Raw genomic sequence first — 72,089 nt, 5'->3', positions numbered from 1 at the left:
ATCTGCAAATTTGATAACCTCACTCGTCGTATTCCTTTCCAGATCATTTATATATATATTGAAAAGCACCGGTCCAAGTACAGATCCCTGAGGCACTCCACTGTTTACCCTTTTCCACTGAGAAAATTAACCTTTTAATCGTACTCTGTTTCCTGTCTTTTAACCAGCTTGTAATCCACGAAAGGACATTGCCTCCTATCCCATGACTTTTTAGTTTTCATAGAAGCCTCTCATGAGGGACTTTGTCAAACGCCTTCTGAAAATCCAAATACACTACATCTACCGGTTCACCTTTATCCACATGTTTATTAACCCCTTCAAAAAAATGAAGCATACCACAGAGGTCAGATTAACTGGCCTGCAGTTCCCAGCCTCCTCCTTATTTCCTCTTTTATGAATAGGAACCACATCTGCCCATTTCCAGTCTTCCATAACTATTCCAGAATCTAAAGAAGCATTAAGGTCCGCCAGCAAAGCTGCCAGGATGTCTCTAATTCCCATAGAAACCTTGGATGTACCCCATCTGGCTCCAGGGATCTGCTGTTGGACATGGGGAGAGGTGGAGGGGTTGGGATTGAAGGACTTGGAAATGGGCAGAGGAGAGATAGAGAGAGAGAGGGATTTGGAAAAGTGAAGAGAGGGAGGGAAAATGGGGTAGAGGGAGAGGGAGGAAATAGTAGGTTAAATCCATAGATAGAAGGAAGGCTGTGGGGACAGGGAACTAGAGCAAGAGATAGGGAAAGGAACCCACATAAATAAAAAGTTCTTTGGGTCAGGGAATTATTGTACTTGAATTCTAAATTTGATGTAATCTACATTACTTGGTTAGCATCTTCTACAATAAGGTGAGTTGTATTTCTATTTAATTTATAATAATAATTTGTAATATAGCTATGAAACATATTTATATTTTCATATTTATTTCAGCTAATTATGTATACAAATTCAGTGCAAATTTTGTCCTTCTTTGTGGAGGTGAGTATTCTCCTTTTGGGATGCTTGTCCTTTTCAGGTACTCCAAGTTGGCCACCCTACCTATGCATGCTGTGTGAAAATGACTTTCTTAAGTGCAGGCTGGTCAGTCACACTCATGACCCACTGTGTTTTGTTCATTCTTTTTTGTTGCAAGGTTAGGGAAGGGGAGGGGGAGGGGGAGAGAGATGTTGTAATTTGTGTTGAGTCCAGCACCTGCGATCATTTTCAAAAGTCGGCTTCCATGCTGTCCAGGGGAAGGCTGTCGAGGCATCCACCGAGTTTTCTGTAAAGAAATATTTCATTCAATTATTCCTGAGTCTCTCGTTCCAGGGCCTCCTGTCCGTTGACAGAGGCCCACCTTCTGAGCATTTATTCCATGGAGATATTGAAATATCTATTAACTCTCCTTACCTTTAACTCTGTTGCAGCCTGTCTTTATTTGAATTTCCATGGTAAACTGCTGCCAGCTGCTCTTCCAACTTTATTGTAATCCGCTTTGAAATGGCTGTCCAGTCATAAAAGGTGGAGTAGAAAAATCACAGCATGTTCTGTATTTATTACATGTGTGAGCATGAGTGCAGGGTGACTGCTTAAATTCATGATGCACCAGTCTCTTGTCCCTCCGCCCAAAACTTATCAAGACCAGGATTCCCACCACAGCTCATCCACACAAGTCTCACACTCACTTTCAGCTCATCCCCATACAGTCTCTCACCCCCACAACTGAAACCCACTGTTTCTTTTCTCCCACAGCTCAGCCCCAGCAGTGTCTTCCTCCCCTAGGCTTGTCCTCACCAGTTAGTTGTCATTAAACTATTTCTGCCTCCTCTCAGCCCATCCATACCATTCTCTCTCTGAACTTCCTTTCTTCTCTTTCTCCTAACTGTATTTCCATCCTCTTTTCTCTCTCCTTTCCTCCCTTCCATTCTCTTCCTTTTCTTCCCCTCCATCTTTCCCCTCATGCTTTCTACATCCCTGTTCTATCTCATCCATTCCTCACCATAGTATTTTCTTGGTCAATGTCTTCAGCACATCGTCTTCTCCCCATTCCCCCGTCTCAGATTGGTGGGTGTCACTGGCAGCCACAAAGAACTGGGTGATGTGGCCAGGCAGGTGATGGGTGCTCATCTTCCCAATGCAGTTTAGCAGCAATTTATGGAACTTCTTGAAGCCGCAATCAGCTTTGCTCTCTCCCTCCCACCATGATCTGGAAGCACAGTTGATGGAGTTCCTCTGGGCCACAATCAGCCTCACCCTCCTCCTCCTCACAGTCTTTCCTTGGGTGCAGTGGCTTTATATGGAGTCTCTGTTCTAGGAGTCCTCTTCCATCCTTCCCATCCATTTCTTGAATGGGTGGAGCACCACCTTTCCTGGAAGTTAGGGATGGTGTATGGCACACAATTTTTTTCATTTGGTGGAGCACCATTAATGCTACACCCATGCTGAAAATATGAATCTCTTTTCACCAGTTTCCAAACATTTTAGTAGTTATTCAAAAGTTATACAGCAAACTTTGAAATCCTTTTGCTTATAATGATTTCCCAACCAAAATCTTATTTATGGATAATGAAGGAGGGGGGTTGTAGTTAATAAAACAAATTACATGTAAATAATATATTTGTTTAATCAAGAAAAAGAACCCCCTCCCTCAAGATTCTGGCTTTATTATACAGATCGAAATATTTGTGTTCATTATTTCTGTTTGTTCAATAAATAAATAAAACATTAAAAATAGAGTAATGGTTCCATCTAGTGCTAGCTGCTGGTATTGCACTCTTTTTTTTTTGTGATGCTTTTACAAGCATTCATGACAAGAGACAAGTGGCACCTTATAGACTAATCACAATCAGCTATCATGTGTAAAAGTTTCTGGCACTCAAAAAAGTAAAAAAATAGGGGTGAAAAAGCCAGTCCATAACACACATGGACAGTAACTTTTAAGTGAGCGCATATATACGCATGTGCATCAGTGTGTACCTAGAAACGCAGCAGCTTTATAACATGTGTGCCTATACGCATGCATGTTATAAAATAGTCTAGGCATGCATATATGTGCACTTAATTTTAAGCTTGTGCACACCCAGCAGCTTAAATCAGGTTTAAGCCACGTAAGTGAGGGAATTTTATAACAGGCGCATGTCCATTCCATGACAGTTTCACTAGTTCATCCACCAGTTCACTCAGTCTAGAGCTAGGTCCTCCAACCCACCCCTGGTTCTTTAGTCTCCACTCTCCCCAGTTATCCCAGACCCCTTAAACCCCTCACTGATACCTGGAAATTGTTTTATTAAGACTTACACTTCCTCCATAGCAGAAGTATAGTTATATGGCATTGGACCTGACACATGCCCAGGCAAAAAAGTACTTGCACACATATCTCTTGGCCCTGTCCTGGAACTCTCACACCCTGCTCACACCACACCCCTGTTTGGCCGATACGAGATGTGCGTGTATCAGCACTTGTGCTCATATCTGGGTGTCGCATAAAATCAGGTGGAAATGCACAAGTGCCAGATGCATGCCTATTTCCCGATTTTGGCACATGCTCGGCTTTTAAAATTCACCTTTTAATTTCTGCCCTCAAAAAAGTAGATCAAACTTTGTAATCATTACTAGAAAAAATACACCATTCAAGTGCTAATAAGTACACACACCAACACCCCTGGAGTACATTTAGGCATTTGAGGGGGATGAGTTATTTGGAGACCTGTATCTTTTACAGGCTTCCCAGGGACATCAGGATGCACAATATCCCCAGAAAAAATAAGTACACCTCTCTGAAATATGCTAAAATAATGGGGCTGATATTTTTCTCTGTCAGCTGTGTTATTTTATATGCATTACATTGCCTATGCATTAGCTGTTTTGCATGCGATTTTATGCAATTGTATGCATGAAAATGCATGCAAAGCAACTAATTTTCATAGGGGTTAGAATTATATGTAGAAAATGTGCAATATCATGCAATAAACAGCATTTATCATTCATCATCGCCTTATCATGGCTTAGTAAATCTAGGCCAAACTTAGGTCCTTAAGGGGCCAATTTTCAAAGGCTTTAGGCTTCTAACTTTTAGAGTTAGTCTTCTAAATTAGCATTAGCCTTCTTACTTCCTGCAAATATAACCTCACTCAAACAGGCAATAGATTAGGGAATTATTGATAACGAAATCCGTCTACAGAAGGGAATGTCAGTCAAAGTACACCATTAAGGATACAGTTTTCAATGTGGCATGTGCTTGATCTTCTTTAAGAAGGCTTGGAGAAAATAGTGGACAGCAGTGATTTTTGAAGAGGATTCTTCTGATGAAAAATCTGGAGGTGTCAACGTGTGAGAGAAAACAATTCATTAAGAGACATTCTTTGTGCCCTTAAAGTTGTCCACATAAAATCTGTCACTAAAATTAAAGAAACTAAAACTGAAGAGTGGGTTAACATTGATAAAAGCCTTGATGTTACATCAGTCCTTACTAATGCTGAAATTATACAAAAGGTTGTGAATCTGGAGAGGTCAACTGCAAATGAAGCAGACTCTGAAGAAGAAGATCACAATGAAGAAACTAAAGTGGCCTGTGCTACGGTCGCACAATGCCTTCAAACACTCTTGAGATTAACTGACCAGCAGCTTTCTTATTCTACTCAGGAGGTGATGAAATTTTATGTTGTTCACAAAAATTTCCTGAAAAAAGGCAATTGGTTTGCTGGCAGGCAGGCAGACATCCACAAGTTGTTTCAAAGAGCTTCTCAAGTTTGTGCCAAGGATCAAAGCATTTTAACACCATCAACATCAGACATTATTGATACTAAAACAATGTAAGGCTGCGAGTAGTGGTGCAGGGTAGGGGTGAGTGGAATTAAGTAGTGTGGGGAGACATGGTGTAAATAGTGTGGGGGGAGTGGGAATAAGTGTTGTGAGGGCAGGGTATGAACAGTGTAGGGGGACTGGGAATAAATAGTGTGGGGCAGAGTATGAGTGTGAGGGAGGGAGTTGGGGTAAGATGCATGTGGATGGGCAGGGGAGGAATGGGATAAGTAGTATGCGGGGTAACGATTGAGATCCTATACCATTAATTGCTGAATTTCAATAAATAAATGTAAATCTACTCAGGGCCCATAAAATGATGAGAGACTCTGACACCATTGGAATACTAAGTGTCAGGCTTTCAGGATTATCTGGTTCAGCAAATTAGGTCATGCAGAATGTAAAGTGGATCTGGGCTAGATATAGTAGGGTAGGTTGCTCCTTTTGGCTTGGACAGGAATGCGCCTCCTTGGATTTCCCGTCTGTTATCCTTGGTCCCTCTATATGTCTCTGGATCCTTGTTACTGACCAGCCCATGGCGTGGCACAAATCACCAGTCCACACCAAAGTATATTGCTGTAAGTAAGTGAAAAATACTTACATTCTATCAGTCCAATACAATACGGGCATGCTAAAAACGTGTGTCCGTTTTGGGCACCCGCTCTTTCAATGCACGCACAGCCCCCTTTCCTGGGCACGCGATACAGTATACAAATGAGACACAAATCACAACAATGCCAAAAAAGCGCGCGGAGGTAAAAAATAAGAGTGTCTATAACGCTACTCATTTTATTGTATCGGACGTCCATACAGTATCGCGTGTACGCTTGAGGAAGCACCGAACTTCTGTCAAAAGGGCATACATCTGTCAGAAGGAATAAGAATTTCAAATTTATTCATTATCAAATCTTTCATATCTCCCCCAATGTGACGTCATGCAGTGCGTCATAATCCTGCCTGGGAGGTATATAAATCGCTGCTTGGAGTACGACTGTCCTTTTGTATTCAGTTCAAATTGGGTCTGTGTTATATACAGACTGATGTGAACTGGTGCCTGGCATATCGCAGGAATATCAAGATCAAGATCAACATCGGCATCACTTCATTTTCAACAACTAAGAGATGCTCAGAATCATGGATTTCCAAGAAAGAAGCAGAAATGTCCATGAATTGTACTTGGTCGCCCTGCTCCTTTCCTGGGCACTCATGATTTGGGGGGCCCAGTACAGGCCTGTAACGGAGCTCAGAATCATGGACTTCCAAGAAAGAAGTGGGAATGTCCATGATTTGTACTCGGTCACCCTGCTCTTTTCCTGGGCACTCATGACTTGGGCGACCCAGTACAAGCCTGTAACGGATGCTCAGAATCATGGACATCCAAGAAAGAAGCAGGACGTCCAACATGTGGCCACACGTATCGGGCCTATAGTTGGTCAGCAAGTCCTGCTCCTTTCATTAACTGCTTTTTTTGACATCTGTTCATGCTGGTCATGTGCCCTGCTTCTTTGTTCTTACCATTAACTGCATGTATTTGTATCTGTTAATACTAGCCATGTGGCCAGCTTCTTTCTCCTTTCATTAATTGCATTTTTTGGCATCTGTTCATGCTGTCCATATGCCCTCCTTCTTTGTTATTACCATTAACTGCATGTATTTGTATCTGTTAATACTAAACATGTGGCCAGCTTTTCTCTTCTTCCCTTACTTATTAGTGGAACGTTATATTGACATCAGTCAGTGCACAGTTGATATTCCGATATGTTATCTTGAATTTATATGTAATGTTTATAAATGGCTTATTATACACTATTTTATTTTCATCCAGAGACAGATTGTCATGACTGCAAAACAAACCTTTTCTCAGGTGGCAAGAGAGGCTGGAGATCTGGAAGAGCAGGCAGGCACTAGCAGTAGCCAAACATCCAAGAAGCAAACACATGATGCTCGCTTTATGGACAGCGAGAAGGAGCTATACCGTCGGCAAGAACTACAAAGTTCTCTTCAGATCAAAGGCTTCTGCTTCTACAAAGAAATGGATTTGGGAGAGGATCATGCTGGAAGTCAGCTCCCTGTCAGTAAAGCCTAGAGAGGTCAAAGAAATTCAGCACCGGTGGCGTGACACTAGAAGGAAAGTTAAAGAAAAGGCCTCCAAAATTGAGGTGGCAACAAACAGGACTGGTGAGGGGGAACCATGTTATATTGTTTTGACCTCCCTCAAAGAGCTAGTCCTGAGTACTCTGCGCCCAGTGATTGTGGCCGGTGTGGCCGCACCACATGGCGCTGACACAGGAGCAAGTGAAGGTATGAATTTTGAAAGTGCCACCTTGTTTGCATTGCATGTTTTTCTTTAGGGTTCTTGGTTGGGCAACAGTTGAGAACTATATAAAGAACATCAACTTGTCTTTTTCTATCTTTCTCCACAGATGGAGTCGACAATAATGTGGCATATGTCGTAGAGGAAGAGACAGAATCCCTTCTCACACCGGAATTTGTCTTTCCTTTGTCAACCATCGAGTCCCCGAGCAAACTAGTCCAGGATAACGTTACCCAGGTCCCAATCACATCAAACTTCATCAAGATTATTTCTCAAACTCAGGGAGCTGAGACATATGTGGCACCAGCCCTCAATGAGGTATCAGCAGCACCAGCTGTGGATGAGGCTACAGTGGCATGTGACGTTGAAGAGGCTTTGTTCGGCATCGATGGGCTGAGCAAACACTTCATGTCCAAAATACTGTCACAACAGTGGGAGTGGGGATCCTGGCCCAAAACTGTATACTAGGCTAGAGGGAAGGGGAGACGGGCATGGGAGCTCATTTGGGGATCTGTTTTATAAAAAACTAGTCTGGGAAATTAGTAACCAACATTAAACATGATTTTTTAGCCATGCAAAAATAAGACATATTGGATCATATGGCACAACCCCCACTTCCCCATCCTCACTCTCTTCTCTTCTATTAATTCACGCCCCCCCCCCGCCTCTTGACTTCATTGCCGTCTCCCTCCCCTCTTCCCCAACCATCATTGTCATGCCTTTCCCCTGGTATCATCATCCTCTTCCCCCACTATACCCACCACCACCAGCATCTATAACATCACCTTCTCTCAACCAATATTACATCTCTCTCTCCCTCAAATGCTTTGTACACAAGACAGCCACCAACATGTTTTATCCAAAATATTATTAAAGGTAATAAAATAATTTAACATAATAACAATAAGAATCTTATTTATAGGGGAGGAGGAGCAGGGATGAAAGGCGGGGGCAAGGGGCTAAGGTCCATGTGAGCCAAGGAGCATCATCACTGATGGGGAGACGGTGGCCAGCTTGGTGGAGTCTGGGACATGGCCATCAATGATTAAGTTGCTGCCATATTTTGCAGCAACTCAATCATTTACCATTGGCCATGCTGCAGGTCTTGCAAAGTGGCCACTGACTGCACTACTAAGCCCTCCAGGACATCCAGACCATGGGTCAACTGGATCTGGAGAGCCAGCACAACATCCAGGCATGCCTCAATGGGAGAGGGCCTGCCCTGCTCCTGTGCCCTTCCCCGGATACTGTTCCAGCCTTCAGGAACCGGCTACCTGCTGCTGGTGCCTCTGGCATGAGCCGTAAGTGATTACTATTTATAATTTACATTATTAAACATATAAGACTGCCGGCTTCCTACAGTATAGTTTTCATTGCGCTTTACATGACCATTAAACTGTATTCGCTTTTTGTCTTGTGTTTCCTACTTCTATGTGAAACCAACACATACCTTCTTGTGGCCCACGTTGAGCTCATAGAGCCTGGAGGTACACCCTCCCTTCAGAGCCTCCGGGCCCTCTTTTTCAATGCCTCGACCTGGTGGGCAACAAAAAAATAAAATAAAACATTCCACAATGCAAGAAACTGATGTGTGGCCTGTTGCTTCTACCTGGTTCATTAACTCGCCCTGTGGATTTTAGCAAAAAGGCATCAGCAATGAACAAATGTGATACAATTGGTCTATATTTCCAAGCTTGATCTACCACACAATTATTATTATTATTATTTGCCCCCCTGAACAATTTAGAAGTTCTTGGAGCAAAAGGACAACGTCCTGGAGCAAATGTTCTTAAACTACAATTGGCCATATTGACATCCAAAAATATGAATGGAGGCCTCTAGAAATGGACCCTATTAACTGCCTCACAAACTGAAGGCACCACACAAAATGGATGTCTGGGCGTGGCCGCGGGGGCTGGACATCCACGATCATGCGAACTAAAGACCTCCTCCATGTGGATGTCCATTAGCTGCGTCACAATCCTAAACTGACATCCAATACTCTGATTAGGGCCTCTTGGACACCTAATGCCATGGCCTTTGCAAGGCGTCCATTCTTGCCTAGGGCACATGGTCCCTTCAGGTATGCCCAAAGCATGGATGCTTTGGAAAGGCCTAGTCCTTGGGTGTCCATTAACTAGGCCGAATGGGTAAGGCATCCATGCTTTGGGCATTCGTGATGGGTCCGCAACTGGATGACCATTCTGGAAGTCTGAAGGGTATTTGATGGACAACCAAGGCCATGGCCTTTCCAAGATGCCCATGATGTCTCACCACACATTACAGGTTCTCAGGTAATGTGCTATGAGAGAAATGCCAATGCAGGGGCCTTGTGAGACCACCAGGAGTCGCTCGACCAACGGCGACCGCACCGCAAGGGAGCACAGTGGCAGGTCCCCGACGTCATCAGCGCAGGCGCCGACCCACACGCGTGCCGTGCGATGCACGCTGAAGAGGCGCAACAAAGGGGCATTCCCCTTTGTGCACCCCTTAGTGCAAGCCTTAGCGCTAGCATTATTAAACACCCCAAACCACAAATCCTTCCTTCTGAACTACGAAATAAATGGCTAACCCTCATCCTCCTAACTACAGCAAGAACCACAGAAAGGAACTAAACTTAGATAAACCTCATAATGACACTAACAGGAAAACAAAACAAAAAACCCCCCACAAATACCAACACTTGAAATTAATTCACAACAACACTAAAACATACAACACCTACCTAGCATTATCTTTCCTGCTAGTTAACACACAATCCATAATAAAGAAAATGCCCATCATAAATGACCTACTTCAAGATGACAAGCTGGACTTCATAGCAATCACAGAAACATGGTTAAAAAACACAGACACAGTACTAATCAACCAAATCAACAACCCTATCTACAGATCTTTTTCAATCCCCAGAACAAAAAAGAAAGGCGGAGGCCTTTTGCTACTCATAAAAAAAAAACCTTCAAATGAAATTACTCACAACGAACAACTACACCCCAATAGAAATTGACTATTTGACTCACCAAAACTACAAATCTGTCTTATATACTGCCCCCCCTAATACTATGGATCGGAACTGCTCACCACTTATAGAATTCTTCTTGTCCAAAATATCTATTAACAAACCCATAATCATCTTAGGTGACTTCAACATACATATAGATACCTTCCCCCACTCCCCCACATGTTCCTCAATCATTGATGCACTCTCATCACTTGGTCTTAATCAAATCATCAATGGTCCAACGCACAAAGCTGGTCACACACTAGACCTCGTCTTCATCAATACTGACATATGGATTAACCACCAAACAAAGACCACGAAGATACCCTGGTCGGACCACTCTTTAATCCACTGCAATTTATATTCAAACAGTAAATTTACTACAACAAAAAACCCACCTAAATCCTTCTCATACTGGCCACCGTTTTGCATAGAAACACTTCAAGAAAAGTATCTTATAAAATCCAGCGTACTTTTGTTTGCGCCTGGTGCGCAAACAAAAGTACGTGAATGCGCTTTTTAAAAAAATCTACCCCTGGATGTTTACCAAAGCCTACCAACTCACCCAGTGACTCTAAAACACCACTCCCCTCCTATTGACACTAAACAAAATTGTGGAACCAATGTAAGAAAATAACATAACAATGAACTGAAACATGTATAGTCTAACCTACAAACTAAGTTTATAAAACAATAATATCTAAGTAAAATGATAATATCTATGTTAACAACCATATGAATGAACCTTTTCAAAACTCTGTTAAACATCAAAACCTTGTGAACCGTTGTGATGGCGAAACTGAACGACGGTATATAAAACTTGATAAATAAATAAATAAATAAATAAATAGATTTGCCTGCGAGCTGAGCCAGTATCTTTGCACCACATCGTGCTTGGTTAACCTAAAGAGAGTTGTCCATGGGCAAAATATATGTTGCCAGCATGATCTACAGATGGCTCTGGCCTGTAGGGATGTGAATCGTGTCCTCGATCGTCTTAACGATCGATTTCGGCTGGGAGGGGGAGGGAATCGTATTGTTGCCGTTTGGGGGGGTAAAATATCGTGAAAAATCGTGAAAAATCTAAAAATCTAAAAATCGCAAAACCGGCACATTAAAACCCCCTAAAACCCACCCCCGACCCTTTAAATTAAATCCCCCACCCTCCCGAACCCCCCCCAAATGAGTTAAATAACCTGCGGGTCCAGCGGCGGTCCGGAACGGCAGCGGTCCGGAACGGGCTCCTGCTCCTGAATCTTGTTGTCTTCAGCCGGCGCCATTTTCCAAAATGGCGCCGAAAAATGGCGGCGGCCATAGACGAACACGATTGGACGGCAGGAGGTCCTTCCGGACCCCCGCTGGACTTTTGGCAAGTCTCGTGGGGGTCAGGAGGCCCCCCACAAGCTGGCCAAAAGTTCCTGGAGGTCCAGCGGGGGTCAGGGAGCGATTTCCCGCCGCAAATCGTTTTCGTACGGAAAATGGCGCCGGCAGGAGATCGACTGCAGGAGGTCGTTCAGCGAGGGTTCCGGCGCCTCGCTGAACAACCTCCTGCAGTCGATCTCCTGCCGGCGCCATTTTCCGTACGAAAACGATTCGCGGCGGGAAATCGCTCCCTGACCCCCGCTGGACCTCCAGGAACTTTTGGCCAGCTTGTGGGGGGCCTCCTGACCCCCACGAGACTTGCCAAAAGTCCAGCGGGGGTCCGGAAGGACCTCCTGCCGTCCAATCGTGTTCGTCTATGGCCGCCGCCATTTTTCGGCGCCATTTTGGAAAATGGCGCCGGCTGAAGACAACAAGATTCAGGAGCAGGAGCCCGTTCCGGACCGCTGCCGTTCCGGACCGCCGCTGGACCCGCAGGTTATTTAACTCATTTGGGGGGGGGGTTCGGGGGGGTGGGGGATTTAATTTAAAGGGTCGGGGGTGGGTTTTTAGGGGGTTTTAGTGTGCCGGCTCACGATTCTAACGATTTATAACGATAAATCGTTAGAATCTCTATTGTATTGTGTTCCATAACGGTTTAAGACGATATTAAAATTATCGGACGATAATTTTAATCGTCCTAAAACGATTCACATCCCTACTGGCCTGTATCAAAAATAAAAGAACATAAGAACATAAGACATGCCATACTGTGTTCAACCAAGGGTCCATCAAGTACAGCTTTAGCCTATCAAGTCCCAAGTAATTTGCATTATTATTTTGTATTATTATTAGTAGTATTTTGCAGTATTAGTAGTATTTTGCAGTATCAGCCTGTATGTAGAAATAGCTACTGTCCACTAATCCAAGAAAGGATAAAGGAATAGGCCATAGCCGATGTAAATTCATTGGACGTCCATGTACAGTAGGGGTGTGTATTTGTTTCCTATGTATTTGTAATCTGCAATTTATAGGGCCCTATTCGTGATTACCCACGAATACAAAGAATCTTCGCCAAATTATTCGGCTGTCTAAAGGAGCCAATTTAAACAAACCCCCCACCCTCCTGACCCCCCTAAAACTTACCAAAACTCCCTGGTGGTCCAGCGGGGGGTCCGTGAGCCATTTCCTGCACTCACACCCTTGGCTGCCGGTATTCAAAATGGTGCCGATAGCCTTTGACCTTCTATGTCACAGGGGCTACCGGTGCTATTGGTCAGTCCCTGTCACATGGTAGGAGCACAAGATGGCGCCAGCCATCCATTGCTCCTACCAAAAGGATTCTCCTACCAAAAGGATTCTCAGACAAGATACGGTTAACTATAACTCAAAAATTATGATACAATTTCCAACAAAACATTTTACCTTTCTTTCATCCTTCCCATTTTCCTCCCCCAAAACGTACTCCTATTTAGCCCTTCAGCAGGAAATTATGGTCTAAATCCTTAAAGTTCATCTCACTCTTTCAACTGATTCACAAGTGGGACATAGAGCTTACATCCATAAGTTACGTCTTGGGGTCATTAACACACCTCATACATCTTGCACTCCTTTCCCCTCTGCTACTCACAATCCATGGAGCTCCTCTAATAGAGGTACCAGGAGCCTCTCCCCACAGTTTGTGTATCCATCTCGCTAGCATTGCTTAGGATTTCCTCAATCTCCTCCACACTCTGGCCCTCCTTGGGGATATTCCTCCTTTTGGAAAAAACCCTTCTTCTCCACTTACTCTTGATCCCCGGCCATTTCCTTTAGGTGAAGAAACACCATCCACTTCAGGCCTCTGACCTCTTCTCTTGAGGGGAAGAGCCCCTCCAGGGCCCACTCCACATGGAGGGGTTCCCGGGCCTACCAGCCTAAAGGCTGGCTCCCTCCTGCTTCCTACATTCTGGAGGCTTCTCTCACTTCTAGAGACTAACTCCTACCAAATTGAAACTCAATTGTATACCCATCTTTGTCCATTCCTAGAGAGGATGATCTTTCAGCTCTCTTAAGGGAAAACCCACCCTAGGGCCCCTCAAAGAACTGCAACTAAACATTTCCTTTAAAGTACAATAAGATAGGCCTACCACAGCACCTGATGTCATCCAGTGGTGGTTCAGTGGTACTGCAAGCCACATATCACGATTGGCGTTTCATAGACGTTGCTCCACTTATGCCACTGTATATATGTTTTGATCTGTACTAATTATGTTAGCTAATCATGTTTTTTTAATTGCATTTCCACTTGTTCACTGTAAGTTCACTTCAACCTTGTTCCAATGTATCCGCCCCTGAAGCGACAGTTCAGTTCTCTGTAAACCGGTGCGATATGTATTCTATACAGGAACATTGGTATATACAAATTAAAAATAAATAAATAAATACATAAATAAATATCAAAACCATTTCTTTTCCAACTCGGCATCTAGGTCTCCTCTACCCAAAGTTCCCTAAAATACCAAGATGTGGATGGGGACACAATTTGGTGATCCCATCACATAAATATTGTGTAAATTTGTAAACGAATGTGGACTTTGTTTTTCTTTCTTGTAAACTACTTGAATGAAAAACTCTCAGCTAACCGGCATATTCAATTAACTGGCTTGGAATATTTTCTTTGTATGCCAGATAATGGGGCTTTTACTGTAATCAGTTTTGTTCAGTTTGGTAATGTTTTGTGTCACACTTCAGCAAACAAGATCTTAAAACAAGGAATACCAACTGGATCAATGCATAAATTTTAAGTACCTACTCTTGTATGAAACAGCTAACAACAAATACTGTTTTGTATGCAGAAATTGTGAGGTGTAAGAGTTTAAACATAGAGCAGGGGAGGCCAACTCTGGACCTCAAAGCCATAAACAGATCTGATTTTCAGGATATCCACAATGAAGTCTACATGGTGAGATAGACTTGCATGCACTGCCTCCATTGTATGCAAACATATCTCATGCATGTTCATTAAGGATATCTAGAAACTAGATATCTGTTTGTGGCTCCTGAAAACCGGAGTTGGCCACTCCTGTCAAAGGGTAAATTTTGAAAGCATTTCTGCAGATAAAACAGTGCTTTACCGCAGAAATGGCTTGTTATAAAATTGCCTGTTACAGGTTTTATGAAACTTGAAACCTTTTCTTAATGATTATGACTTTCGTACAGTCACCCAAGCTCTTATCTCATTGATGGATTACTGCATTGCCTTTTATCCTTGGCTTCCCCAAATGATGTTATGGGCATTCCATTAATCCAAAATGATTCTACTCACTTGATGACATGTGTCCCATCCCGTAAGCACATTACTTCAATTTTATGTAGACTTCATTGTCTTCCTATTAGCTGGAGGGTGAAGTTTAAGATTTTAACCTTGGCTTCAAAAGCCATAAATGATCTGGCCCCCTCATTGTTTTAACACTGATTTTGACATTTTTAGACTGAAGTACAGTAACTTCTCCAATCTTCAGCACAAAGTCTGTTTGATTTACCCTCTATTAAGCTGAATCATATGTGCGTATGTTGTGTCACTGCTCCTGAACTTTGGAATGATCTTCCTGAGGTGATCTTCCCTGATCCAGCTCAGAAAACTTCTGAAGGTCCATTTATTTTCTCTTGCATTTATTGACTAATGTTTGGGCTGGGCATGTTCTGCTTTTATTTGATTCTGTGTTAGCTTTTGGAAGACTGAGGACAACTGTCACCTGAGACATGAGGATTTGTTTTTGGCTGACATGCTTATGCCACCAACTGTTTTATCAGTCGGTGTCACTTAGGCTTCCAATTTTTATGGACTTTTAATGGAATGTTATTATCATGGGCGCTATTGTTGCAGCCTATCACAACTATGCTTGGTGGATTCTGTTGAGGCCTATTTATGTTCAGTCTATGTTCTTTGTATTGAGCTGATTTGTCCATTTTATTGTATGTTTTATTAACAGTGCTTCAAGGATATTTGGCATGGAACATGGAGATTAATAACCACCTGCAAAAAGATACTTCCTCCAAAGTGCTAACGAGCGACATGATTAACTCAAGGACAGTGTATTCCTGAGCAAGAGAGATGGTCTCCCACATATGCCTGCATCTCTTCCCTGTTTTCTGAAGGCAATAACCAGCTGCTGAAAGAGCTCAGCCAGGCTTGGATCAAAGAATTGGAAAGATAAGAGGAAGACTCCAGCCTGGGACACAGTGCAACCTGTGAAACAAAGGACTATAATAATGTGTGAAAGCAACACACAGGACAGCAGCATCACCGAGTGTAGCAGCAGCAGCAGCAGCAACAGCACTAACAGCAACCAACTGCTGACTGGACACTGGCATCCTGCTTCCTTCGCTTCTGACCAAAGTGGGGAACAGACTGGCTTGGGTGAGGGATAAATCCTGTTCATTTACTGGCTAATTTTAAAAGGAACGTGCATGTGCCCATAAAAGCGCGTATCAGCGCACGAGTGGAGATACGCTGCAATTTTATATCGTGCACGCAGGTACGCATGTATCTTTTAAAATCCGCCTGCCGCACATATATGTGCGCGTGATCTTAAGAGGTGGCTTGAGTAAATGTCCCACACATATTTCCACTAGGGCTTTAGCGGCTTTTATGCACGAATGTAAGCAGATTTAAAAACATGCTCACGCAAGGGAAAAACCATTTTTTCCAATTAGTCTGCCAGTTTGTCAGATTGATATTGAGGTCTTCAAGACCCCTCTGGTTCTTCATCCTGTAAGCACCCCACTTGAGCCTGAACTCTCATGCTGTGCTGAAGGCTTTAAAACTCGAGATCCCCAGACTTGCTCCTCATCAGGACCAGCAGTAACGCTACGCGGATAACACCCCGATGTGCGCCATTATCAGCTTTTGCAAAATTTGGAGTTTCGTGGGTAAGTCTCGGCCCCGCTCTGGAAAACCCATGTCACGCCCATGCCCCACCCCTTTTCCACCTCCTTATTCTTGACGTGCGTACTTTATGGTTTTTTAAAGTTTGCGTTGCTTGAGCACAGCCTGCATACGGGCATATGTGGCTGTTTTTGCATGAATAACACTTTTAAAAACTACCTCTTAGGTAGCAAGGCTTGGAAAGATGTTTCTGTGTGGAGTTGGCCTACCATAGATTCTAATTTTGTCTCCTAATAATTTACAATACATGGAAACTGACTCCTTGCATCCCATAGTAGCTCTATCCTGGGTCTCGGTACAAAACAACCATGGGACTGTCACCTTAGTCCCCCTTAGTAGCAGTGATCTCAAAGCCTTGATAAAGACGTATCCCATGGATTAGTCTGGAGGACACAGGGCCATTTCTGGCTTCCTTTAAGGAGGTAATGGATGGGGAAAACCAAGTGCAAACTGACAGGGTCATTCATCAAAAGGTGTTAGGCCCCTAATGCCTGTGTTATCGTGTCGGGCAATGCAAATACAAATTTTGATAATTTATTCACAGGTGAGGATCTAATAAAATGAGGGATATTAATGCAGCATGCGATAGCATAGCATGCTATCAATGCCAGAAATGTTCCTGGTGTTAAGCTATGCAATATGCCTGAAATGGAAAGAGAGAGAGAGAGTGCACTTTTGGGGTGTTATGTATAATTGTCATCTATATATACCACTATAGGAGGGCAAGCTAGTAACGTGAGGTGAGGTGAGGTTTGGTGGTGGTCGAGGGTTTTGGGGCCAGTTTTACATGCAGAGTGAGACGTACAGGCAGCACAATACACATTAGTGAAGATTTGACATGGAGTGAGGAAAGTGACACAAAGATGAGATTTCTACAATGTTCTCTCGCCCTAGCTTGATGGACTCTCTACCGGGGTATTATCAAGCTAGGGCAAGGGAACATTGCAAGAATCTCATCTTTGTGTGACTTTCTTCACTAAAAATCACATCAAATCTTCACTGATGTGTACTGTGCTGTTCGTACGTCTCACTGTGCATGTAAAACTGGCACCAAAAACCTACACCACCGCCAAACCTCACCTACTAGGGTAGGTGAATGATGTTGTTAAATACATGAAACAAACTCACAGTGCAAAAAGGGTTAGTGTAGTGAGCTCTTCTCCTAAGTTGGTACATTTTGCTGCAGTGGATCCTCTACCATATAGCCCTTCTAACAAGAATCAGTGAGATACTACTCAGAGTTCCACTGAGAAACAAGTAGAATAGGGGAATATGAAGTATGCCTGGCATGTTTTGTGTGTTGCTAGCATGGGTATGGCATATGGGAGTAACAAACCCCCTTCTTGTACTGTAGGAAGGGCACTTCAAATTCTAAAAGGAGGATGTAATCAAAGGAAAAATGAAGAGACGGCTGAGGGGGAATATGACAGAGGTCTAGAACGGGTAAATGTGAATTGGTCAGGGGCACTCCATGAAGTTAACAAGTAGCACATTTAAAACTAATCACAGAAAAATATTTTTTACTCAATGCACAATTAAGATCTGGAATTTATTGCCAGAGGATGTGGTTAGTGCAGTTAGTGTAGCTGGGTTTAAAAAAGGATTGGATAAATTCTTGGAGGAGAAGTCCATTAATTGCTATTAATCAAGTTGACTTAGGGAACAGCCACTGCTATTACTGGCATTAAAAGCATGGGATCTATTTAATGTTTTGGGTACTTCCCAGGTACTTGTAACCTAAATTGGCCACTGTTGGAAACAGGATGCTGGGCTTGTTGGACCCTTGGTCTGACCCAGTATGGCAACTTCTTATGTTCTTATGAAAGAATCAGGCTCCTTGCTGTTAAAAGTCATATTACAACACACAGTGAGGGATTTGCCCAGCTTCTTTGCAAGTTGACTCCCTTACAGGCCGATACAGTAAAATCGGCGGGAGAGCCGGCGCTCCGAGGCCAGCGCACGCTCTCCCAACGCGCGCCCAGGCCACTCTTCTGGGCACATGATCCAGTATTTAAATGAGGGCCCGCGATAAAAAGAATCACTAGGGACACTAGCACATCCCTAGCGCCTCCTTTTTGACAGGAACGGCGGCTGTCAGTGGGTTTGACAGCCGCTGCTAAATTTTGCTGACGTCGGTTCTCAAACCCGCTGACAGCCACGGGTTTGGAAAATGGACGCCGGCATAATTGAGCGTCCATCTTCTGACCCACGGGCCGATTTTTAATTTTTTTTTTTTTAATTTTGGGGCCTCCAACTTAATATCGCTATGATATTAAGTCGGAGGGTGTACAAAAAAGCAGTTTTTTCTGCTTTTCTGTACACTTTCCCGATGTCGGCAGAAATTAACGCCAGCCTTTGGGCAGGCGTTAATTTCTGAAAGTAAAATGTGCGGCTTGGCTTTTACTTTCAATTTGCGGCTGAATCTTCAATGAAACGTTCCGCAGGTATGCGATCGGTTTTAAGCGTTTTTTGACTTCCTTATAATGTTTACCTCATCTCAGCGCTCTAACTTTGTTTTATTAATTTATTTTGTGCATACTGATAAATATTGTCGCGGCATGCATTCACAGGTGTTCAGCAGTTGAATACCGAAGCAGAGGTTTGAGTCGGTGCTGACTACTCCTTGGTTCTTCTTTTTATTTACTTTTTACATATTAGTTAATGATGGATTTACCGGGTTTGCCCTCCGCCACACGCTATTTATTTATAATTTTATATTGTAGGTATGGGTTCATATTTCTGTTTTTGAGTAGATAGCAGACAGAGGGGTAGATATTATAAATGTACGCCCTGAAGGAATAGAGCTGAAAGATAGGTCAAAGATTTGGCAGCTGGGATTTTATGCCAAGAAGTGCAGAGTCATGCATCTGCGGGACGGTAATCCAAAAGAGTGGTGCAGTAATCCAAAAGAGATGGGGGGTGAAAAATTTATGTTCATGGTCCAAGAGAGGGATCTTGGAGCAATAGGGATAGATTTTTAAACTTGAGCGAGCGCGTCCATATGCGCACACTACCTGGCACGCACACATAGACAGGCGATTTTATAACATGCGCGTGCAGGCGCGCGCATGTTATAAAATCAGGGGTCGGCACGCACAAAGGGGTGCACAATTGTGCACCTTGCGCGCTCAGAGCCGCGTTGCCTTCCCCTGTTGCCTCCCAGGCCGCTCCGAAATCGGAGTGGTCTCAGAGGGAGCTTCCCTACCCGCCCACCCCACCTTCCTTTTCTTTCCCCTACCTCCTCTGCCCTTTCCCCCCTACCTTCTTCTTTTTTGTTTTGTTTTAAAGCTTACTTCAGCCCTGGGGCTGAAGTAAGTTTCACGCGCTATGCCCGGCACGGCAGCAAATGGCTGCTGTGTTGGAGGCCTCTGGCCCCGCGACCGCTCCACCCACAGACCACCCCTTTAGTAAAGCTCCGTGACTTAGACACATCCTGGGGCTTTACGTGCGTCACCGAGCTTTTATAAAATAGGCCCGGCGCGCGTAAGGCGATTTACACGCGTAGAGTTTTTTATAATCTGGCCCATAGTGTCTGGAGATCTGAAGATGGCGAAGCAATGTGAAAAGGCATTAGCTAAAGCCAGAAGAATGCTGGGCTGTATAGACAGAAGATTAACCAGTAAGAAAAGGCGGTGATAATGCTCTTGTACAGGTCCTTGGTGAGGCCTCAGTTGGAGTACTGTATTCAATTCGAGTCCATATCTCAAAAGGGACAAAATCAGGATGGAGGTGGTCCAGAGGAGAGCGACCAAACTGGTGAGGGGTCAGCATTGGAAGACGTATGAGGAGAGGCTGAAGTATATGAATATGTATACCCTGGAAGAGAGGAGGTGCAGGGGAGATATGATACAGACCTTCAGATACCTGAAAGATTTTAATGATGCACATTCAACAAATCTTTTCCATTGGAAAGAAATCAGTAGAACTATGGGTCATGAAATGAAACTCCAGGGAGGATAACTCAGAACCAACGTCAGGAAATATTTCTTCACGGAGAGGATGGTGGATGCCTGGAATGTCCAGTGAAAGAATTCAAAGGAGCATGGGATAAACACTGTGGATCCGTAAAGGTTAGAGGATGGAAATGAAGAAAAGAATGCATGGGGGCAACTTGCTGGTGTGGCTGTTACTACCTTAACCAATAAACCTTCATACTCTTGATGTAACTCTATCACGGTTCTGTGCTTCAATGGCAGGGGGAAAAGTGGAACTGGATTCGAACAGCAACCAACGAGGGCCCCAACGTTTACGGTCTGGGTTAACAAATAAGTATGGGGATATCTTACTGATGTGGTGATTACTACCCTTAGGGGTAGATCTTAAAAAAGTACGCGTGCACGTACTTTTGTTCACGCAACCGGCGCAAACAAAAGTATGCCGGATTTTATAAGATACGTGCGTAGCCGCGCGTATCTTATAAAATCCGGGGTCGGCATGCGCAAGGCTGTGCAAAATCGGCAGCCCGCGCGCCGAGCCGCGCAGCCTGCCTCCGTTCGCTCCGAGGCCGCTCCAATTTTGGAGCGGCCTTGGATGGAATTTTCCTTCCGCGTCCCCCCACCTTCCCCTCCCTTCCCCTATCTAACCCACCCCCCAGCCATACCTAAATACCCCCCTACCTTTGTTGTACAAGTTACGCCTGCTTGAGGCAGGCGTAACTTGCGCGTGCCGCCTCGCCATCCCCGGTGCAGGCCGCAGTGCCGGGGGACTCGGGACCGCCCTCCCGGCCCGCCCCCGAACCGTTGCCACACCCCCGGACCCGCCTCGGACCACCCCCTGACCCTGGGCATGCCCCAGACACGCCCCCGGACACCCCCCCGGACTGCAGACATGCCCCAGACATGCCCCCTCCCGCCCCTTTTACGAAGCCCCGGGACTTATGTGCGTCCCGGGGCTTTGCACGCACCGGCGGCCTATGTAAAATAGGTACGCCGGCGCAGGGCTTTTAAAATCTACTCCTTAATGAATAAGCCTGTTACTTTGATGCAACCACAACATAGTTCTCTGTTTCAACGGCAAGGCATAACGGGGAATTGGATTCAAACAGCAAACAACAAGGGCCCTGATTTTTACGGTGTGGGAAATTGATAAGCATGGGGGTATTGGGGAATTGGATTCAAACAGCAACCAATGAGGGCCCTGACTTTTACGGTCTGGGAAACTGATAAGCATGGATGTAACCTACTAGGCGCAGCAAATACTACCATAAGCTTGCTGGGCAGACTGAATGGACCATTTGGTCGTTTTCTACTGTCATTTCTGTTTCTATGTTTCTATATTCATGGTCGGTGGGCAATGATTAATGTCTAATGGGTGTTAGCCCTTTTGGAAACCTGGTGAGCAAAACATTTTAGGCAATCTATCTTGATTGGCTCAATGCTGAGAAAGCATTTCATAAGGTGTCATGGTCCTTTTTACAAGTGGTACTACTCAGACTCGAATTTCAAGGTCCTATATTCAATTGTTATATTCCAAACCAGAGGCTAGAATTTGGGTTAATAATAGCTATCTAAACCATTCTCCTTGGCAAGGGGAACCTGACAGGGTTGCCCACTTTTACCCCTATTATTCATTCTAACTTTGGAACCCTTAGTGGAGAAACTGGAATGTCTAGCATCCGAAGCAGAGGGATCTAATAGGACTTTCCTTCTCAAAATATTGCTTTTTGCAGATGACATATTATTTTTACAGAAATAGAAAGTTTAAGACTTATTTACTGAGTATGGCAGTTTCTTAGGTTTATGCCTTAATCTAAATAAATCTGAAGCTTTAGATTTAACAAGACAGTTGAAAGATGTTTACATCAATTTTCTTTAAAACGTTCGGTTCACTCACTTCCATATTTAGGTTTAAAAATTCACAGGGATCCTTCACAGTGGTATTCCTTGAATATACCTCCTCTTATTCGACTTTCAATTGAAAACTGGTAGCTGACTGCATTTCCCTGTTTCCCTAATGGGATGGATAGCTTTGCTCAAAATGACGCTTCTTCTGAGACTTTTATATATCTTATAGATGATCCCAATGGTTTGGAAGAGACGTGATATACAACAGATCTTAAGTGATTGGTCTACATTCATTTGGCATGGGAAAAAAGCTAGATTGGCTAGATGTAATGATTTCCAAAGAGGAGAGGGGAAATGGATTTCAAAAGATAAGTTTCTATAATGTTGCCTGTTTGCTATGATATGTGGCTGATTGGATGGGGGATCAAATAGTATTTACTGATAGATCTATGGATAGGGGATTGCCGGGTCCTCTCTCTCCAAAATTTCTGCATGCTTCTTCTCGAGAACTCCCTCTCCATCTTGCTCGTGAACTGTGTGTTAAGGCCTCATGATATGCTTGGAAATATTTGAGTAGAATGTTAGGCTTGTCATGAGAGAATATTTTTCTCTTACCACAATGTGACAATTTTAGATTTCCATCTGGATTTTTGCATATCAAGCATAAAGCACTTGAAGCGACACATCAAGATTGGGTAAAATCTTTTATTGATTTGCAAAATAAGAGATTATATTCTTTTGATTACTATATTGCGAACTTATCTATATGCAGAAGTCATTTGATTTATCTCCTACTATATATACAGTACTTCTGGGGCTTTTCAGCATTTTGTCCACGTATGTGCACAGGGAAAATATTCTTTATCCACATTATATAGATTTTTAAATTCTATTTGAGCACATCAATTGATATCTTCACTTGCTGTACAATAGAGTGCTGATCTTCAAATTTCAATCTCTAAGGATGATATGTACATCTGTAATGAAAAAATGTAGAAAATGAATGCATTGGATTATTATCTCACTTTCTCAAACCTCCAAAATGAGATTCACTAACCAAAAGGAATGCTTAAAATGTAAAATAGCTGATGTTTCCTTAGTACATGGTTTATGGCAATGCTCTTATGTTAATTCTTTTTGGAATGACATTAGAAAGAAATTATCCTCTTGACTGGGTCAATCTTTCGCTTTCTCATTTGCTTATTGGGTCTGCACTTTCCTGACTCTTTGATGACTATAATCAGATATTTATATATACAGTAAATGCAGTTTAATTGGGAAATAGTGCATTTTGGGGAAATGGTTTACACAAGATCTCCCAATGATAGATATATGGCATATTGAGGTCAATATTCAATGCCATTTAGATGGATAGCTCACAAGTTATTCATCTAAATGGCAAGTTATCTTTCTAACTCACAAGTTATCAATCAAACTCATAAGTTATTCATCTAATTCCATGTTATCCAAGTTATTTATCTAAATCCAAATTATACATCTAAGTCCAAGTTAGCCATCTAAATCCAAATTAGCCATCTAACTTCAAATTATCCATTTAAATGTTTAGTTTTAAATATTGACTTCATTATGAAGCTGTCTATCCTGATGAAGACTGATTCCTATGCTAGAGTTTTCTGGTATTGGATCTGGGTGTGCAGACAAGCATGTAAGTACTTGTGTGCATATCTCTTCGCCCTGTCCCAAAATGCCCCTACTTCGCCCACACCACGTTCACATTCTACCCCTTTTTTGTCTGATGTGAGATATTCAAGCATTGGGACTTGTGTGCGCATATGGGAGGTTTTGAAAATCGGGTGGGTGCACGCATATCCTGTATACTATATATATATTCACACACACACACACACATATATATATATGCTTATATATATATATATACAATTGTGAATATAGAGGGTAATTTTTAAAAACATTTACATGCTTAAAGGTAAATTTTAAAAGTGATACACAGGGTAAAATTGGGAGACGCACACACATGTATCACTTAAGAAGCACTCGGTAAATTGTATAAACTGGCACATATGCGCACAAGTACCAATTCGTGAATATCTCTCATTGGGGAAAAAAGGGGTGGAATATGGGTGAGGCATGGGTGTTCAGGGGCAGAGCCAAAAGATATGTACGTATGTAGCTATGTGCATGGGCATGCGCCCAGGTCCATTTCAGCGCAATGTTACTTCTGCTATTGATGAGGTAAAAGTCTGAATAAAAATGTTAAGCCCCTCACCTCTGATCCAAAGCAATTCTGACAGCAGCATGCTGTTCCAAGGTCCCTTAGCCGGGACTTCCTTTGGCGTGGATGATGATGTCACATCCTCCAGGAGTATATAAGGAAGCCTCTTCCAACCAGCCAGTGACTCAGCAACAAATCTCCTGAGTAGCCTGTTCCTCAGTGCATGTTGCTAGTTCATATCTTCTGCCTCTGTCTTCCTGACCTTGTCTTGTATTCCTGATCTCTGTGGTTGTTTCCCTGGCCCTCTGCCCCTAATCCGTTGGCATCCTTGGCTGTCTTCTTGGCTGACTCTGGTTCCGGAACTGACTCCTACTTGCTCACTGCCTGTCCTAACCTTAGACTGTTTTCTGGATTCTGTCTGCATGCTGCCTGCCTCGACCTTGGCTTGTCTTCTGGATTCTGCTTGTTTTCTGCCTACCCCAATCTTGGACCATCTGCAGGACACCATTTCTCACCGCTGGCCCTGAGATGAACTTGGATTTAGACTCTCTCTCTCACCATGTCCTGAAACCCACCTGTCTGCACCAAGGGCTCAAACTATGGGAACGGCAGTTGGTATAGGTGATATGACTGTTGGTCCTTTCCTGGCACTTCCACCCATGGTGAGAGAAGCCACCTGGGTCCACCCGTGTGGCATATTCCATTACCTAACCACACAGGAGTCCACATTGCTAACAGTTAGTCCAAAAGGGCTCATGGAACGGCCAGAGGGCTACGTTCCTAAAAGTTTGCTGAGGCCATGGACCTAGCAGAGTTGTCCACACTCCACATCATTCCCAGTATGGCGCAACAAATTCAGCAGCAGCAGCAGAATGTACTGGATCAGATCACGGGGATTTTGGAAAGGCTGGCAGTCCAGATGGATGCACTCTCCCTCCAGCTGGCACCATCCATAGTGCCTCCACCACCAGCTTCAGCAGCCCCTACTTTGATGCTTCCCCGACTATCTCCCCCACGAGGTACCATGGTAACCCTCAGGATTGTCGGGGATTCATCAATCAGTGCCACATGCACTTCATCCTGCAGGTGGCCCTCTTTCCTACTGACAAAACCAAGGTAACCTTCATACTATCCCTGCTGGGAGGATCTGTCCTAACCTGGGCTTCCCTGCTGTAGGAGAAGGAAGACTCAATTCCGGAAAACCTAGATCAATTTCTTTGAGACTTCCACCTCATTTTCGATGAACCATCTTGAACAATTTTGGCTGCGTTTGACCTCTTACAGATTCACCAAGGCTCCTGAACCATGGGGGAATACACAGTCCAATTTCAAACGCTGGCCTCAGAGCTACAATAGCGTGACTACAGCTTGGTAGCTATTGTTTGACAGAATCTCTCCGAGAAGGATGAACTTGCAGGGTGAGAAATACCCACGTCCCTTGAGAAGCTCATTCTCTTAGCCATTTGGCTGAACCTCCACTTCCATGAGGGTGCCTGAGAGCGAGGGCAATTCTGTCACCCAATCCATCTTGTACCACACTTTTAATAATTTGTGGTCCCTTCCAGAGCACAGACCCCGCCTGACCCACACCAAGAAACCACTTTAGATTCACCCCAGAGGAATGCCAGTGACGGAGAAGCCTGAACTTCTGCCTGTATTGTGCTGGCACTGGTCACTATGAAGCCCGATGCCCTATCAAGGATGCCAACACTCAGGTGTTGCAAGGAGCTTCATAAATGAATTGATAGTTCACCAGTTCAGCATCCCTATTGAACCACTGGAGACACTGCTCATGGTGTCCTCCATGTCCAGTAAACCCCTGCCAGGGCGCATTACCAAGACCAAGACCTGCCTCTAATGTGCACGAGCATTCTTCACAAGGAAACCATCCACCTGTATCACCTTCCAAAAGCCATGAATGCCATTATCCTTGGCCTGCCATGGCTATTCCAACATCAGCCACTGATCGACAGGGGGTCCTTACAGATCTCCAAGTGGAGTCCTGCTTGCCAAGAGCGATGCATATCTGGAATTCTGATTGCTTTCCTGAAAGACATTATACCAAAATCATGAAAATTCCAATATACATAAAGGAAAGTATATCACTTGGAAGGAAGCAATGAAAACAATTACATGTAATTCTATGATCGATAATTTTGTTGTTAATCAGCTTAACGCAAAAAGTGAAAAATGGAAGATGATCCTTCATCGAATTTTAGATATTATTATTTTTGTGGCTGAAAGAGGACTTTCATTACGTGGATCTTCTGGCATGCAATCCTCCGACACAGCGGACGTTTTGCAGCAGCAGGTGGAAGAGAGATTAAGGCCTTTAACAGAACAGAACACATACATGCTCGCTACAGTCTGTGATCCCCGTGTGAAAGCAAAACTCGCCCTACAGTTCGATTGTCTCCTAATGGTGAAGGACCTGCTGTTAGCAAAAGTACGTGGAGTGCCATAGGCAGAGACAGATTAGGCGTAAAGCAGAGGAGGAAACAGCGGGCATTTCAAGTAGTTGTGCTAGCCCAAGCAGGAGCAGCACTCTATCAGCGACAGCTAGTACCTCCTCCTCCTCCACTTCAGAACGCCAAAGGCATGTTGCCCATAAAGATTCATCTTTTGTGCTATGGGCTAGAGAGAAAGCAGCTGGCATAAGTAACTCTGAGCCCACCCAAGCAAAGGAGACACCAGCACAGTTGTCAGTGACATGGTATCTCTCAGAGCTCACAGAGAACATACAGACAGATCTGCTGGAATTTTGGGCACACAAATCCACTGTCTGGCTACACCTAGCCAAAGTGGCTCAGCGATATCTGTCATGTCCACCAACCAGGGTGCCCAGTGAATGTCTCTTTTCAATGACAGGGGATATCATGAGCCCTCACCGCTCAAGGCTGGCACAAGAGTTGATGGAAATGCTAGTGTTTTTGAAAGTAAACCTGCCTTTGCTTGGGTTTCCAAATTTTCCCTGTGAATGGCAAGATGAATAAAAGCAATTGATAGCCTTGCAGCAGCTCCAACTGCCTCCTATGCTACAGATAATATAAGCACTGAGCACATGTACCTGACCTGAAATGCTGTGCCTGTCTGTCCACTGTCAAGGCTGTACGTCCCTACAAGGGCCTGATCTAAAACACTGTGCCTGTCTGTCCACTGACCAGGCCATACGTCCCTACAAGGGCCTGACCTGAAATGCTGTGCCTGTCTGTCCACTGTCCAGGCAGTATGTCCCTACAAGTGCCTGACCTGAAACACTGTGCCTGTCCGTCCACTGTCCAGGACATTCGTCCCTACAAGGGCCTGACCGCTAACACTGTGCCTGTCCATCCATTGTCCAGGCCATACATCCCTACAAGGGCCTGACCTGAAACGCTGTGCCTGTTCCTCCACTGTCCGGGCCATATGTCCCTACAAGGGCCTGACCTCTAATGCTGTGCCTGTCTGTCCACTGTCCAGGCCATATGTCCCTACAAGGGCCTGACCTCTAATGCTGTACCTGTCCGTCCACTGTCCAGGTCAAATGTCCCTACAAGGGCCTGACCTGAAACGCTGTGCCTGTCTGTCCACTGCCCAGGCCTTATGTCCCTATGTGGGCTTAACCTCTGTCCTCGAATGCTATGCCTGTCTGTCCAGGCCTTATGTCCCTAGGTGGGCTTGACCTCTGTCCTCGATTGCTGTGCCTGTCTGTCCAGGCCTTATGTCCCTAGGTGGGCTTGACCTCTAACCTCAAATGCTGTGCCTGTCTGTCCAGGATTTACATCTCTACAAGGGTTTGACCTCGAATACTGTGCCTGTCCGTCCAGGCCTAATGTCCCTACAAGGATTTGACCTCTGTCCTTAATTGCTGTGCCTGTCCATCCAAGCCTAATGTCCCTAGGTGGGCTTGACCTCTGTCCTCGATTGCTGTGCCTGTCCATCCAGGCCTTATGTCCCTACGTGGGCTTGATCTCTATCCTTGATTGGTGTGCCTGTCCATCCAGGCCTTATGTCCCTACATGGGCTTGACCTCTGTCCTTGAATGCTGTGCCTGTTCATCCAGGCCTTATGTTCAGTCCTAACGGCTGAACCCTTGTTGCAAAGGGAAACCTCAGTCTCTGGCAATTCAAACTAGTATTCCTTCACAGCATGGATCCTTAAATAAAACAAACAATTTTCTTTAGTTTCAGGGCAGAGAAGAGAGCTTCCTCCGTCTTGCTTATGAAGTCATGATCTGTTTGCAAATGCTTAAATCCTAACAATTTGTACCATTATACACTCTAGGGGCCAATCCATTCCTGGGAGCCCTTTCCTGCTCAAAGGAAAGGGAACTCTCCCCAGATGTAGCAGCCTATCTCTTAGCACCTGTTGATCCATGTTCAGAATGAGAAAAGAGCTCCAAGGTACTTAGACTGTGGCAAACACAGTGAGACCATGCTCACAGTGAGACCCTGCTCCATGTTGCCACGCTTTGAAGGCTCGTGCTCCAATCTAGGGGCCAACCCATTCCAAGGAAGCCCTTTCCTGCTCAAAGTAAAGGGAACTCTCCCCGGTGTAGCCACTGCCAGCTCAAAGGAAAGGGACCGGTCCCTGGTGTAGCCACTGCCAGTCTATCTCTTAGCACCTGTTGACCCATGTTGAACCGCTGTTCACATGGCACCCTGTTCCATGTCGAAACGCTTTGAAAGCTTGTGCTCCACTCTAGGGGCCAACCCATTCCAGGGCGCCCTTTCCTGCTCAAAGGAAAGGGAACTCTCCCCGGGTGTAGCCAGCCTATATCTACCCTCAGACCCATGTTGAACTGCTGTTTACATGGAAACCTCCTCCACCTCGGCCTTGAAAATTCTTGTTTGTATATCTGCTAATTCCACCAGATTTTAAAAGACTAGCGAGAGCTCACTAGACGCCAACGGAAACACCCCACTCTAGGGGCGAACCCATTCTAGGGAGCCCTTTCCTGCGCAAAGGAAAGGGAACCCTCCCCGGGTGTAACAGCCTATCTCTTAGTACCTGTTGACCCATGTTGAACCGCTGTTCACAGTGAGACCTCCTCCATGTTGCCACGCTTTGAAGGCTCGTGCTCCACTCTAGGGGTCAACCCATTCCAAGGAAGCCCTTTCCTGCTCAAAGTAAAGGGAACTCTCCCCAGTGTAGCCACTGCCAACCTATCTCTTAACATCTGTTGACCCATGTTGAACCGCTGTTCACATGGCACCCTGCTCCATGTCACCACGCTTTGAAGGCTCGTGCTCCACTCTAGGGGCCAACCCATTCCGGGGAGCCCTTTCCTGCGCAAAGAAAAGGGAACTCTCTCCGGGTATAGCCAGCCTGTATCTACCCTCTGACCCATATTGAACCGCTGTTTACATGGAAACCGCCTCAGCCTTGAAAATTCTCGTTTGTATATCTGCTAATTCCACCAGATTTTAAAAGACCAGCGAGAGCTCACTAGACACCAATGGAAACACCCCACTCTGGGGGTGAACCCATTCTAGGGAGCCCTTCCTGCGCAAAGAAAGGGAACTCTCCCCGGGTGTAGCCAGCCTATATCTACTCTCTGCCACTCTGCCTTGCTGCCATACACCAGATGACTCACTCAACTCCTTGTGGTTTTCTTGCCACTATCATGGTTCCTCAGTGTGTTGGTGCTAGTCTTTCTGCTTGCTATGTTCCCCCTTCATTGTGCTGTAGGATGTTGATGCCGATTATCTTGCCGCTTTGCCTGTCGCGCTGCCTTCGAGGGTCCATGCATCTGTTATTGGTGCTCTCTTTTGAAAGTGTGGTTTGTTTTTTACACTCTCGCTGCTGCTTTGCACCTCTATTAAAGCACTCTTGCCACTCCTGGTACCCCTTTGCCCCTTTACTGTGCCTTAGGCTATTCATGCCACTTTGGTGCCACTTTGCCACAGTCTAAGTACCTTGGAGCTCTTTTCTTGTTCTGATGATTGCTCCCCAGAAGTTTCATCAAAATTGATAAGAAACCCCCAATTCTGCAGCCAAAAATAGGCTGCAAATACTTCCCCCATTGACTTTAATGGGAACAGGAAAACGAATGCAACGTATCAATGGATCAGGGTCGCCATTGAACGAATGCAACGTGTTTGCCCGCTGACGAATACGAATACCGAATCGGATGAATCCGTACCTTCTGCACATCCCTATTATATATAATCATCGGTCAAGATTCTAGCCACTTTCTAATATTGATGTGTTAGCTGTATATACATTTTTTAAAATGTTTCATTTGCTGTTAAAATGTGCAGTCTCTATTGTATCATAGAAGACAATTATTTAGAGCTTGAAGCATTGCTGCAAATTTTAGTAAATCTGATGCCTGCTGTAGATCGCAAAGCCTGACACAGGACCATGTTTCAAACTAAAATAGTTCTTCTTCGAGGAGCAAATCTTGTTACTGTCTAAAAATGACAAGAAAAAAATGTCAATTGTTTACATACAAATTGAAAATAGAGGAAAGGAGGATTATTATAACAATAATGTCATCTTTATTCCACTTAAATTCACTATATATATTATACAGAAGATAGTCATGTGGCATGACAGCAAATAAGGGTGTTGTGGTTGTTGCATAAAGCAAACACAAGAGGATGTGGACGCGCATCCACATCCTCTTGTGCTATAAGGAGATTAGCGCGTCCAAAATGCACATCTAACCCCCAGCAAAACTAATAGCGCTTATTACATGCAGATGCATGTTGATGAGGCTATTAGTTATTTACCCCAGATCTAAAAAAAATGTGTGCCCAACCCACATTTTTATGTGGGTTGGGCACACATTTTTTATGCTCAGAAATTTTTATGCTCAGAAATTAACGCTTGCCCAGAGCAGCCCAAAAAGTTGTACAGAAAAGCAGATAATACTGTTTTTCTGTACATCCTCCGACTTAACATCATGATAATATTAAGTCAGAGGAACCAAAAGGTTTATTAAATAATTTTTTTTTAAAAAGTGCTGGTGGTCAGGTTAGGGAAACAGACGCTCAATTAACAAGCCTCCATTTTCCTAACCCTTGGGCTGTGCTCCCGTTAGGAAAACAGATGCTCGTAAAATTGAGTGTCCATTTTCCTAACCCACTGACAGCTGACCTCTCCTGGGTGCCTGTCCCTAGCGCCTCCCTGGCAGCGCAACCCCTCATTTAATTATTAAATTGCGCACCCAGGAGAGGTGCCTGGGGGCGCGTTAGGAAAGTGGGCGCTCAAAACCGAGCGCCCGTTTTCTGCACTCATTTATTGCAGCGGCCCCAATTGTTTTCTCTTACGTGCTCTACCGGGTTTGTTGTTTTCTGGTGATCCAGCAGGTGTTCAAATCAGGACACAAGCAGAGACTTCTCATAGTACCACATTACCTAGAGGCAAGTAAAAGCTCAAGCTTGTTTCAAAAAATACAGATTTCCTTGGAATTGCCACTTTGCTAAGTTTAACTTTTGGTTTTATCTTCTTTATTCATTATACTTTTCAACTTTTTAAGTCCCCTTTTCTCCAGATGGCATGCCTTAGTAACGCTAGTTCCTTTCTTGTTAAGGGCTTAAAGGAGGACATACCCTCGGCTCCATGCTTGCAGCAGCAGATGTTGTCATAGTAGCAACAGTCTTAGCCGAATGCTTAGGGCCTCTCTTTGGGAGAATTTTATATTAATTACTTCAATTTGTCTTGTATTTGGCTCTTAGAACTCAGCCTGATGTTTAAGGATTGACCTGATTTGCCTATCGAATATTCTGGCATAGACCTGCCTCTGTTATGTTCACCATGAATGGTTGAAAGTACTGTAATTCCTCGCTACCGTCATCACACATTCCATTCTAGGATTTATCTTTTATTCCTAGTTGCTGCTCTAGTCAAATCATTTCTTTATACATTTCATGCAGCTACCATTAGAGTATAGAGGCAAGGAGGAGTTGAAACCATGCTTGTGAATCAGTTCACAGGTTGACAGAGCTGCAGGGGGTGGAGGCTGGATCAGATCCCAGCTGGGCTCAGACAGCTAATTATCCTGTGTAGGGTGTAGCTCTTCAAGCAGGGGTTTAAAGGAGTTGAGCTATGTTACCTGTTTAAGAGAAGGGGGCAGAGAGCTTCAAAGCTGGCAGGCATTCAGAATGCTGAAATCCTGACAAAAGGAAGAAAAGGTTTCTCCGGTTCCCTATTGTTTTGGAATTGCTTATAAAATACTTACTGTGCTGTACCGATAAGCTGTCACTCTCTCAGGGAAGTTACCCTGAAGCTGTGAATGTTTAATCATTCTCTTGCAATGAGAAATTTCCTTGCTGCAGTGTGAAAGGAAAGACTTGTTTTGGACTGTCTGCTTCCAAGACTGAAATAAAATCTTGCCAAGAGTTTAATGGGCCTCTGCTTTGCAGATTGCAAGAGAAGGTCTCGTGCATCACAAGGAGCATGTTCTGTTTGTTCCCTGGTTTCTCTGAGAGATAGAAACCTTTTCCTTTGAAAAGGCCTTGAATAGTAAAATCCTAATGAGGGTCAATTTTCAAGGTCATTGATATGGACATAAAACACACTTTTATGCATGTGAATGGATGTTCTAAAACTGGCAGGGGCTCACTGCTAGTAAAAGTAAGTGCATAGCCTAGTTTTGCACATACTTTTTGTGTGGACTGGGAAGAGGTGTTCCGAGGCAGACTTAAACTTGAGTCCATAGTGTTTGCTTTTAAAAAGTATGCACATAAGTTACTTGCACAAGAGGGTTACTTGCAAAGATCAGTTGTAACTTTGTATAAGGTAATTTGTGAGCATTTTCAAAGCAAATTTACACACGCATAAGTTCGCTTTGAAAACTGAAAATGTTGGATAAAGTCTGCACGTACAAATTACACACACAGACATTTAGCCTTACATGCACAGTTATGAAATTACCTTTAATATGCTGAGGCCTGTTTCCCAGTATTTATTATTTTGTCAATCCCTCCCCTTCAGGGTTGGCGATCCTGCTGTTCCCCACAAGAAATTCCCCCTCCACCGGCCTTCCTACTCCTCTTTCCTTCCCCCCCATGTCTTCATCCTCTGCTCCACTTCCCATTCCTTTAGGACTTCATTTCTTCAGGCCCTCCCCTTACCCCTCACTTCACCTCTGTCCCCCTCATCGCACCTGAAGCATGGAGAAGCTGCTGGACCTGGTCCTGGGCCTGGAAATGGTGGCAGTCGGTTGTGACTGAATATGGGGACTGAACCATTGTGAACTCACATTCCTTCCCATGGTTCCACCTTCTGCTCCCATGCGAGCTCTCTGTTTGGAAAAGAAATCCATGCAGGAGATAAAGCCACTGTAGGGACTCTTAAGTGTGCAATAACTCAGTCCCCATATTCACTCTATGACTTCCTGCTGCTGCCACAACTGTGCCCTGGATTGGCCTCAACATCTTCCTTGTGCTTCGAGGGAAGGAGAGAGGAGGATGTGGGAGCTTGAGGAGAAGGAATTATCTGCTGTTAGAGACACATGCATTAGATGGATTGCCAGCATTTGTATTGCTGGTTTAAAGGTCCTTCTGTCTGCTGGCCTTCTTTAACTAAAACTGGTTAGGCTGGTCAAATTCTAGCCAGTAGCAACCCTACCCTTTAACAGTTATAGAAAACACTACTACAAAATCTAGAATCCCCATTTCTTTCCTTTAGGGAAAATGGCTAATTCAATTTTAATCTCAAGGGGGTCGATGCAATACTGTGCGCTGAGCTGAGCGCACTGTTAACCTGCAGTCAGATGCGGGTAGAATAGGCACTAGTCAATCCCCTAATGCAATAAAGGGATTAGCGCATATTCAATGCACATCCAATGCGGAGTGAATGTAATAGCGCTCTTCTCATGCAAATGCATGTGAATGAGGCTATTAGGCATTCATTCCCAATGCAAAAAAAAAAAGTGCATCTTGGACGCACATTTAACTGTCATCTATTAACGCCTGCCAGGAGCAGGCGTTAATAGATGTGCGCATCGAAAAACTAAAAGAAATAAAACTAAAAAAAAAAATTTGAAAGTCGGACCCATCACGAAAACCGACACCAAGTTTATCGGCGTCAGTTTACCTTACCAGCGAACAGTCACAAAAACTGACGCCAATAACATTGGCATCGGTTTTCAGCGGTGAACGGTAGTCACGAAAGCCGATGCCGGGTTTATCGGCATCGGTTTTCATGACCGGCATACGGCAGTCACGAACCGATTGGATTCGCGTTAGCAAGGATGCGCTCGTTAAGAGAGCGGGCACTGACTGTTCAGCGCCCACTTTCTATGCAACTTTATTGCATCGGCCCCAAGGAGATCAGAGTATGTTATGATATCATTAAGCTGATCTGTCCTTTGTTAGAGCCCATAGTTCCATAATCACATAGTTTGAAAAATATGCAAGTCACCTCTCTCTCTAAAGAAGATGAAGAAAAGTTTGAATCTCGGGGAGGTCAGATCACATTGTGATGTCATCGATGATTTTTAAAGTTGCACTGATATTGGTTGAAACTAAGCATTTTAAAAGCTGCCCCACCATTGGTTACTAGTCATAGTTTCACAGTAAATAACAGCAGATTAAGAGCAAAATAGCCCAGTCAGTCTGCCCAGCAAGGTGTTTAGGATTGTAACTTCCATTCTGTGCAGGTCACTCCTTGTCTTCTGATTAGGATAGTTACCTCCACTCCGTGCAGGTAACCCCCATGCAGAAAAGTTACCGCTGGTGCTTCATTCCCATCCTCTTGCCACTATGTTTATCCCATGCCCTTTTGAATTCCATTACTCTTTTGGTCTTCATCACCTTCTCAGGACACTCCAGGCATCCACCACTCTTTTCATGAAAACGCATTTCATGACATTGTTCCTGAGTATTCCCGGTGCCCTCCCCTACCACCACCTGAAGTTTTGTATCATGACCCCTAGTTCTACAGTTTCCTTTCCATTGGAAAAGGTTTGTTTCTTATGCAATTTTAATTCTGTTCATGAATTTAAAACTCTGTATCATATCTCCCCATCACTCCTTTCCTATAGTCTCATCTCATTTCAAATTTCAGTAATTTTATTTAAAAAAAAAAAAAAAAACGTACTGTCATGTATATTTCTTAGGGACTTCCACCTAAGACCTAGATCTACAAACCGAGGAATAGCAACAAAGTATAAATTGTTATACAATTACTAATGGGCCAATACAGAAAACTGCGCAGGAGAGCCTGCAAGCGCCAGCTCTCCCGACGAGCGCACAGGTCACTCTCCTGGGCACGCGATTCAGGAAGCCCAGGTAAGCTTATTAGGGCCTGTGGTAAAAAAAGGCACTAGGGACACTAGCGTGATCCCTAGCGCCTCCTTTTTGACAGAAGCGTTAGCTGTCAGAGGGTTTGACAGCCAATGCTCAATTTTAGCAGCATTGGTTCTCGAACCCGCTGACAGCCACGGGTTCGGAAAACGGACGCCGGCTAAATTGAGCGTCCATCTTCCAACCCTCGGGCTGTGGGCAGATTTTAAATTTTTTATTATTTAAATTTTTTTTTTACTTTTGGGGCCTCCGACTTAATATCGCTATGATATTAATTCGGAGGGTGTACAAAAAAGCAGTTTTTTCTGCTTTTCTGTACACTTTCCTGGTGCCGGCCGAAATTAAAATGTGCGGCTTGGCTGCACATTTTACTTTCTGGACCATGCGGGAATGACTAATAGGCCCATCAACCTGCATTTGCATGTTGCGGGCGCTATTAGTTTCTGTGTGTGTGGGGGGGGGGGGGGGGGGTTGGCCGCGCGTTTTCAACACGCTATTACCTCTTACTGTATAAGGGGTAAAAATAGCGCATCGAAAATGCACAGCCAAACGCGGGTTAACATTGGCTCCGCCAGAGCGCACTTTACCTTATCGGTCCGTAGGTGATCAGTTGGCCAGATTGAATCCCTCCACTGTTTTCCCTCCAAGTGCACTGGGGGAGTGTAGTAATTAAGTAATATTTGTATGATTTCTACTCAATATATTCCCTGTCTGCAGGATTCTCCTTCCCCCTATACAGAAGGTGGTATATTCTTTTCATGAACATAGCTGGTTATGTAATGATTGATACTTATGTAAACCTACCCCCTTTCACAGGGGATCACCTTCCCAGCCCTGTTGAGTACCGGATTTCCTCAAGCAGGATGGGAGGAAACTGGTTTCTGGGTCCCGTGGAATGGGGGCAGGACAGCCTGTAAGGCCACTGGGCAGAGATCACTTCTAAAACAAAACATAGCCCTGATTAAGTTTGTGCTCAAACAGGAAAAAAAAAAGTTTCTTTAGGTAAAATAAACCAAGTTTCAGAACCAGGAAACCAGGGTTCAAGTCCCAGTGTTGCTCCTTGTGACCTTGGGCAAGTCACTTTACCCTCCATTGCCTCAGGTACAAAGTTAGATTGTAAACTTTCTGGGATTAGGGATATACCTACAGTACCTGAATGTAATCTGCTTTGAAGTGCTTAGAAAAGTGGAATATAAAAATCTAAAAAAAAATCTAAATAAATAAAAACAAATGTCCACAAAGAGAAATAGTAGAAAATCCAAACACAAGACTGCAAAGTTCAATATTCCTCCAAGCTTTCTTCTCCAGATATTCAAATCTTACAGTATACTCTATAAACCTCTTCAAGCATTAACACTTTGTTCTTTTTCCCTCAGGCTCTCACCGTCCCCAGAAGACATTACAGAGTCTCTCTTGATCTTTCTCACAATCCTCATATCTCGGTAGTTGAATCACAGAAAATCCTTCCATTAGTTTCCAGGGGACAGACGCTCCAGGTCTAACATCTGGACTATCCAAATAGGGGTTCTCTCCCTCCCACAGGCAATCCCAGAACTGAGGAGTCAGATCAGAATAACTTCTTGTTGTGTCTCCCCTTTTCTTCCCAGCTCCTTAATCTTCACTACTTCTTTCTCAGCACAACCTATTCTGGTCTTCTAACTTCAGAAACTCAAACCCAACTCCCTTTGGGGCCTCATGTGAGGCTTTTTATATTCCTTACTTAACTGCAATCCCTTTGGTGGATAGTATTTTCTATCATTCCTCATTTTCTGCAGACAATTATTGTGTTACTGTGTTACACATCCATCCCTTGGATCTTCCAGTGCTAGAAGGTTCCTAATGCTACCCAATACATCCTCTGTAACCTTTAGTAGGGCCTAAGCAGCTTATACTTAAAAAAAATCCCTAACAGGTCTGCCTGCTGGCAAAATTAGGACCCCCAAGGGTAAAATCTTTTTCAATAAATCTCAGGAGGACATGTATATTTGATAGATGCTTGACTTTGCTGAAAAGCTGAAGCAATTAAGATGAGATACTGTATTTGGGGACAAAAGGCAAGTTAATAAACCTTCTCCCTTCGCTCCGTGCAAAATTTAGATTACTGAACTCAGTCTCTTAGGAGGGTGATCCATCTAAGTGCTTCTGGGCCTAGATATTTCTGGAAAATCTCTCAGGCTCTCAGGTCTTGGCTTCTCTCTCCCTTGTTGGGATTTTAATTGAAGTCAGTTATGAAGCAGGAACAGCTGTCTGCCTCTCTATTTCCTTAGAGTGCAAAGGTCTGTCTCTCCTCAATAATTAGCTCTTCAAGAGAAGAACTGATTGAATGGCTTCCAGATTCACTCCTCTCTTCCTGACTCCTGGCTCCAACTCCTGGCCATTCCTCCCCCCCCCCCCCCCCCCACACACACACACAGACAGAGCCAGCCAAATTGTGCCTTTTCAACCTTAAATAATCTCCCAGCATTCCTTTGACTGCTTGCTCTGCTGGCTATGTAGTGCTGTTCTCTGGGCAGGCTAAACAGTACAGCCCTTTTTCCAACTTATTAACATTGTGAGTGTTGGATGCTGGTTCTTGCAGAATATTTATTATTCACAGGAGAGCACACAGGGGTTTTTGATATGTTCTAGGTCCCTTCACCTTGTCTGTAGCTGCTTTCAGTCTCTGCATGTTTGAAAACCCCTTTTTGACATATCCAAACCACATCACTCAGATCCAAATGTAGTTCGGTCATATTGTAAGGCTCCAACACATGATAAGCTTATAAGGGCTGGAACCTGGTTTATAGTAGCTTGCTACACACACTCCCTGCAAGACACTTTTCACTGGGGAGTATCAGGGAAAACTACACACTCCTACTCTCTTTGGCATCACACATCTAAAGTTTGGGAAGACTCTGACACATTTAGTAAGGGACACTTTGGTGACATCCTTACAGATAGTAACTGATTTATTTTCCAAATGGACAGAGACTTTCTAAATCTGAAATATCAAGAAATGCTACAGGAGCAATTCTGAAACTGCACTTATTTACTTGTTGATGACTCCAGAGAGGGTAGAATCCACCAGAGATCACATTTTGCAGGAAGTATAATGTGTCACACTCTGGGTGATCTGAGCCTAAAACAGAAACTGCACACCAGGTACCCCCTGTCCTCTGATCAGATAGCAAAGGCCAAATGACAGATCAAAACTATGTTCAGGACTTTTATGGCCAATGAATGGTGAAAATTGGGACATCCTCCTACCAGTTTGTTAACGTGAACTAGAGTCAGCCTCTGAAGAAGAGTCCTCAAAAGCTCATGTGCAACATTATCTTCGGCTTACATTTATGTTGGTTCAGTAAAATTGTATCATAGCCAGCAAAGAATTCACACATGAACAAGTATATTTGATGTTCCATTTTGACAAGTCTGCATTTTATTATTTTATCTTTTATCACCAGATAATCTTACCAAGATATTTGTGTTTTGATGGATCCCGACTCTTCTAAGCTATCAAGTTTTTTTTTTAGAAGTTGTTTACCATTTTGCCTTTTCTTGCGCTTTTGCCTTTAAAGAGGGAAGGGAGTAGATTGCTATGAGACAGGCCTTTCTTTTCAGAACTCCATCCCCACATAAAGAACTTGGGCTCATTAAAATATTTATAACCCCATGTAGAGCTGGGGTATGAGACAAGCCAGGATTTATACCTGCAGGAAGATAAATCCTGTACTAAAGGGTCAGCTCTGCATTGGCACACATTATTTGGCATGGTTTTACACTGTGCAGTTTTCAAGACCCACCGATAAATCATGCTCGTGCGTCATAGATTAAGGCTCTACTACAGCTTTGAATATATTAACTCTTTTACACTTTCATACCTCTGTATAATTTACAACAGAGGATCTAAATGTCACCAGCACGGGCAGAAAACTAATACAGATTAGTCCAGTGTAAACCCATGGTTAAGGCTGAGAATATACAGCAAGTACTCTTCTTTTAATGAGTTTACATTAGTAATCAATTGGTTAGTATATTGAACTAAGTATAATGCTGATTCTGATTACAAAATCTTACGCCAGGTTGTGACTGGAAGCAGACTTATGCAAACTGCCTCAGTAATGACAGTTTCAGCCATTTAAATGGTTTTAAAACTTCCCAGAGACACATGTAGCCACTTGTTTTAGGGGATACCTAAGTGGTTTAGGGTCCTTTATGCTTACTTTGCAGGTGTTGAAATGGATCTCTGTGTTTACAGTACAGCTGTTCTTAACTCTCTGGTGTTGAGGGGAAGCTGACACAATCTCTACGTAGTACAAAGTTAAACACAATGGAGATCCTTTTGAAAATTATGTCCCGGATCTTTCCAAAATTTTTAATGCAAAATTACTATCTGTTTGCAGATTTTAATGTAGTTAAAAAAAATAAAATAGTGAATATGGCATGTACAAATGTTTGGAAACCCTTCCTGTTGAATAAAACCTACTTATTTAATATGGTTTTAATGATGCCCAAAAAGTTGATTGACTTGTTAGACCTTCAGTTAGTCAAGTGAAGACAATTCCACATTGAACAAATACTCTGACCTTTCTAACCTCTCAGTTTGTGATTGTTGTTCTACTTTCAATAACCCCTCAGTAAGCCCTTTGGGAATAGGAAAATACTATGGTACCTGAATGTAATCTGCTTTGAAGTGCCAAAAGGCGGAATATAAATCAAATAAATTATATTTATTTATTTATTTATTTATTTATTTATTTATTTATTTGATGAGTTTTATATACCGTTATTCGGTTGAGCCATCATAATGGTTTACAAAAGTCTACATTATCTTGTAACTGAGCATTAGTAGGAACAGAAACAGATTCTTAACAGATGGGTTGCAATACAAAACCATTTGAACCATTAAACAATATCAGAGAAATGGATATCAAGTCCAGAATGAATTATTAATAGGATAGAGGGGGAGGGCAAGCAGGTACAGGCATAAAGGGGTGAATTATGCGGTAAACAATTGGGAGTTCTGTTGAGAGTCGGGATGATTAGATGATTTAAAGTCAGTGAGGAACTTGCGGAACATTAGTGTTTTAAAATCCTTTTTGAATGTTTTTAGGTCATGTTGAATTCGTAAGAATTTAGGTAGGGTATTCCACATTTTGGGTGAAGCAATTGAGAAGGCTCTTTCACTTGTGGTTGCCAGATGTGCATCTTTGACAGGGGGAATGTTTAGGTAACCAGAGTTATTGGATCGTAGGTTTCTTGAAGGCTTTTGAGGGATTATGTTTAGTGAGTTAAGACCTTGATTATCATTATTTAGGATATATATTTATAATAAAGATTTTACATGCAAAAGGACATTCAAAGCCTTCTGATGTATATTTGTATGCGGTGCCAACCACAAAATCCTGCAAAAAAAGCAAAAAAGACACTTGGAACTCTTGTGGTATTAGGCCTGTTGCAACACATGTTGGGTGTGGGCCTGGCCCTTAGAAAGCCATGAGTAAACTGAATTACAATAATAATATAGTAAAATTCCCATGCCAGCATTCACAGTACAACCCTACCCTATGAAAAGGCAACACCGCAATATTACACCATGCCCCTAAAACACTAATACACCTCCTATTAGAAAAATAGAATAAGCCCAGCTGCTATAGATCCCTACATATAAACTACACATTAGCAGAATGCCTCACCTCGATCACACGTGCAGAAATAGACAGACTTTTACTAAATAGGATAAAGAGAGTCTAAGTATAAATAGAAATGTGCAGACAAAAACAGACTCTAGCAACATGCCAAACTCTGGAAGATCCATATCCAGAGGCATTTAGCCAGATAACTTACAAGTTACAACTTACAAGTTACAACTTACAAGTTATCTGGTTAAATACCAACTTTGAATTTTTTCCCATTTATTCAGCTAAACATTAACCAGATATTTCCCTTCCAGTCTGCTGCTTTATTTGAGCGGACTGGGAGGGAACTTCCTAAACCCCCTACCTAACCTGCCTCCCTTTTCCCCTACTAACCCCAACCACTAAAACCCCGCTAAGTACCCTAGATTTTTTTGGGGTTTGTACTTACCCGCAGTCCAGAGCAGCAGCAACTTGCTCAGTCTGATCAGTTCCCCCCCCTGCGCTTCAGCGGGACAGTGCCTAATGGCACTGTCCCGATCCACCCATGCCCTGCCTACACCCTGCCCAGATCCCGCCTCTATGCCACCCCTTTTTCAAAACCCCTTTCTTCTGTGCATACCGTGAGATACGCGTGTGGCTGCGGGCGTTTGAAAACCCGTGTGGCGCGCACGCATCCCAGTCACGCGCGTATCTCCCAGTATAGGTGCACATAGGCCTTTGAAAATTCAACCTTAAGTCTGATAACTTATCTGGCTAACTATGGTCATGCTGTAGAGCTGTCCAAATGTTAGCCAGATAAACTTATCTGCCTATGTAAGCCATCTGTATTCAATAGTGCAGCTGCACTGCTGAATATGTCTCCAAAGTTAGCCAGATAAATTTATCTGGCTATCTTTGCAATCCAGCTATCGACTGAACATGGACCTCTGTAAGCAGTGCAACAATGGAAAAACAGAAACTTTGCATTCCCCCTAAAATATTAAACAATAAAATCAAGAAATGTCAATCATCAATAATAGTAAAACTATACTAATAAAAAGAAAAATAATTTCAAAACAGCTGACAAATAGAATGACATCCAATAATTATAAGCTCATATTTTTTCTATTTTACAAATACCAATAATATATTTCAAAACAGCAGACACATCAAATTAACACCTGATAATTAAAACTAATGAGGATAAAAAATCCCCCACTCTATATTTAACCCCTTTTCAGTGGGTGTCCTGAACATGGGGTACGCAGTTGTCCCAGGGTCACCAAATCCCTTTTTCCCTTTCTGCACACAATCTGCAGGCTTCGCGTTTTGGGGGTCCTTTCTGGTGGTGGTTGGGGTGGGGGTATTAACCTCCAAGGCCCAAGATAAACCAGGGGGAAAAATCAGTCTTTTTCTCTCTCAGATGTACTCACAATTGGGATGTCCTTCCTTTAAGGGCACTTTGTATTCTCACAAATGACATTGGACATTTTGGTGGGTATTCAAACAACAATATCTTCAATTCAATTAGCAACCAAAATTCTCCGACTGATCTTCACAAACAAAATTCAAAAACTACTGCTGGTCTCAGACCTCCACAGCTGAGTCAGTGTCCCTTTAGAAAGCAGGCACTAGGAAACAAACCCCTCACTCCTAGGTGACAGAGCATTGGATCCTAGTAGGGACTGGCATCTCCAGAGCTCTTTCTCTGATGTTTCTCTTCGACCTCTGGGTTAGAACATCCCAAAAAAAAAAAAAATACAATATTCAAATTCTTTTCCTTTCTCATGTGAAGAACTGGTGGCAAAAATTCCTCCCAACTAAACAAAAACAAAAATCTTCTCCGAAAATACACATCTTTTCTTCTCCGGCAAGACACTGCTCTCCCTTCTTTGTGTTACAGGCAGGCAATCACAGGCAGAGGGAAAAAATTCCTGAAGCAGGACAAGGGTCCATAGAAAGCACAAAACAAAGATCAGAGTCTCCCAAAACTCTTCTTCCACTTCACTCCCAGAGACGATCCCTGCCAGACTGCGGGGTACAGGGCCAGGAATATATCTCAGCTGGGGGCCCAGAAAGGGGAATCACTTGCCTGCCCAAAGAGATTGGACAGCTTAGAAACCTTAGACGGTAACTCTCAAACCGGTGCCTGGGCACTCATGTGCATGCATTCATCGCCCGCCCCCAGGGATGCGGTCGTCTTATAACATATGCACGTATTTGTGCGCATGTTAGAAAATAGCCTGACCGTACACACATGTGCATACAATTTTAAGTGGACACGTGCCTGTGTGCCACAGATGCCCCAACAACCTCATAAGTAGGGGAATTTTAAAAGCCATGCGCGTCGATGCCATTGCCAATGTTCCCAGTTTGTTCCCGGTTCACACAGTTAAGGGGTAGGACTTCCAACCCCCCCTAGTGTAATAGCTTCCCTTCTCCTCTGTTAGCCTCGACCTTTAAAACCCTGCTGATCTACCTAGAATTTTTTTTGTTTTATTCCTTACATGTCAACCGGCATGCGCCAGTGCGCATAGGTATTTACATGCAAAATTCATGGTGAAATCCAGTAACGCCCATGCCCCACCCAGACCATGCCCACCCCGCCTCCTTTTTGAGATTTTTCATTTGTGCGTGCAAAGACATCCACGCGCATATCCTGGTGGCTTTTAAAATCTGCTCATTGTGCACCGGCCCAACATATTTGCGCATCCCCTAATTTCGCCGTGTGTCAGGCTTTTAACCCTTTGAACCCTAGGTTCCTATGGCGATAAACCCGGCAACCCTAATTTCCTCGGGAAAACCAATATTTTTTGTCAATGTGCTATTTTTAATATTAGTATTGGTTATTCAGTATGTGATTATACCGGTTTACCGGGATAACGGGTGTTGATATTGATATTAGGCCGTCCCTGAATTCAGGGACAATGGGTTCAAAGGGTTAAAATTTACCTTTAAACATTTTATTTGCCATTATGAACTGCTTGACTGAGATGCCAGGGAAGCCAAACCTTTGTGGTAAGCTGGAAGTTCTGAGCCTGTCGCACAACTGCATCACAGAACCCCCTTTAAGCTTCATGTACCTGGCAATTCTAAGAAAAATAAATCACGGTAGCAATCAGCTATTTCACATCCCACTTTGTGTTTTTTTTTCAGTGAAGAATTTAGGTTTCCTGCACTTGGGATGAAACAAGCTTGAAGGCATTTCAGAATGTATCTAGTACCTACAGCACTTATAGAATACAATAATATTCACGTCTTGCCAAATTGCATTCGTTCTGTGATTGCTCTTGAGTTGCTAAATATGGATTGCTATTCCATTCAGTCTTTTCATGCCATCTAAACTGCCAAAAATTGTGTGGAATCCAGTGGGCAAGGGGCTTCATATTTTGCATAATCCCCTTGGCAAGAGCTTTGCAGAGGGAGGACTGTAAGCTCTTTTTAGCTACCTGAGAGACAAAAAGCAACAAAACTAAATAGCAGGGCCTGAGAGTAATCACCCACCTCCATTCACATCCACCACTTTACTTTTGTTTCATTCCAACATTATAGTGCAATTGCAGTAGCCATATGTGTCCTGAAGAAAACTGAAGTCTCAAGCTGTGATAACCTTTAAAAGGACCCAAAAGATGTTGCAGCACATGGAGCTTTCAAGATCGCACAGGTCCTTCTGAAAAATCTAAGTACAGACTCCTTATCAAATGTAACTGAATGCTTTCAGCAAGTAAATTGAAACCGTTGTGTTGAAATTGGTCATAGACCCTAGCCATTTTTAAAAAATAAAACCTAAAAAGATGTGTGCACATTATACATTTTTCACAGCTGATATGACCTATTAAATACATCCCGTGCTTCCATTTCCTTTTCAAGGGACTCCTGCCAGCCCTGCTCCACTAGATGAGAGTCTTTTTTTATAAAATAATTTAACCAGGACAGAAATGCAATGTCCCACAACCCCAAGCCTAAATCCATATATTATTGAGTGCTAAAGGTCTAAATTGTATTAGACAGATGTTTGAAAATAATATACTCAGGAGCTTTGAAGAGTTAAAGATGTTTAAAATAGAAAAAAGACGTATGTGCTTATCTACAAGCCACACATTTTGTCTTGCAAAAAAAGAATTAAGGTGGCAGCATGTAGATTAATGACTTTGAATATACAATTATCCAGAGATCTTCAACCTCTGGCCTAATTTCCTCTCTATATAAACAATTAGCAAATCAATTATGATTGACTTCTCTGACATTAGATTATGTTATAGAACTGAATGTCTCTATACCAGAAAAGCAGTTATTGGATATCTGAGCCAGGGCAGCCATAATTATTTTTTTTACATACAGCCAGATACTTGAAAATCAGTATAAGAATATATTTAAATGGTATCGTACTCCACAGAGGCTAAATGAGATGTACCCCTCTGTTTCTCCCTCTCTTCTGGAGATAGCACATTTCCTACAGGACTGAGCTGCACATGGGGAGAGTAATTTTCAAATATCCATGTTCATTGCACACGTACATCTTAACCAAGCATTTTCAAAACAAACTAAGTGCCTAAGTTCACTTTGAAAATCCCTTGGGTAAGTAGCTGAGAATGTGCACCAATCCACTCGCATAAAGCTCAATGGGTATAAGTTATGCCCTCTTTGGACAACAAGTATGTGAGTAAGTGCCATTTCCACCTCATCTCCAGTCCCTGGAACACCTCTGCTCAGGCCATATAAAAGTAGGTGTGTAACCAGTTTACATGCATACGAACAATTTTTAAATCGGCCATGCACGCAAATTAGGGCAGTTACGAGCAAGGCTGGGCCCTGTGTGCACTGCACGCATTTTCAGAAGGGCCCTGCCATGCATGTAACTACTGATACATGCTCAAGTGCTGGGCCCTTAAAAAGGGGCGTGCCAGGGGCGTGTTCTGAGTGGGCCGGGACAGTACCATTGCACGCTGTCCTGATGACTCACGTGCTGGTAACCGGCCAGCATGCACAACTTACTTCAGCTCCGGCCCTGAAGTATGTTCAAAATCAAAAAGAAAATGATAGATAAGAAGGATTTAGGGGGTGAAGAGAAGAGGGGAAGAGGGAGGGAGTTTAGGTAGGGTAGTAGGGAAGTTCCCTCCCAATCCACTCGTTAATTGGAGTGGAGTGGGAGGGAATGGGGGAAAGGCCCAATTTTGTTTTCTATTTTGTATCCAGTTCTTGATCCACAATAGAACATTGCCTCCCATCCCATGACTTCTTCATTTTCTCAAGAATCTCTCATGAGGCACTTTGTCAAATGTTTTCTGAAAATCCAGATATATTATATCAACTGGCTCATCTTTATCCACATATTTATTCATGCCTTCAAAAAAATGTAGCAAATTGGTAAGGTAAGACTTCCCTTGACGAAATTCATGTTGGCTTTGTCCCATTAAACTATGTCTATCTAAATATTCAGTAATTTTGTGCTTTAGAACAGTTTCAACTATTTTTCTTGGCATTGATATCATTCTCACCTGTCTGTAGTTTCCCAGGTCACCCCAAAACCCTTTTTAAAAACCATTGTTACATTGGCCACTGTCCAGTTTTCAAGTGCTATAGCTGATTTTAATGATAATGATGTGTCTATGGACCCTTGAACTGGGGTGAGATTGGCTTAACCTCCAAGAAGGAGCCTCACAGGTTCTCACCACAGGCGGGCAGACCCTGGCACAGCAGAGATTGGTACAAGGCTTCACTTATACCAGCGCTCATTTCACTCGGGTTGAGCCTTTGGGTGCCAGGCCTGGCAGGACTTAAAGCGAGGGTCTCTGGGATCAGGAGAAGTAGCAGAGTCCAGGGCCAGGCTAGGGTCAGTGGCAGGTAGCTATCAGATGAAGCAAGGGGTCAGTACCAGATATTTGTTCGAGGAGGTAGGAGAGCAGGTAGGCAGAGCAAGTTGGAGCAGGCAGGGCTAACCAGGCAGGGACAGGCTGGACAGATGAGGCAGGATCAGGCTGGGCAGACAAGACAGGAGCAGGTTGTATAGAGGAAGCAGGAACAGGATGGCAAGGTGTGCTTCCGAGGTGTACCTGTTGCTGAAGTATCGGAAGAGTGTCTGAGGTGGCCTTAAGTAGGAGGCAGCCAATGATGTCATCTAGAGGCGCTGTGGTGGTTTTTCCATCACGGGCCATTTAAGAACCCCAGCCTCGGCACGCATATGCACTAGAAAAGGCCAGCGGCATCCTGCCGTGCCAATAGCGATGGCATCCTGCCAAGAGGAGGAGGAAGGTGCGGCATTGGGGTGAATAGCAAGGCTTGTGGTGATCTCCCGCGAGCCACAAAACACAACATTACCCCCCCCACACACACACACTTAGGCCCACTCCTTGAGTTATGGGATTTGGGTTTCAAGGGGTATTGTTGATAGAAGTCCTTAGAAGATTGGAGTCCAGTATATGGCTCCCATGAATTCTCCTCAGGGCTATAGTGTTTCCAAGAAATCAGGTATTCCACCTTGTTGCCTCTTCTATGGGAGTCCAGGATCTGTTGGACTTCATGCAGAGAGTCTTCTTCGGAGATTATTTCTTTGGGTGCCAGGATGGTGCATGCAGGCCAAGAAAATACCAGTGGTTTAAACAAGGAAACATGGAACTTATTATGAATCTTTAGATTAGAAGGTAATTTGAGCTGATAGATGACAGGATCAAGTTGATGAATTACCGGGAAGGGTCCTATGAAGTGGGGGCAATCGCAAAGAGGGGACACAGAGGCATAGATATTTGGTGCTCAGCTGTACCTTGTTGCCTACCTTGAGTTGAGGAACTGGCCTCCTTTTGGCATTGGTGACACTTTTAGCTTTTGTGGCAGTGTTTTTAATCAGTTGATTGGTTTGTTCCCAGACAATCCGAAGTTCTTCAGCAGAGATTAGGGTTGTGGGTGAGGTTACCCTTAGCGGAAGCAGCAAGGGAATCTGAAGTTGCTTCCTGAAAACAATTTGAAGAGAGGAAGAACCGGTGGCAGCGTTGCTGTGATTATTGTGGGAAAATTTGGCCTGCAGAAATAGAGGCCCTTTCATCCTGGCACTCATTCGCCTAAGAGTGTAGTAAGGTCTTATGCTTCCAGATTGTGCGTTCTGCTTGTCCGTTGCTTTGGGAGTGATAGGCAATAATATAGTCCAGAGTGATCCCAAATTTCTTGCAGAGAGCTTGCCAAAAGTGAGCGGTAAACTAAACACCCCTGTCTGAGAGAATGTGATCAGGCAAGCTGTGTAAGTGGAAGATATTTTGCGTGAAAAGACATGCAAATTCGGGTGTAGAAGGGAGACCCTGCAAGGGAACAAAATGTGCCATCTTGGAAAAGCGATCTATTAACACCCAAATCACTGTGGCACTGTGAGAGATAGGAAGCTAAAATCCATGAACAAGTAGGGGCTGACAATGGCTGTAACAACTTCAAAGTCAGCCATGCAAGGATTTTTCCTGGGCACAGGTAGGGCACAAGTTGACATAGTCCTTACCATCATGCTTTACATGAGGCCATCAGTAGTGGCACTGAAGCAACTCAAGGATTCGGGCCACTCTGGGATGTCCTGCAACATCAGAATCATGAGCCCATCGCAACACTTTCTTGCACAGTCTAGAGAGTACCACAGTCTTTCTGGGAAGAAACTGGTATGGCTGTGGCCAGGAGTATCTTGGCAGGGTCAATGATATGTCTTGGAGTCTCTGGCAGGTTCTCGGTCTGGAAGGAGTGGGACAATGCATCTGCTCATTGGTTCTTAAATGCTGGACGGTACTGTAGCTTAAAATAGAAGCAGGCAAAGAGGAAGGACCAGCAGACCTTCCTCTAGGGTTAAGCTGCTGGGCCTGGTGAAGGTGCTCTAAATTTTTATGATCCGTATATATGGTGCCACAGTATGGATGGCACCACTCCTGTAAGGCCAGTTTAACAGCCAAGAGTTCTCGGTTTCCAATACCATAGTTTTGTTCTCTGGAGGAAAACATCTTAGCGATGAAGGAGCATGGAAGGAGTGTACCTTCACTACTGTGCTGGCTGAGGTCAGCCACTATCCCAAGGGTAGAGGCATCTACCTCAAGAACGAAGGGCCGAGATGGGTCCAGGCGATGCAGACAGGTGCTATGGGTGAAGGCAGTCTTTAGTTCCTGGAAGACCTTAAGGGCCTCTGGCATCCAATTCCAGGTATTGGCGCCCTTGCAAATAAGTGCAGTGAGAGACACCATCAAGGTAAAATATCTGGGGATAAACTGGAGATATTAAGTGGTGAATCCCAGGAACCTTTGTATAGCTTGGAGTCTGACCAGACGAGGCCACTCTAGGATGCCTTTACTTTGGTTGGGTCCAAGTAAAGTCCATCCCAAGAAGGGGAGCTCCTTTTGCTCAAAATAACATTTCTCAAGTTTGGCATATAGTATGTTTTCTTGGAGATGCTGTAGGACCATCCTGACATGTCTGTGGTTAGAGGTCAGGGTTTGGGAAAAGATCAAGATATCATCTAGGTAAATGAACACACATGTGTAGAGAATATCATGGAAAATTTCATTGACCATATTCTGAAAGACCACAGGAGCATTACAGAAGTCAAAGGGGATTACCAAATATTTATAGTGCCCATCACATGTGTTGAAAGCAGTCTTTCACTCATCCCTAGCCTTGTTGCAAATAAGATTGTAGGACCTTGGAGATCCAGCCTTGTGAATATCTTGGGGCCCTGTAGGTGATCAAAGTGTTTGGTAATCAATGGCAGAGAGTACCGATTCTTCTTTATAATTATGTTTAAGCCATGATAATCTATGCATGACCAAAGGGATCCTTCCTTCTTGGCCACAAAGAGGAACCCGGCATCTGCTGGTGAGGACGACAGTCAGATAAATCCTTTGGCAAGGTTGTCCTTGATATATTCTGCTCCAGGGATTAGTTCTATGCTGCAATAATATGGGCAATGGGGTGGCAAAGTCTCCATGCTTTTTTTTTTTTTTTTTTTTTTTTTAAAAGACATCCTACAAATCTGCATACTGGGCAGAAGCCTGGGTAGCACTGAAGCCACTATCATGAAGCTAGGATGTTCCAGAGATCACAAACCGGAGTCAAAACAGGCAGGTCCCCTCTAGGTAGTTACAATGCAAACCAGCCAATGTGGGGCTGGTGCTGATGAACAAGGCAGACCTAAAATCACTGGATTAACCACCTTGGGGATGATCTAAAAATGATACTTTCAATGTGCAGAAGGCCGGTATGAAGTTGGAGTGGTATGATGGTCTGAGTGAGGGAGCTTAGGAGAGGATCTCCATACATGGAGGAAATCATGAGGGGCTGAGGCAAAGGCAAGGTAGGCATCTGCAGCTGTTGCACAAGGTCCTGAAGGATGAAATTCCCTCTGGATCAGGAGTCAATGAAGGCAAGTGTGGAAAAAGAGGTTGGGCCAATCTCAGTTGTGACAGGTACCAGGAGTTGGGGACCGGGAATGGTGAGACTTAGGATCGCCTCCCCAGTTGAACCTAGGCATTTAAGTTTTCCAACCTCTCTGGACATTGGACAATGAGGTGACCTTTGGTTGCATGGTAAAGACTGAGATTTTGTTGTCTGCTATGGAACATCTCCTCTGTAGCGAGTTTACAGCGACCCAATTGCATGGGCTCTTCTGCTGCTATTAGATCTACCAGCAGAGTAGAATCAGATGTAGGCAGGTGTTGAAAACAAGGAGCCAAGGTGAAGGACTTGTGTGCCAGATGATTCTCCTGAACCTTCTCCTGTAGACATTGGTCAATCTTGCCTGTCAGGGCGATGAGAACCGCCAGGGAGGTTGGTAATTCCCAGGCTGCAAACTCATCTTTTTTCTTCTCCGAGAGACCTTCTAGAAAAATAGCGACCAGACTATCCTCATGCCAATTGAGCTCAGATGCCAAGGTTCGAAATTCCATGACATATTCACCCAAGGTACGGGAGTCCTGGCATATGTGCAGCAGGTCAGATGCCAGTGATGTTGTTTGACTGGGTTCTTCAAACACCAATCAGAACTGATCCAAGAAGCTGGGAAGGTCCAATAAGTTGAGATCTCCCTGTTCCCAGAGAGGTGAAGCCCATGCCAGAACTGGACCATCTACCAAGGAGAGGATGTAGGTTGTCTTGCATTGATCATGAGGGAAAGAGCAGCCTGAAGCTAGAAATTGATCCTACATTGGTTAAGGAATCCCTGATATTGTTAAGGATACCCAGAGTAACATGGGGGCACTGGGAGATGAGGTACTGGCTGCCTAACCGGTAAAGGAGGTGTCAGCATGAGCATCGGCAGGGACGGTGCATGTGCCAAGGTCAGTGCATCCAGCCGAAGTGTGAGGCGATCCATGGCTGCAGAGAGTTGCCCCAATATGCCCTATTGCTCTTGGAGCCTGAGAGCCAAGCCTGGAATCACTTGCAAGTCCACCGAGTCCATGCCCTCAGCAAACTGTTGTGACTGTGGATCTTTGGACTGGGGTGAGATTGGCTCAAACTGTGAGAAGGGGCCCTGCAGTTTCTCACTGCCACTGGGGCAGGCCCTGGTGCAGCAGAGACCATTTCGAGGCTTAATCTGTACTAGCCCTCGTTCCCCTAGGGTTGAGCCTTTGGGTGCTGAGGCTGGCAGGACTTAGACAAAGGTCTCTGGGATCAGATGAAGTAGCAGAGTCCAGGGCCAGGCTAGGAGCTGTGGTAGGCAGCTATCAGGTGAAGCGAAGGTCCAAGCAGGAGTCAGTACTGGGTATCAATCCATAGGAGAGCGGGTAGGCAAAGCAAGGTAAGACCAGGCAAGGCTAATAGGGCAGGGGCAGGCAGATGAGGCAAGAGCTTATTTGACAGACAATGGAAGGACAGGTTTTATAGATGAGGCAGGAGCAGGCTGGGCAGATGAAGCAGGAGCAGGATGGAAACATACGCTACTGAAATAGGTGGACTTGTTCCTGCGGCATCAGAAGAGTGACTGAGGCAGCCTTAAATAGGTGAAGGCCAATGTCGTCATCTAGGGGTGCCACAGAGGTTTTCTCACCGCGGGACCTTTAAGAACCCTAGCATCGTTGCATGCATTAGAAAAGGCCAGAGGCATCCTGCCACGCTGACAGCAATGGTGTCCTACTGTGAGGAGGAGGAAAGTGTGGCACTAGGGTGAGTAGCACAGCTCATGGGGGTCTCCTGTGAGCAACTAAATGCAAGAGATAGTTTACAGATTACCAACAGGAGGTCTGAAATTTCATTTTTCAGTTTTTTCAGCATTCTGGGATGTATACCATCTACTCCTAGTGATTTGCTACTCTTTGTCAATTTGCCCTAGTTCATCTTCCAGGTTTACTGAAATGTGTTTCACTTCCTTTGAATCATCATGTTTAAATATCACTTCTGTCATGGGTATTTGCCTTACATCTTCCTCATTAAAGACCAAAGCAAAGAATTCATTTAATCTCTCCTCTATGGTCTTGTCCTCCCTTAGCACCCCTTTTACCCCTCGATCATCTAATGGTCCAGCTAACTCCCTCACAGACTTTTTGCTTTGTATGTACCTGAAGAAGTTTATATTATGAGTTTTTGCTTCCGTGACAAGCTTCTTTTCAAATTCAATTGGAAAACAAAACAGTGCAAAACTCAAGCCAAACTTTGAATTTCTCTTCCTTCCTCTTCATCGTATGGTAGCTAAAGACTGAACTTTTTGGTTTTTGCTGTGTGTTTCACATATGCGGCAAATACTGAATGTGGAATGTGAAAGAGTACATAAAATACCATCTCAACAATTTTAAAACAAAGCGTATAAACATGTTGTTCTCAGTGAAGAGAGAGCCTGTCAAGATCTGTGCAAGGAATAATGCAGTGCCACTAAATAAAAGTGCCAAATGAAAGGCTGTGAAACAAAGAGTTGGTGACTGGTTGACAGAATAAAATTACTTCTTGCTCACTGCATTCCATTTGCCACATCACATGCAACTTCAAGAAACAGCATACGGAGTGAGTGAGTGCACCTTTATAAACACATAACATTTTTTTTTTAGCACAGGTTAAAGTGGCCATACTAGCTAGAGACTCTTCAAAACATCACAAGGACAATTGTCAAAGCTACTCCCTCAATACAACTAAAATCAACCATGCACATTCTTCTATAATGTGCAAAATCTTAGCTCCATTTAGAGGAGGCATTTCTGTTGTGGCTGAATGACGTTTTTCTTCCTTTGACCTAAATAATACATCTCGATTGCAATTTCAACTCTAAACACGAAACACGAAACACGAAAAAAGTAGCCACACTAAAAGCAGGTGTAAATGTACGCAGGTACTTCATGGTGCAAAATCAGGTAAAAAGTACCAAAGGCTCCTTTGCTTCTACTTTTGATCTTACTTTTATCTTTCCTTTCTTTATTTTATTTTTATGCAGCAACAGCAACAAATTCCTCCTGCTCCTTTGGGCCTCCAGCTCATTAAGTCAGCCTCTGTTAAGGCCTATGGTGCCTTCATTTGGAACTCCTACATTTTCAACCCCCATCTCTCAGCTAGCTCAGCCAGCCTGAAGATGTTTTCAACCCAGATCTCCTGCATGGTTTTTGAACCCATATCTCCTGCATGGTAGTCATAGCACTGATACTTAACCATTGGGCCAGCCCATTCAAATATATTCTGTTTCTTATATTTTTATTTATTTATTTATTTATTTTAACACTGATATGCGCCTTTCATTATTGTTACCACGTCTGCTATTGATAATCTCCTTCCTTGAGTCTATTCTTTATGTTTGTCCTAAAGGATCAGTACAGCAACATGCACCCCTAATTTACTTAGATTCATAAAGATGGGAGTGGTTAAATAGGAGAGGGACCTCAAAATCTTCACCCTAGTATCTTCTTAGAAACGACATAAAATTATAAAGAAAGAAAAGCAGGATTTTAAAGATTGACTGATAAAACTGCCAATTGAATTATCTAAAAGCTGTTGTTACTTCTGTTTTATTTAAGGCACTAATTTTATGAGCTATGTTACTATAATGCCTGTTCTTACACGAGAGATTATTCTATCTGTTACATTCTTGTAAAGTTTGTGGACTCTTATTGCTATGGGGAGGTTGGCTTAACCTACAGAGAAGGCCCTGTAGGTCCTTTCTGAAAACTGGTGGGACTAGGCTGGTTGGTGACTGGTCAAGAGCTTCACCTATACCAGCCTCTTTCCCCTTGGGTTGAGTCTTTGGGTTCAGGAGTCAGCAGGTCTTAGGTGAGAGTCTCTTAAGAATTGGTAAGGGCATAGGTCCCGGTCAAGACTAGAATCAGAGGCAGGTGGCAGTCAAGGGTGGTCAAAGTCCAGACTGAAGTCAATGGCAGGTGGCTGGCAAGAATGGTTAGAGTTCAGGCTAGGGTCGAATCCAGTTGTCAGTCTAAGGGCAGGCATGAAAAATGGATGGAGGCAGCAGGATAGGAAGGATGAGGCAGGCTGGGCTGGAGAGATGAGGCAGGATCAGGATTGCAGGAAAAAAGTAACTCACTCAACAACCGTTGCTGATGTGGAGAGTGAGTGTCTGGAAAGGTCCTTTATAGGACTAGAAGGCTGATGTCATCAATGGGCTCTGTAAATGAGGCTGAGTCCAGGCGCATTGGGAGGAGATGAGAGCAGCAGTGTCCTGCTGCGAAGCAGTCGAATGGTGGCATTCTGCCACATTGTTGTGTTCGTGCCTATTCTCAACTTCGATCCTCCCTCTCTACCTTTGTGGCGACTCCCTTCGGCTCAAATGGACAGATGCAGCTGCGGCTTCTCTCCGCCTCTTGGTCCCGGTATCCCTGGGCTGGCTTGATGCTACGGATCCATGTTCCTGATGATGTAAGGGCATGTGCACGTGCTCCAGACTTTGTACCAGCAAGGGCGCGAACCTCAGGGGCGTCCCCCCGTACTGACATCATCCGTTTTCAATTTAAAAGGTCTTTGTTTGCTAACTACATACGAGTTAGCAAGGAACTCCAACGGGACTTGCTTCGGCAGTCCACAATACTTGTAACTATGCTCCGAGTCAGCAAGGGGAATTCTTCTCCACTGCTCAGCCTTTTCAAATTTACCAGGAGTACCCGCTCCTGGGGGGCTCCACTCTCTCTATTCTTGATTTCAGATTGTTAGACGGGATCCGTTTCTCGCTCCTCGAGGGCCTACGTTCCCGAAGACTCAGAAGACTCCTACTGCCTGGAGGCGATCGCAGACGTGAACACAGTGAGTCCAATTACAGACAGGAACCGGTACTCGCTCCACAAGGGCCACTGTTCCTAATCGCTATGGCTCCCTTCAGTCTAAGATGTTATCACAGGTACGGAGATCGTGAATTACCATTGCAGATTGCGGATAGGAATCGGTACTCGCTCCACGAGGGCCTATGTTCCTAATTCCTTTCTCATGCTCTCTTCTTCCTCAGAAGATATCGCATACCTATATCTTATGGATTATTATACAGATTAACAGATAGGAACCGGTACTCGCTCCACGAGGGCCTACGTTCCTAAATCTCTCCTAGCCTCTCTTCTATTCCAGAAGCCATCCCATACGCAGTTATTGTGAGTTCTATTTCAGACTGCTTACAAGAACCAGTATTCACCTGCGGCTCCTGTTCCTGAATACTGAAGACTCTCTGTTGCATATAGAAGACACTACAGAGATCTACTATTGTGAGTGTATCATCTATCATTGGTTATGCCCAGCATACCCTGTCTACTCACTACCTAGAGTCTCTCCTTACAGCTCAGCAACTCAGAGATTGTGTTTCCAGTATCAGAGGGACTTCAGCCCTGCCGGGCATATCAACTCACTACTGCCACCTCTGGTGGTTCTACTTCCAGTCTAATAAAGAACTATCTGTGTTTGTCTTAATACTCCAGCCTAGCCGGTGGTCCCTCTCAGGATCTCCACTTGAGGGCGCTGTCAACTGCCATCGGCCCAGGGATTCACTATTTCTACTAAGTGTTATTCCTACACTAATAAGAGCGGTATCATCATCTACCACTCTGTGGGAGCCAACCCACATCAGACCATCACTCCTCTTTCTGCAGAAGCTGATCCATATCAGATAGCTAACTCCCTGTAGGAATCATACAGGTTGTAGGGATGTGCAGCCAAAAAGTTTTCATTGCATTCGTGATTCGGATTCGTCGGGGCGCAAATGCGTTACATTCGGCCGTATGGTGCCCCGATACGGTAATACGGCAAGTTAAATTCGTGTCCAGCTAAAATTAAAATTAACTACAACCACCCACCCTCCTGACCCCCCCAAGACTTACCAAAACTCCCTGGTGGTCCAGCGTGGAGTCCAGAAGCCATCCCTGCACTCGTTTGCCGGTTTCATCATGGCGCCGATAGCCTGTGTCACAGGGGCTACCGGTGCCATTGGTCAGCCCCTGTCACATGGTCACCGGCACCATCTTGTGCTCCTACCATGTAACAGGGGCTGACCAATGGCACCGGTAGCCCCTGTGACATAGTATGGGCAAAGGCTATCGGCGCCATTTTGAGTCCTGGCATCGGATGGCCGGCGTGCAGGAGGTCGCTCCGGGACCCCCGTTGGACCCACAGGGACTTTTGGCCAGCTTGGGGGGGCCTCCTGACCCCCACAAGACTTGCCAAAAGTCCAGCGGGGGTCCAGGAGCGACCTCCTGCACGCCGGCCGTCCGATGCCAATACTCAAAATGGCGCCGATTGCCTTTGCCCTCACTATGTGTGATACTTTGTTCAGAACTCTGGTCAGAGCTTCCCATGGTGATATTTAAGTGCACAAACTCTCCCAGCAGCCTACAGAGAATCCTAGTGAAGGGTTCCCCTTGAATAACGAAAAACAGTCCCAAGATCATTCCCGAACACCTAGCCCCGTGTTCTGGTCCCATATAGGTGGAGATCTGGATGGGAGTCTCCAGGTCTTACTTCGTATCCTTAGTTGTTTTAGAGTGGCGACTCCTCATGTAGAAAAGCCTTGGGATTGAAGACCTGCTATACCAGCCTGGCTCCCAGATTTAGAAAACCTCCTTACAACAAAAGGGAAAATACTTCCTTAATCTTCCAAAATCTTCCTTGATGAGTGTTTTACTCTTACAGGTACTTGTCACATTCAACAAATGAACAGGCTCACTGATCTTCAGCACCTGTCCTCTCTGTCCAGCCAGCAGGGATGACCTTCCCCAAAGGAGTAAGGTTTAAACACAGTCCCTTCTTAATAAAAATATCTTCAGGCCAGCAAACATCTCATGCTGCCAAGCATGTCACAGTTGCTTGCCACATTCAAGGAGTGAATGGGTGCACAGGTCTTCGGTCCTAGAACAGGAATCCCAAAAGGGTTCCGGCAAATAGTCTGCTTTACTGCAACTAAGAACAGGGGGTACCCTCTGGCAGGAAGAACAGTGTGTAGGCCCTCTTCAAAAAGCAAAAGCCTGATAAGGCAGGGAGGCCTCACCAAGAGAGAGAAACCAGACATCTTTCTTGCTTTGTGTTTAACTAAAACTAACCTCTAGTCTCACCCCTGATGAAAAAATGGCAGGGTTAAATAGGGATGAGGCGGGGGAGTGAGCGAGAGAGAAGGAGGGGGTCGTTGCCTTCCCCGAGCCCTACCTGGACCCGTGGACCCCGAGATTTCATCCCGTGGACCCCGAGTATCCATCGCCGGCAGGAAGTGCTGGGGGCGCGGCTGAGTGACGTCAGCAAGGGTGTCCCCTCACCGACGATAAGAGCAGCGGTGTGGTGAGCAGAACCGGGGAGTGAGCGAGAGAGAAGGAGGGGGTCGTTGCCTTCCCCGAGCCCTACCTGGACCCGTGGACCCCGAGATTTCATCCCGTGGACCCCGAGTATCCATCACCGGCAGGAAGTGCTGGGGGCGCGGCTGAGTGACGTCAGCAAGGGCGTCCCCTCACTGACGATAAAAACAGCGGAAGTGCAGCGCACCATCGCCGCCGGCGCGCCTCCTAAGCCGCGCGCTCCGAAGGGGCGCGCGGCTTGGTCCGGCTTAGTCCGGAAGAGTCCGGAGGCCGGTGTCCATATTTATATTTGCTCATATTTTGTTAACATTTAATTACTTATGGGCAGAAAGAGGAAGGCAAAAATCTTCACCTCTTCACCAGTGCAACAAAATCGCACCGGCCCCATGGACCATCATGTCACACGACTGATGGAAAGGCCACAAGAGGACAGTTTGGGAGCTACATCATTAGTCTCCCTAAGTCCTGGCAATGGACCAACGTCTCCACCGCAGCCAAATCCGGAAACATCTAGAGAGGCGACAAGCAGACTGGTAGGAGCAGTTCAAGGGGAGTCGGGGATGATACAACAACCTGATTCCCCAAGGACTGAAACTTTAAGATCAGCATTAACTTTGGAAGTATCTAAGGTTAAACTCCCAGTCGATATACAATGCAGCACTGATCCGGTAGCAGTACCTGACAATGTTACATTAGTAGATCTTGGGCGGATGATCTCACGACTTGATAGTAATGTGGTAATGATGAACAACTCCTTGTCTACTGTGATTAATGCTAATAGAGAGGTAATAGAAGAACATACTAAGAAAATTAGTTATTGTGAGAAAGAAGTCAATGCTTTGACCAGCAAGGTACAATTAATGCAAAATTCTGGAAATGTGTTTATTCGTGATAGCATAGTCATGCATAAAGAAATTGAATATATAGAAAATATGTTAAGATCCAAAAATTTAAGAATTATTAATTTTCCTTTAACGCATTTGCTCTCTCCAGAAGAAATGTTCAAAAAATTTTTGAAGGAAGTATTATTTTATGAAGACAAAGCTATCCCTAAGATATCAAGAATATTTTATTTCCCATTAAAAAGATCTAAAAAGGATGAGGGAAATTTGGTTACAGAAACCCCCCCTAGTATAGGGGTTTCTGCCTTTTTGGAAGAGTCTATTGACATAATAAATAAGAGAGCTACTCTTTTTATTTCCTTTATAACAGAACAGGATAAGGAGAGTGTTTTCAAAAAGATTTTTAGGTATAAAGATGTGCCGTTTTGTGGTCAAAAGATTCAGATTTTTCCCGATGTGGCCCGGGCGACACAAGTCAAGAGAAAATATTTCTTGAAATTAAAAGATCAGGTGTTAGCATTGGGAGCCACTTTCTTTTTAAAATTTCCATGTTTGTGTCTTATAACATATCAAGGGAAAAAATTTGTTTTTTCTGACCCGGCACACTTAGAAATGTTTTTGTCAGATAAAAATCAAGTTGTGACCTCAGAGAACGAAGTCCAGTAAAAGTAATTCCATTCTTTCTCTCTCAGATTGAATGTGATAGGGGGTTTAACTTGTAAAAGAAACTCCTATTTTATAAGATATATATAAGTAAATATATATTATTATTTTTCTCCCCCAATTATATGATATGTTTGCAAAGTATAAGGATGATTGTTCTCTTGTTATATGATATGGATTATTGAATGTATAACATATTTTCCTGTTATTTTTTAAAGAATGTCTTTAATGAAAATAATAAAAGTTTAAATTTAAAAATAGGGATGAGGCATCCAACCACAGCCCTCTAGGTAGAAAGGAATGATGGGGAATGGAAGGCTTATTGATAGTATTAAAATATCTAGACTGGGATCTAGAGACATATAGTGGCGGACTGGGGGGCTCCAGCCACACATAGAATCAAGATGACAGAAAAATAACAAATCTGATGTTATTGCAAGGGCTACATAAATTGGATGCCAATCCATCCAATTTATGTAGCCCTTGCAATTCCCATCACTTTCTCAGAGAACCCTTGCTTTCTTGAATTCAGATACCATTTTGGTCTCTACCACTTCCACTTGAAGGCCGTTTCATGCATCCAATACTCTCTCTGTAAATAAATATTTCCTAAGAATACTCCTGAGTCTACCCTCTTTTACTCTCATCCCAAGACCTCTTATTCTACAGCCTCCTTTCTGTTGAAAGAGTCTTACCTCCTGTGCATGAAAATCTTTGCGATATTTAAATGTTTCTATCATATCTCCCTTATCTCACCTTTCCTTTATGGTATACATGTTTAGCTTTTTAAGTCTATCATTATATGCTTTGGAATGAAGACCAGTAATCATTTTAGTAGCTACCTTCTAGATCGACTACAAACTACACCCACTGAACTACCCATTGATAAAATGTTCCCAGTTATACTCTATGGGTGAAAACCGCCTAATCTCCTTTACAATTAAATCTGAAATTCAATCCTAACAGCTACAATGATTTATGGCCGCTGTATTTATTCAAGCTGTATTTATTCAAGCAAGCTGTATTTATTCAAGCAAGCTTTCCCAGACACAATCTAATGACACAATCCAAGGACTCAATCCAAGGACTCCCCAAAACATTCAACCATTAACAATACCATTTGTACATAGTATTTAATTAATTTAATTTGTATTTTGTCTAACCAGTTATTCTTTCCTATCTCTTCCTTCTTCTCCAAGTTCTGTGACCCTTGTTAATTGTAACTGTTTCCTTCGATCACCACAGTTTTAGTTTGATGTATTTAATGCACCCCGTTTCATGTAAACCAGCAAGATATGTCCTCATGATTGCCGGTATATAAAAACCTTAAATAAATAAAATAAAATAAAATAAATATTTAATGGCCTGCAAGCTCATTTCCAAAGGGAAACTTCCTGTAGAAGTTCCCTTTGATAATGGAGGTACTTTCAATACTGATTAAATAGGCTCTTTTTGCAATGGACACAGCTAATCTAATCTGCAGGCCAAACTAATAATAAATGGTAAACTATATTCTCCCATAGATCTCATTTGTGGTACTAGACAAGGATGCCCTCTCTGTCATATTGTATATCCTTTCTAAAAAAAATAGGGGTATAAGAGTTAAAAATGTTGTTTCTTTTTCAGGGGGGTTTCCCCATAAATTGCATTTTGTTTAATGTTAATTTTGTTTCTTCAATTTAAACCCCCCCCCCAAAATAAACATTAAAAAAACCAAACCCAAAAATGGAAAATAAAAAGAAATGGGGGCTTCCCAAGGCCTCTACTATCTATCACCCATCCCTCCCAACTAGAAAAATACTGGGGCCAGGATCCTCTCTGGCCCCCACTTACTCGGATCTGCAGATGAGGCCTATACCCAGGCCGAAGCCTTGGCCTTATGTAGGTCTATTCCACGGTATGCCACCACAACCTTAGCCTAGGCCCTATGCCTGGCCCAAGCACAGGCCTAATGCTTGGGCCTCAGTCTAGGCCAAGTCCCGGGCCCAGGCCTGACACCATCACAATGCCTGGGATTTGGCCTAGACTAGAGCCTGGACCCAAGCCTGATGCTGGGGCCTGGCCGGGAGGCTTGTTTCTTACTGCTGAGCCTCGGCCCAGGGTCAGGGTCAGGCCCAGAGCCCAAGCTTCAGAGGTGCTCTTCTGAATCATTTTTCTTCGCTCTTCAAATGACCTAGGCCAGGCCTAGGTGACAGCATATATTCTCAGGACTAGGCCTTGGTGTTGGGTCTGGGTCCAGGCCTAGGCATCTTTCTTCTTTCTTTAAATGACAAGAGCCTAGGCTAAGACCTAGGTGAGGGACCTAGTCTCTGGGCTGGGCCCCGGCATCGGGCCAGGGCCTTGGCCTAGGTCTAGGCCTGGTCACGGCATCAGATCCCTGACAGCAAAGGTAAATGGAGTTGGGAAATTTCTTGACTCCAGCAAAATCATTTGGGCCTAGGCCTTTGCTTGGGTCTCAGCCAAGGCTCAGCATTGAGCCTGTGCCTAGGCCAAGACCCTGGCTTCACGTTTGAGCGTAGGCATAGTCCCTGTGTTGGGCTGTGATCTGTGCCTAGGCGAGGCCCTGGCCTCAGGCCTAGGCCTAGGCCAAGACACCTATGTCAGACCAGAAGTAGGCTGCGGCCCCTGCTTTGGGTCTCAGCCTATTTTTAGATTTTTAAAATGAAACATGATTCTAACAAACTTTTGTCAGAATTTAAATCATTTAGTTTTGAAAATGACCAGAAACAATTTTGTTGTCATTTCCTATTTCGTTTCTCACTACTATAAAACCATTAGCTAGTAAGTTATGCATCACAGAGTGTTGAAGATCTTATCTTGGGTAATCAAGGACACAAAATAAGTCTTTTTGCTTATGACATGATTCTTTTCATTGCTAATCCTCAGGTATTGTTATGTGATTTTTTGCAATTTATGAGTACACAATTCAATTAAAAATAATTTTCATTTATGTGCACTCTGCTGTAAAAGGAGGAGGGACCCCAGAACAGATTTTTAAACTCAATAGGGCATTACACCTCTTAGAGTTCTGTAGTCTTAATCATAGGAACCAGCCAACTCCATCCTTCCTTTTTTTTATTTTTTAAATGTTAACTTGTAATCTTTAATTCAGTTCAATTTCAATTTATGCTTTTTTGCTTGCTTTTTTTTTTTTTTTTTTAAAGATTAGTGCATATCCATGTAGATCAAACTGATATTATTCTTTTCTTATTTAAAAAAATGTAACGTCAACTCATGGAGTTGGCTGGGACCTATGATTAAGACTACAGAACTCTAAGAGGTGTAATGCCCTATTGAGTTTAAAAATCTGTTCTGGGGTCCCTCCTCCTTTTACAGTAGAGTGCACATAAATGTGAATTATTTTTGATTATACATATATTGGTTCCATTCTCTTTTTGTCATTAGCAATTTATGATACATTTGGTTCTTTTGCAGTTTTAAGGATTAATTATGGTAAGTCTGAAGTTTTGCTAGTACAGGTTCAAACTAAGGAAAAGTAGCAATGTGTTTTCCCTTTTCACTAGGCTCCTGGGTAATTAAAATATTTGAGGATAATTATTCTGGGTAATGTGAACGAGCTTTATAAATTGAATATAACTCCCATAATTAGACATATTCAGGATCAATAACAAACCAGAGACACCCTTTTCAAGATGATACTTTTTCCCACGTTATTGTACTATTTATAAACAGTTCCTTGCTGGCTGAAGAATAAAGATGTGTTTTTGTTGACATCAGCATTTACCAGGTTTATTTGGAGGGCTGGAGGTACTCGAATCAGTTATGCCATGCGTAATTGTACTCAGGAATATAGGGGTTTGAATCTCCCAGAGTTTAGGTTCTATAATGTTGCTTGCCAACTGTTATTTCTGGGAGTGGATTTCTCCTGATTTTAAGTATTGTACTCCTGGTATGATGGAATCCTATCCATCTCAGTTGTCAGTATGTGTCATACATTTAAAAGATGCATACTTTTCCATAGTAACGTTCAAACTGGCGCGAGTGCGCACATTTGCACGCATATGTCAGACTGCGGCCAGGGGCGCGGCCACTTTATATTATACACACATGCATATGCACACATGTTATGACATAGCCTGGCTGTGCGCACATGTTGCCAAATTTTAAGCGGGCGCATGCTTGTGTGCACAAATCCCATTTCTACTGTGTAAATTGGAAGATTTTAAAAGGGGCGTGCGTCGGCACCATTCCCAGTGTTACCAGTTCGTCTCCAGTTCGCCCAGTTAAGAGAAAGGACCTCCAACCCCGCTTGGTTTCATAACCTTCACTCCCTCCAGTTAGCCCCGACCTTTAAAACCCCACAGATCTGCCTAGTTATCTTTAAATTTTAACTTAGATGGCATCCATAGAAGAAGTAAAGTTATGTGGCAAGAGAGCTCGGCGCATGCTGGGTTGCATAAATATTTATGGGTACATCTCAGGTTCACACCCCAAAATGCCCATGCCCCACCCAGACCGTACCCACGCCACACCCCTTTTTGAAAACTTTCAAGATGTGAATGTTGCAGCATTTATGCACATATCTGGGCGCTTTTAAAATAAGTTCAGCGCGCATGAGCTTGACTTATTCGCACATCCTGCTTTCAAAATTCACCTCAAAGTGTCTGAGTTTTTACCCTTGATTGGTAACTGTGATTTCACCCTGGGTTTAAATAATAACATGTTTAATGTTTGGAGGTTTAAAGACCTGAAAAGTATTTTGGATGTTTTCTATAAAGCTCTTGATTGTATTTATTCTTTCAACAATTAAAAGCTCAGTATGATTTATTGCATAAACATGTTTATGCATATTTGCATTCCAGACACTTTTTGCACAATTATAAGTCAATATCTGTCCTTTTTAAAATCTCACTTATTAGAGTCAGACATTTTCTCAGCTGGTAAGTGAGAAATAGACGTTTTCATTGGTACAGACCTTGGATAGCCTTTCTCAATATTGGACCAGACAATTGGGTTTAGAGGTTGCATCTCATGATATGGTACAGTTTTTAAAATTATTGATAAAACCTTTATTGCTGTTCGGTAACAAGAGGTGAAGTATAAGACATTAGATTATTCTAATATTGATACAGTTAAAGTACCCTGGATGGAAAGTGAGCACTCTGCTACTTGTAATAATAAATGTCATATTGAGAATGGGTATCTTGTCCATAATTTGGTGCTGTGTTCTAAATTATTCCAGTTCTGGTTAACCTTTTTGTGGCAAATGGGTTCTCTGTCTTGGGCCGGCACTCTGTTTATGAGATATAAGAAGTTTATCCAAATTGCAGTATTGGTTGCTAAATATTGTATTTTGTTATATTGGCTGATAGACTCTGCACCGCTGCTAATGATATGGTATCAAATATCAATATATGTCAAACTGGATGCTTTATACACCTCAGAGGGTAGCCAAAGACTATACTTATGCACAGGAATGCTTTTATTATCTCTTGCCAACAACTATATGGTGTTCTCTGCAAGACATGCAATACTCAGTTCAGTGGAAGTAATAATGTGTTGAAATATTAGTTTTAGTTCCTCTAGGTGTGTGTGTTTGCGCCTCTGTGCTTGTTTTGTGTTGTTACTATGGCAACATGTATATACTATTGTAAAAATTGATGTGATATTGTACAAAGTGTTTGATGACTCTTATTCCTGTTCACTTCCTAGTATTATGGTTCGATGCAGTGTTTTTATAGTGGTGTTACAATGTGACATCTTAAAAATAAAAGTTTATAGAAAAAAAAGAAAAGAAAATGGAGATACTTTTATACCCAATGGTTTGCATCTGTCTTATAACAGGTGCAAAGTGGTTGTATGAGACTACATATACTTTCACTTCCCCCTTTTTCATGTGGGGTAAAAGTGTGATAATATCTTTGTATTTCTAAATACTCCTTGACCCTCTTCTGCACCTTCTCTACAGATCCATCTGCTCTGGCTGTCTCTCCCGTGTTCTGTTTACTGCGCTCTCTGTATAACGTTTCTGAATATGCAGTCAGTGTAGCCCAAGGGAATCTCTTATAATGGGGTGAATAAAGAGGGAAATGTTGAAGCAGCCCACAGAGGGCTAAAGTCTGCAGGTTTGGCTGATTTGAGTGTGGATTTAAGCTACACCTTGCTCTGAGAAGGTATAATTTTCTGCGTGTAGCTTTGAAAATTAAAAGTATGTGGGTAAATCCTTTCCCTGACCCAGCTCTGACCCCTGTAATGCCTATATGCAGTGAGGATAAAAGTATGCACAAAATTGGGTTTCTCACTTGCTTTTACCCGCACAATTCCCAATTTGATTTTCAAAGCACAATTTAGCAGGCTCAATTTAAAATGAGCGAGCATGCACCCATACATATGCATATTGGTGCATGATCACTGATACGCTGTAATTTTTAATTATACATGCACTTGCAAATGCATGTTTTAAAGTATACCTACCGCAAGTAAGTATCTCCTAATTTTAAGAGGTTACTTGGGCAAACCTAGCGCGTGTATCTTCTGTAGGACTTTGTCGACTTTAACACAAGTATGTAAGCAGATTTTAAAACATATTCACATGAGGGATGTTCTCAATCAGTGGACATTTTTCCAATTAGTCCACCAGTTTCCCCAGTCAATACTGAGGTCTTCCAGACCCCTCTGGTTCTTCATCCTTCATGCTCCCCAGTTGACCCAGACAGCTCACTCTGTCCTGTAAGCCCTGAAACACAAGATCTATAGACTTGCTCATCAGGATCAGCAGTAAAATTGCATGGCTACAAGCTGACTCGTGCTGTAGCCTCTGGTTTTAAAATACGGAGTTACACGCGCAAGTGTTGGCCCTGGATCACCCATCCCCCAACCATGATCCGCTCCTTTTCTGCTCTCTTATTTTTGATTCACGCATGGTGTTTTATCATTTTTTTGTGCCATTAGCTGTTTCAATAATACACAGAGGTCCAACTTTAATACAAACCAATTTAAGTTTATTTAATATCAAAAGCCAATCATATTAGACCCCTGGAAGACATAGAGTGGGAGCCAATTGTTTGTTAAGGGCTCTCCCTGCATGTCTCAGCATTTGTTAGTCAGTGCTGAGTTTTTATAGATAAGAACATTCAATGATCCCTGATGGGACTGCATAAAGTATCAGGTACCACGTGTGTCCTATCCAATCAGGTAAACTTTATCTAAGCTTCCCTGATACTGCATCCCACCTTAAGATCCAATTAGGCCTAAGAAGGGCCCACATGTCTGATGATTAGTTTCAGTAGGCGACGTGTCTGATGATGGCTTTCAATCATTGTAGTAGGTCTTTGTTCTGTCACTCGTTCCAGGCCTTTGATCAGAGTCTTAACCTCGGGGGATATTCAGTTTAACTGGCCTCTTTCAGTCGAGATAGGAATCTGTGAGAACAAAGCTTAGTCCATATGTTGGTTGTGACCTCATGACCCTTCATCATATCTGGCTAGGTCTGAATTCATTCCAGATGGCTCTCAGTAGCCATTCACGCACAGGTCAGCTTAAGTTCATTGTATGCCAGCAGTTTCAGTTAAGTCAGACAGCAAAGGATTCTGGGGTAAGCTGAGTGAGCTAAAGTCCTGAGCCAAAGTCTTATGTTACGCTGCTCATATATCAATGGGTACATACCCACATAAACTGTGGCTTTTAAAATCCACGCTGCTCATGCGCGACCCAAATACACCATAGGTGGGCATTTTTATGCAAGCAACGCTTTTAAATCAACCCCTTAACACATAAAACAGAGTTTTAAGCATGTAAAGTGCTTTGAAGTTAAGGCCCTATAATAATATTTTTCCCAGGTTTTAACAGCAGCCTGAAGCAGGTGCTAAAACAACAGATTATGGAAAAGCCTCTGGATACCACATTATTTTATATGTTAGTATGCTGTGTGCTATATTCTACCTCATTATTGTATAGAAATTTACAATAACTCTTCATTTGCATTGCTTACCCCATATTGTACTTTTTCTCTTGAAAAAATTATCACAGTGGTAAAAATGAATGTGTTGCCTGAAATTTACTTGTAGTAGTGTTTTATTGAATACAGCAATAGTTTATTGCACAAAATTAGCTATTTTTGCATGATAAATGTGTTAGCACAGTTTAATGACTCGACCCTCCCAAAGTCCCTTTTCCTCCTTATGGTTCTAAATACAAGTTATAGTTTGGGTAAAATCAGTCTGACAGCATTTGTGAGTGAAATTCTGTCAACAAACATAAACACTTACAGATCACATAAAAGGGTACCTTATCTAGTAACTGGAAGAAAAATGAATGTGTCAAATGTATATCTATCTACACAGGCAAAGATCTTGACCAAGGAATCCACTGAGTCATTTCAGTTTTAAACTTCCTATTAATAGACTCAGTTATACAATCTCATCATTGCATATCATCGCCTTACAACAGGCCTACATGAAATAAAAATAGACCAAATCCCTTTGGTAGATCTCTCTCTTGGTACAGATCTGAGCTTACAGTGCAAATGCATTAACTAGGTAGTGGACAATTGATTCTTTATTGCAATAAATACTAACCATGCCCATTGCATATGTAATTCTATAATTATAAGTGTGAGACATGCAGCAATGGTAAATGATATAAAATTGGACACATACAGTTGGAATTCACTTGGCAGGCAGCATATATAATATTGTGACTCGTGAATGTTATTATATCAGAGTCACTAATCTTTCCTCCACTCATACAGCACAATATGATTGTATATATAGAAAGTAATGTTTTAATCACAGACAAATACCAAAATAGATTGAAAGAAGATCAGGTGGTTCAACCTTATTTTTTAACTGCTCTCTCTAGAGGTATTTAGCTATCTTGGTGACCAAGGTAACCTCTCTTTGAATGTTGCCCTCCTTATCTCTCTGTTATAAACTAGTGAATATATCTCCTTCTTGAGACAATGTAAGCATTGTGATAAATATGTTTTAAAATCATATATCCTGTCTTCTTTTATTGTTACATTGTTATTAGGTCAAGAGATTAGTCTCCTTTGTTAATTATATGCTTAAAACCAATACTGTTAGCAAGTCAAGTTGAGCCAAGGGTGTCAGATTCGACTGTTCAAATCCATTTATTTAGTTATTTAATAAACCTTTCTTTATTCCGCAGCTTCCATAAAATGCCCAGTGCAGATTACATAACATACATCCACAATATTATCATAAACACAACAATACAATCACAAAACAAATCCTATCTAAAAGCCATCTTAAAATAATGAGCCTTAACCATCTTACAAAACAATTTTAGATCCTTTTGAGATCTAATTTCTAAAGGAAGATCATTCCATAATCTGGGACTAATAAAATACAAAGCTTGTTTATTAGAGGTCTGCAATTTATATAATTCCCCAGCCTGTAAACTTACTAAATATGAACCAGCTGACCTCAAGTCCTAAACTGGCATATAACAGCTTAATCAGCATCACAACATACATCCTAACTCCGTATACAGCAACTTGTGCAAAATCACAACTCTCCTAAACTGATTCCTCCAACCTATTGGCAACCAATGAAGCTAAAGTAGAACTGGCGAAATATGATCAAAATTCCCAACCTCCACTTACTATTCTAGCAGCCACATGTTGCATCAGCTGTAATGCTTGAAGAAGTTTATTTGGAAGGCCGACCAAAAGACTACCACAGTAATCCAAATTCCCCAGAAGTAGTTCCTGCAAAACTGTTCTAAACAATTCAGGTTTTAAAAAATATCTCAGTGGCTTAAGCATTTTCAAGTTATAAAAAGAACTTTTAACAAGAAGTTATTGTATATGGGACTTAAATGTTAGCTGAGAATCCAAAAATACACCCGCGTTCCGAACCTCAGTATGTAAAACCAACCTCTCATCATGACACTGAATATTCATCTGACTATTATCACAGCTCTTTTTACTAACCCAAAGAATTTTTGTCTTTTTAATATTCAACAACTGTCTACTATTCAGCCAATTTCTAATCATATCTATACATTTTTCGAAAAGTAGCAGAGGAAGGGAACCATTTACCCACCAGGAATGTACAACTGAATATCATCAGCATACATATAAAACTGAATGTCCAATGTTGCGCTGGAGGTGGACCCTTCGCCTGGTGCAGGATTGGTATGGCCCTCTGGTCAGGCCCAGAAAGCACCTGCCACCAGGAGGTGGAGCACAGACGGAGATGGTCTTAGGTGGGCCTCGCAGGATCTCAGAAGAGAAAGTTAAGAGGAGTGCCCACCACAACAAGGGTGCACGGTCGTTGTACAAGGAGGAAGGCCGGAGGTCATGGAAGGCCAGCAAAGAGAGTCTAAAAGGATAGCAGGGGTCAAAGGCCAGAGATCAGTCTAGAATAGTTAGCTAAGGCAGGGATCAATAAACAGAGGTCAATCCGGGTGAAGTCAGGTCAGGCAAAGGTCAAAATCCAGGCGGCTATCCAACATGGTCCATAGTTAGACAGTGGTCAGTATCGTGAGATCAGTCCAGAGAGTACTACCAGGGAAGACAAAGGAACAGGAAACATTGGAACAGAAGACGCTGGAACAGGGGATGCTGGAACAGGAGATGCTGGGACAGGAGTCACTTGGGACAGGAGACACAAGAGTGACGACCCTACAAGGGTGCTCGATGAAGGTCCAGCCGGACCAGTGCCCCTGCTACCTGGAAAGGAGTCAACAGATGGAACAGTACTCTGGGAATGGTCAGTAGGGATGTGAATCGTTTTAGGACGATTAAAATTATCGTCCGATAATTTTAATATCGTCTTAAACCGTTATGGAACACAATACAATAGAGATTCTAACGATTTATCGTTATAAATCGTTAGAATCGTGAGCCGGCACACTAAAACCCCCTAAACCCACCCCGACCCTTTAAATTAAATCCCCCACCCTCCCGAACCCCCCCCAAATGAGTTAAATAACCTGCGGGTCCAGCGGCGGTCCGGAACGGCAGCGGTCCGGAACGGGCTCCTGCTCCTCAATCTTGTTGTCTTCAGCCGGCGCCATTTTCCAAAATGGCGGCGAAAAATGGCGGCGGCCATAGACGAACACGATTGGATGGCAGGAGGTCCTTCCGGACCCCCGCTGGACTTTTGGCAAGTCTCGTGGGGGTCAGGAGGCCCCCCACAAGCTGGCCAAAAGTTCCTGGAGGTCCAGCGGGGGTCAGGGAGCGATTTCCCGCCGCGAATCGTTTTCGTATGGAAAATGCGCCGGCCATACGCGTATGGCCGCCGCCATTTTTCGCCACCATTTTGGAAAATGGCGCCGGCTGAAGACAACAAGATTGAGGAGCAGGAGCCCGTTCCGGACCGCTGCCGTTCCGGACCGCCGCTGGACCCGCAGGTTATTTAAGTCATTTGGGGGGGGTTCGGGAGGGTGGGGGATTTAATTTAAAGGGTCGGGGGTGGGTTTTAGGGGGTTTTAATGTGCCGGTTTTGCGATTTTTCGATTTTTCACGATTTTTCACGATTTTTCACGATATTTTACCCCCCCAAACGGCAACAATACGATTCCCTCCCCCTCCCAGCCGAAATCGATCGTTAAGACGATCGAGGACACGATTCACATCCCTAATGGTCAGCAGAGAAGACGATCCGGGGTAAGCAGCTATCAGGCAGGAGTGACCCATGTCCTTAGTGAGGAACGACCTGATTCCAAGGCCAAGGTAGACTGAGTGAGAAGCCCTTTTATAGGGCAGAAGAGGGAACTCCCTGGGAGGAGCTTGCAGGTGGGGCCTGGAGCGGAACAGCCGCAGGCCCTTTAAATCCAAGAGAGAGCCACGGGCCCGACCCTAGGAAGGAAGGGGTAGGACTCTGGACAGCGGCCATGCTGTCGGTCACAGCAGGGGAGCAGGAGGAAATGGAGAAGAGCCGCAGGCAGACCCCGATGCTTGAGTGGTGGCGTCCTGCCTCTGAAGACAGGCTGGGGGCAGCCCCAGCTGCAGCAGAGGTTGGGGACGAGGCCATCCCGGGCCATGGAGCGTGGATGATGTCTGCGGCTCCTGCCGCGAAGAAGAGAAGTCATTAGGGCGGTCCAGGGTCGGCTCCTGCCGCGGGAAAGGCCCCGGCTTTTGCGGCATCTGGGCTGCGAAGGTAAGAGGTGGCTCTTGTGGCTCCAGCCACGGGCGGCATTGCAACACCCAAAGAATCAATCACCTTGGCCAAAGGGGCCATAATAGATTGAATAATACTGCAGATAACGCAGATCCCTGCGGTACACCTCCTGAAATAAAGCTATATGCAGACTGAAATTGACCTCTTGAAGTCTGCTGCTTTATCTCATTCAAAAAAGACTTAAACCATTGTAACACCTTTCCACCAGCTCCAAAACTTATCAACTGAAAAATCAAAATCTGACGATTTACAATGTCAAAAACGGACACTATATCCACATGTACCAACAGACCGGACAAACCCTTATCTAGTCTTTGGTATAGCATATCCATTAGTGATAACAAAAGATATTCTGTATTATGGGCTTTATAAAAGCCAAACTGGGCTTTATTCAATATCAAATTATTCTCAACAAAATTTTCAGGTTGCACCAAAACACATTTTTCAACCACTTAGGTTAAAGTTGGAAGCTGGGAAATAGGAAATAATTGTTTAAGTCTAGTACAGACCCTATACTGTCCTTAATTAAAGGCTTAACCATTGCTTCTTTCAACTGACTTGGAAGATGAACCTCTTCTAAAAA

At 43.5% G+C, this 72,089-nt stretch overlaps 1 protein-coding gene across 1 annotated transcript; it reads left to right on the top strand.

Annotated features, from left to right (window-relative positions):
• The first annotated feature begins 25,198 nt into the window (after nt 1–25,198).
• On the top strand, nt 25,199–44,667 carry LRRC30 (leucine rich repeat containing 30). The gene is given in 5 exon segments (XM_029587158.1): nt 25,199–25,384; nt 43,095–43,319; nt 44,152–44,425; nt 44,428–44,500; nt 44,502–44,667. Coding segments are annotated over 5 exon segments (924 nt in total).
• The last annotated feature ends 27,422 nt before the right edge of the window (nt 44,668–72,089 follow it).

Source organism: Rhinatrema bivittatum, chromosome 2, assembly GCF_901001135.1.
Source record: "Rhinatrema bivittatum chromosome 2, aRhiBiv1.1, whole genome shotgun sequence".
NCBI classification, from domain to species: Eukaryota; Metazoa; Chordata; class Amphibia; order Gymnophiona; family Rhinatrematidae; genus Rhinatrema; species Rhinatrema bivittatum.
The sequence above is the reverse complement of the archived record's forward strand: the minus strand, read 5'-3'. Positions and strand labels throughout refer to the sequence as shown.